Raw genomic sequence first — 72,089 nt, forward strand, 5'->3', positions numbered from 1 at the left:
AGAGGTTACAGTGTATCATTCCCGCTCACTGGCTGGCTGCTAGAGGTTACAGTGTATCATTACCGCTCACTGACTGGCTGCTACAGGTTACAGCACATGACTTCTGCTTGTTGATTGGTTGCTGGAGATTTCAGGACATCAGTAGGAGAAGAGAGTGGGTGGGGACTTTGAACGAGGCTCCGCCTTTTCATCAGATAGGAATAATAACATAGAAATGTTACAATACGTGATTTATTATTACATCTACAATTCATATCAGATATTTTGTATCAAATAAATAGTCAAAAGAGTTCCCGGGTCTGTACAGCCCCTCCCCCCTGTGTGCAGACCCCCCCCATGTGCAGACCCCCCCCTGTGTGCAGACCCCCCCCTGTGTGCAGACCCCCCCCCTGTGTGCAGACCCCCCCCCTGTGTGCAGACCCCCCACAACCTCCAGGCCAGGGTTGTGGGGAAGAGGCCCTTCACTTTATCAATGTCTCTAATATGGAGATTATTGATCTCTCTGTATATAATGGAGATTATTGATCTCTCTGTATAATATGGAGATTATTGATCTCTCTGTATAATATGGAGATTATTGATCTCTCTGTATATTGTGGAGATTATTGATCTCTCTGTATAATATGGAGATTATTGATCTCTCTGTATATGATGGAGATTATTGATCTCTCTGTATATGATGGAGATTATTGATCTCTCTGTATATTATGGAGATTATTGATCTCTCTGTATATGATGGAGATTATTGATCTCTCTGTATATTATGGAGATTATTGATCTCTCTGTATATTATGGAGATTATTGATCTCTCTGTATATTATGGAGATTATTGATCTCTCTGTATATTATGGAGATTATTGATCTCTCTGTATATTATGGAGATTATTGATCTCTCTGTATATGATGGAGATTATTGATCTTTCTGTATATGATGGAGATTATTGATCTCTCTGTATATGATGGAGATTATTGATCTCTCTGTATATTATGGAGATTATTGATCTCTCTGTATATGATGGAGATTATTGATCTCTCTGTATATGATGGAGATTATTGATCTCTCTGTATATGATGGAGATTATTGATCTCTCTGTATATTGTGGAGATTATTGATCTCTCTATGTAGTGGAGATTATTGATCTCTGTGTATATGATGGAGATTATTGATCTCTCTGTATAATATGGAGATTATTGATCTCTCTGTATATTGTGGAGATTATTGATCTCTCTGTATATTATTGATCTCTCTGTATAATATGGAGATTATTGATCTCTCTGTATATTGTGGAGATTTTTGATCTCTCTGTATATGATGGAGATTATTGATCTCTCTGTATATGATGGAGATTTTTGATCTCTCTGTATAATATGGAGATTATTGATCTCTCTGTATATGATGGAGATTATTGATCTCTCTGTATATGATGGAGATTATTGATCTTTCTGTATATAATGGAGATTATTGATCTCTCTGTATATGATGGAGATTATTGATCTCTCTGTATATTATGGAGATTATTGATCTCTCTGTATATGATGGAGATTATTGATCTCTCTGTATATGATGGAGATTATTGATCTCTCTGTATATTATGGAGATTATTGATCTCTCTGTATATGATGGAGATTATTGATCTCTCTGTATATGATGGAGATTATTGATCTTTCTGTATATGATGGAGATTATTGATCTCTCTGTATATGATGGAGATTATTGATCTCTCTGTATATTATGGAGATTATTGATCTCTCTGTATATGATGGAGATTATTGATCTCTCTGTATATGATGGAGATTATTGATCTCTCTGTATATGATGGAGATTATTGATCTCTCTGTATATTGTGGAGATTATTGATCTCTCTATGTAGTGGAGATTATTGATCTCTGTGTATATGATGGAGATTATTGATCTCTCTGTATAATATGGAGATTATTGATCTCTCTGTATATTGTGGAGATTATTGATCTCTCTGTATATGATGGAGATTATTGATCTCTCTGTATATGATGGAGATTATTGATCTCTCTGTATATTGTGGAGATTATTGATCTCTCTATGTAGTGGAGATTATTGATCTCTGTGTATATGATGGAGATTATTGATCTCTCTGTATAATATGGAGATTATTGATCTCTCTGTATATTGTGGAGATTATTGATCTCTCTGTATATTATGGAGATTATTGATCTCTCTGTATATTGTGGAGATTTTTGATCTCTCTGTATATGATGGAGATTATTGATCTCTCTGTATATGATGGAGATTTTTGATCTCTCTGTATATGATGGAGATTATTGATCTCTCTGTATATAATGGAGATAATTGATCTCTCTGTATATTCTGGAGATTATTGATCTCTCTGTATATGGGGGAGATAATTGATCTCTCTGTATATTGTGGAGATTATTGATCTCTGTGTATATGATGGAGATTATTGATCTCTCTGTATATAATGGAGATTATTGATCTCTGTGTATATGATGGAGATTATTGATCTCTCTGTATAATATGAAGATTATTGATCTCTGTATATAATGGAGATTATTGATCTCTCTGTATAATATGGAGATTATTGATCTCTCTGTATATGGGGGAGATTAATGATCTCTCTGTATAATATGGAGATAATTGATCTCTCTGTATATTGTGGAGATTATTGATCTCTGTGTATATGATGGAGATTATTGATCTCTCTGTATATAATGGAGATTATTGATCTCTGTGTATATGATGGAGATTATTGATCTCTCTGTATAATATGAAGATTATTGATCTCTGTATATAATGGAGATTATTGATCTCTCTGTATAATATGGAGATTATTGATCTCTCTGTATATGGGGGAGATTAATGATCTCTCTGTATATGATGGAGATAATTGATCTCTCTGTATATTCTGGAGATTATTGATCTCTCTGTATATGGGGGAGATTAATGATCTCTCTGTATATGATGGAGATAATTGATCTCTCTGTATATTCTGGAGATTATTGATCTCTCTGTATATGGGGGAGATTAATGATCTCTCTGTATATGATGGAGATGATTGATCTCTCTGTATATAGTGGAGATTATTGATCTCTCTGTATATGATGGAGATTATTGATCTCTCTGTATATTATGGAGATTATTGATCTCTCTGTATATTATGGAGATTATTGATCTCTCTGTATATGATGGAGATTATTGATCTCTCTGTATATTGTGGAGATTATTGATCTCTCTGTATATGATGGAGATTATTGATCTCTCTGTATATGATGGAGATTATTGATCTCTCTGTATATGATGGAGATTATTGATCTCTCTGTATATGATGGAGATTATTGATCTCTCTGTATATTATGGAGATTATTGATCTCTCTGTATATGATGGAGATTATTGATCTCTCTGTATATTGTGGAGATTATTGATCTCTCTGTATATGATGGAGATTATTGATCTCTCTGTATATTGTGGAGATTATTGATCTCTCTGTATATTGTGGAGATTATTGATATCTCTGTATATGATGGAGATTATTGATCTCTCTGTATATTGTGGAGATTATTGATCTCTCTGTATATGATGGAGATTATTGATCTCTCTGTATATTGTGGAGATTATTGATCTCTCTGTATATTGTGGAGATTATTGATCTCTCTGTATATGATGGAGATTATTGATCTCTCTGTATATGATGGAGATTATTGATCTCTCTGTATATGATGGAGATTATTGATCTCTCTGTATATGATGGAGATTATTGATCTCTCTGTATACAATGGAGATTATTGATCTCTCTGTATACAATGGAGATTATTGATCTCTCTGTATATGATGGAGATTATTGATCTCTCTGTATAATATGGAGATTATTGATCTCTCTGTATATGATGGAGATTATTGATCTCTCTGCATACAATGGAGATTATTGATCTCTCTGTATATGATGGAGATTATTGATCTCTCTGTATATAATGGAGATTATTGATCTCTCTGTATATGATGGAGATTATTGATCTCTCTGTATATGATGGAGATTATTGATCTCTCTATGTAGTGGAGATTATTGATCTCTGTGTATATGATGGAGATTATTGATCTCTCTGTATAATATGGAGATTATTGATCTCTCTGTATATTGTGGAGATTATTGATCTCTCTGTATATTGTGGAGATTCTTGATCTCTCTGTATATGATGGAGATTATTGATCTCTCTGTATATGATGGAGATTTTTGATCTCTCTGTATATGATGGAGATTATTGATCTCTCTGTATATAATGGAGATAATTGATCTCTCTGTATATTCTGGAGATTATTGATCTCTCTGTATATGGGGGAGATAATTGATCTCTCTGTATATTGTGGAGATTATTGATCTCTGTGTATATGATGGAGATTATTGATCTCTCTGTATAATATGAAGATTATTGATCTCTGTATATAATGGAGATTATTGATCTCTCTGTATAATATGGAGATTATTGATCTCTCTGTATATGGGGGAGATTAATGATCTCTCTGTATAATATGGAGATAATTGATCTCTCTGTATATTCTGGAGATTATTGATCTCTCTGTATATGGGGGAGATTATTGATCTCTCTGTATATGATGGAGATAATTGATCTCTCTGTATATTCTGGAGATTATTGATCTCTCTGTATATGGGGGAGATTAATGATCTCTCTGTATATGATGGAGATTATTGATCTCTCTGTATATAATGGAGATTATTGATCTCTGTGTATATGATGGAGATTATTGATCTCTCTGTATAATATGAAGATTATTGATCTCTCTGTATATAATGGAGATTATTGATCTCTCTGTATAATATGGAGATTATTGATCTCTCTGTATATGATGGAGATTATTGATCTCTCTGTATAATATGAAGATTATTGATCTCTCTGTATATAATGGAGATTATTGATCTCTCTGTATAATATGGAGATTATTGATCTCTCTGTATATTATGGAGATTATTGATCTCTTTGTTATATATGATGGAGATTATTGATCTCTCTGTATATTATGGAGATTATTAATCTCTCTGTATATAATAGACATAATTGATCTCTCTGTATATGATGGAGATTATTGATCTCTCTGTATATGATGGAGATTATTGATCTCTCTGTATATGATGGAGATTATTGATCTCTCTGTATATGATGGAGATTATTGATCTCTCTGTATAATATGGAGATTATTGATCTCTTTGTTATATATGATGGAGATTATTGATCTCTCTGTATATTATGGAGATTATTAATCTCTCTGTATATAATAGACATAATTGATCTCTCTGTATAATATGGAGATTATTGATCTCTCTGTATATTGTGGAGATTATTGATCTCTCTGTATATGATGGAGATTATTGATCTCTCTGTATATGATGGAGATTATTGATCTCTCTGTATAATATGGAGATTATTGATCTCTCTGTATATTGTGGAGATTATTGATCTCTCTGTATATGATGGAGATTATTGATCTCTCTGTATAATATGGAGATTATTGATCTCTCTGTATATTATTGATCTCTCTGTATAATATGGAGATTATTGATCTGTCTGTATATGATGGAGATTATTGATCTCTCTGTATATTATGGAGATTATTGATCTCTCTGTATAATATGAAGATTATTGATCTCTCTGTATATAATGGAGATTATTGATCTCTCTGTATAATATGGAGATTATTGATCTGTCTGTATATGATGGAGATTATTGATCTCTCTGTATATTATGGAGATTATTGATCTCTCTGTATAATATGAAGATTATTGATCTCTCTGTATATAATGGAGATTATTGATCTCTCTGTATAATATGGAGATTATTGATCTCTCTGTATATGATGGAGATTATTGATCTCTCTGTATATTATGGAGATTATTAATCTCTCTGTATATAATAGACATAATTGATCTCTCTGTATATGATGGAGATTATTGATCTCTCTGTATATTATGGAGATTATTGATCTCTCTGTATAATATGAAGATTATTGATCTCTCTGTATATAATGGAGATTATTGATCTCTCTGTATATAATGGAGATTATTGATCTCTGTATATAATGGAGATTATTGATCTCTGTATATTATGGAGATTATTGATCTCTCTGTATATGATGGAGATTATTGATCTCTCTGTATAATATGGAGATTATTGATCTCTCTGTATATGATGGAGATTATTGATCTCTCTGTATATGATGGAGATTATTGATCTCTCTGTATATAATGGAGATTATTGATCTCTCTGTATAATATGGAGATTATTGATCTCTCTGTATATGATGGAGATTATTGATCTCTCTGTATATGATGGAGATTATTAATCTCTTTGTTATAGATGATGGAGATCACTGATCTCTTTCTGTATTACATGATTCATGGAGATAATTGATCTCTCTGTCTGAAGTGATGGAGATAATTGATCTCTGTTGATATTTCAGGTCACGTGACAACAGAGAAAATTGCATTGTTTCCAGGGTGACGGGTCTCCCCCTCCTCCCCCATCCGGGAATTCGCAGCCCCTCCTCTCGCGGAATGTGATTCGCAGACGAAGCTCCTCCTCTAACCTCGCTCAATCACAGCCGTCCTCCCCATCCCCCCCTCTCCACACAGTTCCCATCATGATCTCCAGATCCCGCCTTCTCCTCTCCGCCAATCGCGCGCGAGAAGATTTTCTCCTGACTCCTCCCGGCGGGAAGCGGCCAATGGCCGGCCCGCTCCCGATTCCCAGCGCCGGGTTTGGCTCCTCCTCTCGGCTCCGTCCAATCACGCGCGAGTCGCTTTCCCCGCCTTCTCTCTCTCTCCCCCTCTCTCTCCCCTCGCCTCAGCGGGCTCCTCCTTCTGAGATCTGGGCCCCGCCCACAGTGTCGGTGAGGATTCGGTGAGCGGGACGGCGGAGGATGGAGCGGCCGCTTCTACCGGAGAACCTTCTTCAGGTGAGGGGGAGGGACCCCGGGGAGAGAACCGGCGGGAAATAGAGAGAGGGGGAGGGGACACACCGGGGGGAGAACCGGGGACTCCATCCTCCTCCTCTGTGTGTGAGGAGAGAGACCTCCCCTCCCCCCTCCTCCCTCTCCTCACATCATCATCATTATTGTATACAGGACCCGTTATATGTACCCCCCTCCCCCCCGTTATATGTACCCCCCCTCCCCCCCGTTATATGTACCCCCCTCCCCCCCGTTATATGTACCCCCCTCCCCCCCCCCCCCATATCATATACCGGACCCGTTATATGTACCCCCCTCCCCCCCATCATATACCGGACCCGTTATATGTACCCCCCTCCCCCCCATCATATACCGGACCCGTTATATGTACCCCCTCCCCCCCGTTATATGTACCCCCCTCCCCCCCCATCATATACCGGACCCGTTATATATATATATACACACCGACCCCCCACTGTCTGTATACATTATATATCCCCTCACCTCCCTATATACGTCTGTATACAGAGGAGTATATATAATGTATACAGAGGAGAGTATATATATATAATGTATACAGAGAGGAGAGTATATATATATAATGTATACAGAGAGGAGAGTATATATAATGTATACAGAGAGGAGTGTATATAATGTATACAGAGAGGAGTGTATATATAATGTATACAGAGAGGAGAGTATATATAATGTATACAGAGAGGAGAGTATATATAATGTATACAGAGAGGAGTGTATATAATGTATACAGAGAGGAGTGTATATAATGTATACAGAGAGGAGTATATATAATGTATACAGAGAGGAGAGTATATATAATGTATACAGAGAGGAGAGTATATATAATGTATACAGAGAGGAGAGTATATATAATGTATACAGAGGAGAGTATATATAATGTATACAGAGGAGAGTATATATAATGTATACAGAGAGGAGAGTATATATAATGTATACAGAGGAGAGTATATATAATGTATACAGAGAGGAGTGTATATATAATGTATACAGAGAGGAGTGTGTATATATAATGTATACAGAGAGGAGAGTATATATAATGTATACAGAGAGGAGAGTATATATAATGTATACAGAGAGGAGTATATATATAATGTATACAGAGAGGAGAGTATATATAATGTATACAGAGAGGAGAGTATATAATGTACGCGGGGGGGGCCGTCTGTATATAATGTACGGGGGGGGGACCGTCTGTATATAATGTACGGGGGGGACCGTCTGTATATAATGTACGGGGGGGATCGTCTGTATATAATGTACGGGGGGGACCGTCTGTATATAATGTACGGGGGGGGACCGTCTGTATATAATGTACGGGGGGGACCGTCTGTATATAATGTACGGGGGGGGCCGTCTGTATATAATGTACGGGGGGGGGACCGTCTGTATATAATGTACGGGGGGGGGGGCCGTCTGTATATAATGTACGGGGGGGACCGTCTGTATATAATGTACGGGGGGGGCCGTCTGTATATAATGTACGGGGGGGACCGTCTGTATATAATGTACGGGGAGGGCCGTCTGTATATAATGTACGGGGGGGACCGTCTGTATATAATGTACGGGGGGGATCGTCTGTATATAATGTACGGGGGGATCGTCTGTATATAATGTACGGGGGGGGGATCGTCTGTATATAATGTACGGGGGGGGACCGTCTGTATATAATGTATGGGGGATTCTGGTGTCTATAGGGGACTGTCTATATATAATGTACAGGGGATGCCGGTGTGTATTGGGGGACGATCATCTCTGTATATTATGTTTAGGGGTCCCAGTGTCTATAGGGGACTGTCCATCTCTGTATATAATTACAAGGAATCATGGTGTCTATATATATTTATATATATATACAGTGAGGAAAATAAGTATTTGAACACCCTGCTATTTTGCAAGTTCTCCCACTTGGAAATCATGGAGGGGTCTGAAATTGTCATAGTAGGTGCATGTCCACTGTGAGAGACATAATCAAGAAAAAAATCCAGAAATCACAATGTATGATAACTATTTATTTGTATGATACAGCTGCAAATAAGTATTTGAACACCTGAGAAAATCAATGTTAATATTTGGTACAGTAGGCTTTGTTTGCAATTACAGAGGTCAAACGTTTCTTGTAGTTTTTCACCAGGTTTGCACACACTGGAGGAGGGATTTTGGCCCACTCCTCCACACAGATCTTCTCTAGATCAGTCAGGTTTCTGGGCTGTCGCTGAGAAACACGGAGTTTGAGCTCCCTCCAAAGATTCTCTATTGGGTTTAGGTCTGGAGACTGGCTAGGCCACGCCAGAACCTTGATATGCTTCTTACAGAGCCACTCCTTGGTTATCCTGGCTGTGTGCTTCGGGTCATTGTCATGTTGGAAGACCCAGCCTCGACCCATCTTCAAAGCTCTAACTGAGGGAAGGAGGTTGTTGCCCAAAATCTCGCAATACATGGCCCCGGTCATCCTCTCCTTAATACAGTGCAGTCGCCCTGTCCCATGTGCAGAAAAACACCCCCAAAGCATGATGCTACCACCCCCATGCTTCACAGTAGGGATGGTTCTTGGGATGGTACTCATCATTCTTCTTCCTCCAAACACGGTTAGTGGAATTATGACCAAAAAGTTATATTTTGGTCTCATCTGACCACATGACTTTCTCCCATGACTCCTCTGGATCATCCAAATGGTCATTGGCAAACTTAAGACGGGCCTTGACATGTGCTGGTTTAAGCAGGGGAACCTTCTGTGCATTGCAAGATTTCAAACCATGACGTCTTAGTGTATTACCAACTGTAACCTTGGAAACGGTGGTCCCAGCTCTTTTCAGGTCATTGACCAGCTCCTCCCGTGTAGTCCTGGGCTGATTTCTCACCTTTCTTAGGATCATTGAGACCCCATGAGGTGAGATTTTGCATGGAGCCCCAGTCCGAGGGAGATTGACAGTCATGTTTAGCTTCTTCCATTTTCTAATGATTGCTCCAACAGTGGACCCTTTTTTCACCAAGCTGCTTGGCAATTTCCCCGTAGCCCTTTCCAGCCTTGTGGAGGTGTACAAATTTGTCTCTAGTGTCTTTGGACAGCTCTTTGGTCTTGGCCATGTTAGTAGTTGGATTCTTACTGATTGTATGGGGTGGACAGGTGTCTTTATGCAGCTAATGACCTCAAACAGGTGCATCTAATTTAGGATAATAAATGGAGTGGAGGTGGACATTTTAAAGGCAGACTAACAGGTCTTTGAGGGTCAGAATTCTAGCTGATAGACAGGTGTTCAAATACTTATTTGCAGCTGTATCATACAAATAAATAGTTAAAAAAATCATAAATTGTGATTTCTGGAATTTTTTTTTGGGATTATGTCTCTCACAGTGGACATGCACCTACGATGACAATTTCAGACCCCTCCATGATTTCCAAGTGGGAGAACTTGCAAAATAGCAGGGTGTTCAAATACTTATTTTCCTCACTGTATATATAATAGGGGAAATCTCAGTGTCTATAGGGGAACACCCATCTTTTTATAGGGGACTGTCCATCTCGGTATATAATGTATAGGGATTGCCGGTGTCTATTGGGAGCATCCATGTCTATATATATAATGTATGGGGGATTCTGGTGTCCAAAGGGGACCACCCACCTCTGTATATAATGTATAGGGGTTCCCGGTGTCTATAGGGGACCGCCCACCTCTGTATATAATGTATGGGAGGACTGTCTGTATATAATGTACGGGGGGGGGGGGGGAGGGACCGTCTATATATAATGTACAGGGGATGCCGGTGTGTATTGGGGGACGATCATCGCTGTATATTATGTTTAGGGGTCCCAGTGTCTATAGGGGACTGTCCATCTCGGTATATAATGTATAGGGATTGCCGATGTCTATAGGGGACCACCCACCTCTGTATATAATGTATGGGGGGGACGTCTGTATATAATGTATGGGGGGGGGGGGGAGGGACCGTCTGTATATAATGTATAGGGGTTCCCGGTGTCTATAGGGGACCGCCCACCTCTGTATATAGAGCATGATGTGAGAAAACGAATATAAAAGACGACGGGTAGAATTTGAATACAGAAAACAAGCTACTAATGGGGGTCAGAAAGGCCTGAACCAATCCCGTAGCGGTATCCCCGTCTCAGCCAGGAGCTACGAGGCCACCACACTCCAAGGTGGGATAGCGGAGGTGGGGGAAGCTCCAACATGTTTCTCCTCAATGGGCTTCCTCAGGAGTCGGAGTACACATTAGTTTTGTATAGCCGGCTGCGGAGCTTCAAATCCTTACTAAAAGAAGGCGATGTGGCACATCCCGTCACGGCGGGGGGGGGGGGGGGGGGGGGGCGGATGAGGTTGGTTGATGAACTCCGGTAAACGGATTGTTGACGTTCTTACTGGTTGTTTATTTATGGGGAACTGCTTATGGACCAGATCACCTGTACTGCGAGACGTCCGATATTGGGCACCATGTTGGTCTACAGCAGGCATGTCCAAAGTCCGGCCTGTGGGCCAATCGCGGCCCCTGTTCGGGTTTTGAGGCCTGCCTCCTTATTTGGACATATATGTATCTCTCCTTTGTGGCCCCCAACGATCTCCCAGTGCCGGGGCCACACAAGTTATACATGCTGGCTGCCTTGGAGAGAACACGGAGGAGGCGGGACGAGTGCCGTGCGTACAAGAGGAGAATTTCCTGTTTACGGGTGGCCTCTGTCATAGGAAGTCCCGTCTCCTGCACTGCCATTGGACGACTGTTCTGTCCATCATAGGAGGCGGGACTTTGTAATAAAGGGACCACCATGTAAACAGGAGTTTTCCCTGTATGTAATCTTTTGGTGCTCGTTCCGCCCCCTCTCTGTCCCCTCCAAGGCTGCCGATGGACGGGCATCAATCAGGCTGCATTCCTTGATAATGGTGGGTGCTGCATTCCTGGCAATGGCGGGTGCTGGATTTCCTGGCAATGGTGGGGCACTGCATTCCTGGCAATGGATTCCTGGCAATGGTGAGGCTGCAGATTCCTGAAACTTCCCTCTAAAGCCGCATACAGACGATCAGACTTTCCGACAACAAATGTTCGATTGGGAGCTTGTTGTCGGAATTTCCGACCGTGTGTAGGCTTTATCGGACATTTTTCTGTCGGGATTTCCGACAACAAAAAATTTTGAGAGCCGGTTCTCAAATTTTTCGACAACGAAATCCGTTCTTCATAAATTCCGATCATGTGTAGCCACTTCCGATGCACAAAATTCCACGCATGCTTCTGAATCAAGTACGAGACGAAAGCGCTTGGTCTAGTAAAACTAGCGTTCGTAATGGAGATCGCACATTCGTCGCGCTGTAACGCAGGGTTTGACAAACTTCCTTGGAATCTAGGAGCCAGCTAAAAAAGTTGGGAGCCAGAAAACGCGCCCCGTCCAAATGAGCTTGCACGCAGAAGCGATTGCATACGCGAGTAGCGCCCGCATATGTAAACGGTGTTCAAAACCACACATGTGAGGTATCGCCGCGATCGTTAGAGCGAGAGCAATAATTCTAGCCCTAGACCTCCTCTGTAACTCAAAACATGCAACCTGTAGAATTTTTTTAAACGTCGCCTATGGAGATTTTAAAGGGTAAAAGTTTGTCGCCATTCCACGAGCAGACGCAATTTTGAAGCGTGACATGTTGGGTATCAATTTACTCGGCGTAACATCTTTCACAGTATAAAAAAAAACGGGTAACTTTACTGTTGTCTTATTTTTTAATTAAAACAAGTGAGTGAGTGAATAACTTGTATAGCGCTACACATGCGAACTTAATCGCCTCAAGGCGCTTTCCATTCGGTGTCGTCCTGATCCCTCAGAAGAGGCGGGTCTTGAGTTTTTTCCTGAAGGTCCGATGGTTTTCTTCCATCCCGTGTCGTCCTGATCCTTCAGAAGAGGCGGGTCTTGAGTTTTTTCCTGATGGCCCGATGGTTTTCTTCCATCCCGTGTCGTCCTGATCCTTCAGAAGAGGCGGGTCTTGAGTTTTTTCCTGATGGCCCGATGGTTTTCTTCCATCCCGTGTCGTCCTGATCCTTCAGAAGGGGCGGGTCTTGAGTTTTTTCCTGAAGGCCCGATGGTTTTCTTCCATCCAGAGTCGTCCTGATCCTTCAGAAGGGGCGGGTCTTGAGTTTTTTCCTGAAGCCCCCCGATGGTTTTCTTCCATCCGGAGTTGTCCCGCCTCTTCTGAAGGATCAGGTCTTGAGTTTTTTCCTGAAGGCCCCGATTGTTTTCTTCCATGCGGATGTCTGTTGGTAGAACGTTCCATAGCCGTGGTCCTTGGACTGCAAATCTTCGTTCTCCCTTCCATTTGTAGCGGGACTCGGGGATGTGGAGGAGGTTTTGGTTTGATGATCGGAGAGTGCGATGGGTGGTGTAGCATTTTATTTTCTTGCATAAATATTGAGGAACCTTTCCTTGTGTGCATTTGTGGGTGAGGGAGAGGGTCTTGAATGCGATCCGATCCTTTACTGTTAGCCAATGAAGGGCCCTCAAGGACGGGGTGATGGATTCCCAGGGTTTCTTTCCTGTTATCAACCTGGCTGCCGTGTTCTGAACGACTTGTAGGCGTGAGATCTGGTATTTCGGTAGAGGGAGTTTGCGTAGTCGAGTCGAGAATTGATGATTGTTCCAACTACTACTGCTTAGGGGTGCAACGGATAAAAAAAACTCATGGTTCGGATCGTTCCTCGGATCAGGAGTCACGGATCGGATCATTTTTCGGATCGGCAAAAAAATTCTCCCCCACTGTAATATCCACTTCTCCTTCCCTTGTCGGTGCAGACAGAACCCCCCCTTGTCGGTGCAGACAGACCCCCCCCCTTGTCGGTGCAGACAGACCCCCCCCCTTGTCGGTGCAGACAGACCCCCCCCTTGTCGGTGCAGACAGACCCCCCCCCCTTGTCGGTGCAGACAGACCCCCCCCCTTCTCGGTGCAGACAGACCCCCCCCCTTCTCGGTGCAGACAGACCCCCCCCCTTCTCGGTGCAGACAGACCCCCCCCTTCTCGGTGCAGACAGACCCCCCCCCTTCTCGGTGCAGACAGACCCCCCCCCCCCCTTCTCGGTGCAGACAGACCCCCCCCCCTTCTCGGTGCAGACAGACCCCCCCCCCTTCTCGGTGCAGACAGACCCCCCCCCCCTTCTCGGTGCAGACAGACCCCCCCCCCTTCTCGGTGCAGACAGACCCCCCCCTTCTCGGTGCAAACAGACCCCCCCCCTTCTCGGTGCAGACAGACCCCCCCCCCTTCTCGGTGCAGACAGACCCCCCCCCCTTCTCGGTGCAGACAGACCCCCCCCCCCCCTTCTCGGTGCAGACAGACCCCCCCCCCTTCTCGGTGCAGACAGACCCCCCCCCCCTTCTCGGTGCAGACAGACCCCCCCCCTTCTCGGTGCAGACAGACCCCCCCCCCCTTCTCGGTGCAGACAGACCCCCCCCCCTTCTCGGTGCAGACAGACCCCCCCCCCTTCTCGGTGCAGACAGACCCCCCCCCCTTCTCGGTGCAGACAGACCCCCCCCCCTTCTCGGTGCAGACAGACCCCCCCCCCTTCTCGGTGCAGACAGACCCCCCCCCCTTCTCGGTGCAGACAGACCCCCCCCCCTTCTCGGTGCAGGCAGATCCCCCCCCCTTGGTGCAGACAGACCCCCCTACCTTCTCGGTGCAGGCAGACCCCCCCCCCCTTCTCGGTGCAGACAGACCCCCCCTACCTTCTCGGTGCAGGCAGATCCCCCCCCCTTCTTGGTGCAGACAGACCCCCCCAGTAGTAGGACTCGCGGTGTGTCCCATGAGTGCGGGCTCCTCCTCCTCTGTGAGTGTAAACAGAGAAGGGCCGCCGCCGGGTGTACCAAGATGGCCGCGGCTCCGGAGCTAGGCCGAAGCCGGCCATAACATTAGGAAAGGCCGCGGCTTCGGCCTAGCTCCGGAGCCGCGGCAATCCGTGGATCACAGTGTGTGCCTTCGGATCACGGATCAACTGTTATCCGTTGCACCACTACTACCACTGTGTCCTCTTCTGGGATGAAGGGGAGGAGACTACGCAGTAGGCGGAGAAGGTGGTGGGATCCGCTGACTACTTATCCTATTTGCGCATCCATCGGCATCTGAGTCAAAGGTTACTCCGAGGCTTCTGACCTTGGTACTTGGGGTGATGATCTGTCCCAGGATGGTGGGTGGTGTCCATGATGTCCTAGCTTTATTCTTCCGGTTTGCGTGGAGGAGAAGTACCGTAGTTCTGTTTTTGGATCCGTTGAGTTTGAGGGAGCTCTCAGTCATCCATTCGTCAATCAATGGCAGGCATTTTTCTAATCCGTGATATCGGTCGTTTTTTTCGGTGATCCGAAAGTAAAGTTGAGTGTCATCCGCATAGGAGTGGTAGCACAAATTTTGCTCACTGATGATTTTGAGGAGAGGGCGGAGGTAGATGTTGAAGAGCACGGGTAACGGGGGCGATCCTTGAGGGACTCCGCAAGAAACGGTGCGCATTTCCGAGGTGAAAACTCCTAGTTTCACTGTTTGGGATCAATTTCCTAGGAAGGAAGGGAACCAGGGTAGATCTGTGTCTGTGACTCTGCCTACTTCTTTGAGACGAATGAGTAGAGTTTTGTGATCTACTGTATCGAATGCTGCACTTAGGTCCAGTAGTAGGGTTGTCTCGATACCGGGGAGAAGACAAAGACGGCACGGAGGGGGACAAGACAGCATGGGGGGAGAGCGGCATGGAGGGGGAGAAGACCGCACGGAGAAGACTTGTAACTCCCCCCGATACCTGACTGCCCCGGTATTGGGTGAAGCATCGGAGCATTTCCCCCGAGTACAAGTACCGATACTAGTATCGGTATCGGGACATCCCTAACCAGTAGGCATGATTCTCCGTCATCTGCTGCTTTGAGGGCATCATCCCATATTTTGAGCAGTGCCGATTCTGTGCCATGGCCTGGACGGAAGCCTGATTGTAGCGGGTCAAGGAGTTTGTGGGGGTCCAAATGGAGTTGTAGCTGCTGTGCTACTGCTTTCTTTATGATTTTGGAAAAGGTGTTCAGCCTTGTTTGGGTCTTTGGGGTCAAGGTGTTTTTTTTTTTTTTTTTTTTTAGAAGGGGTTTGATTATCCCTTAAGGGAAATCGGGGGAAAAAAAGTGTATTTTTTACCCAAAAAAGTGCGCTTGTAAGACCGCTGCGCAAATACGGCCTGACAAAGTATTGCAACGATCGCCTTTTTATTCTCTAGGTTGTTAGAATAAAAAAATATACATAATGTTTGGGGGTTCTAATTAAAGGGAAGGAGATGGCAGTGAAAAATTACACATTAGAACTGCTGATTTACTTGTAATGCCAACGGCCACCACCAGATGGCACCAGGTCACCGAAGGAAGCTTGGGACTTCACAAGGCCGCAAAGCCGTGGCCTCAATTACCGGCGGGCGCCAGGTCACAATTTCTTGTCGCAAGCGCGACCTGGCGCCCGGATTTTGTCGAGCCCTGCTGTAATGGACTGAAAAGCGCGAATGAGTATACGAAGCAAATGTGTACTCGGGCTCCTGATTGGGACCCCTGATGTATGGGGCGGGCTCCTGATTGGGACCCCTGATGTATGGGGCGGGCTCTGATGAGGAACCCCTGATGTAAGGGCGGGCTCTGATGAGGAACCCTTGATGTAAGGGGTGGGCTCTGATGAGGAACCCTTGATGTAAGGGGTGGGCTCTGATGAGGAACCCTTGATGTAAGGGGCGGGCTCTGATGAGGAACCCTTGATGTAAGGGGCGGGCTCTGATGAGGAACCCTTGATGTAAGGGGCGGGCTCTGATGAGGAACCCTTGATGTAAGGGGCGGGCTCTGATGAGGAACCCTTGATGTAAGGGGCGGGCTCTGATGAGGAACCCTTGATGTAAGGGGCGGGCTCTGATGAGGAACCCCCTGATGTAAGGGGTGGGCTCTGATGAGGAACCCCCTGATGTAAGGGGTGGGCTCTGATGAGGAACCCCCTGATGTAAGGGGTGGGCTCTGATGAGGAACCCCCTGATGTAAGGGGTGGGCTCTGATGAGGAACCCCCTGATGTAAGGGGTGGGCTCTGATGAGGAACCCCCTGATGTAAGGGGTGGGCTCTGATGAGGAACCCCCTGATGTAAGGGGCGGGCTCTGATGAGGAACCCTCTGATGCAAGGGGCGGGCTCTGATGAACCTTCTGATGAGGAATCCCCTGATGCAAGGGGCGGGCTCTGATGAACCTTCTGATGAGGAATCCCCTGATGTAAGGGGTGGGCTATGATGAGGAACCTTCTGATGAGGAACCCCCTGATGTAAGGGGCGGGCTCTGATGAGGAACCCCCTGATGTAAGGGGCGGGCTCTGATGAGGAACCCCCTGATGTAAGGGGCGGGCTCTGATGAGGAACCCCCTGATGTAAGGGGCGGGCTCTGATGAGGAACCCCCTGATGTAAGGGGCGGGCTCTGATGAGGAACCCCCTGATGGGGATTTTTTTTTCTATAAATATACAGTGTAGATCTACGGAATAATTTGGGGACCCCCGATCTACAGGGTGGTGCCCCAACACACGGGGTTCCTTAATTGACAGCGGCCACTCTTCTTGTGGCGCCTCTGCTCCCCGCTCCTGGAAGGAGGCGGGGTTATAGTGATCACATGACAGCGACAGAATAGGGGTATAAGAAGGATTTTGGGGTGATCTGAGTTGGATTCATGGAGGAGATGGGGCTGTATTTGGGTCGGATGGTTTGGTTGGAGTGAAGAGTTGTGTGAAGCAGAATAGAAGTGTGGAAGTGGCAGGTTAGGTGAGGTGAGGTGGTAGGGGGTGGGGTAAGGTGAAGTCATGGAGGGTGGGGTAGAATAGAAGCATGGAAGTGCAGGTCAGGTGAGGTGGTAGGGGGTGGGGCAGAATAGAAGCGTGGGAGTGCAGGTCAGGTGAAGTCATGGAGGATGGGCGTGGGGCAGAATAGAAGCGTGGCAGAGCAGGTAAGGTGAAATTATGGGGGGTGGGGCAGAATAGAAGCGTGGAAGTGCAGGTGAGGTCATGGCAGGGGTGGTGGGGCGGGCGGAGGCCGTTTTTGTATTTGGGTGGGGCACACCTTTTTTATTATCTCTGACACGCTCCAGTTTTTTTCTTCTTCTCCCTGATCTTCTCTTCTTCTTCTAAATCCTCATCCCGATGTCCTAATAAAATGAATAAAACTGATACTTTTGTTTTATATTCTATATATTTGCTGGACTTCAGGTGGGAGGGTCAGCATCACATGTGGGTGTTACCTATGCAAATCCAGCCTGCTTAGGAAAACACCATCCAGGCCTTTTTGATATTTGCATAACTCCTCCCACTGCTCGCATTAGGACTGAGGGAGGAGGGCAGGAGCACTGAGCCCCCCCCCCCCCTCACAAGAAGAGCTTTCTTTTGGTGCTATTTTTTTGCAATTTGCAAAATGATCTATTCAACATTTTAATTAACCACTTAAGACCCGGACCAAAATGCAGCTAAAGGACCTTGCCCCTTTTTGCGATTCGGCACTGCGCCGCTTTAACAGACAATTGCGCGGTCGTGCAACGTGGCTCCCAAACAAAATTGGCGTCCTTTTTTCCCCACAAATAGAGCTTTCTTTTGGTGGTATTTCATCACCTCTGCGGTTTTTATTTTTTGCGCTATAAACAAAAATAGAGCGACAATTTTTAAAAAATGCAATATTTTTTACTTTTTGCTATAATAAATATCCCCCAAAAATATATAAAAAAAACATTATTTTTTTCCTCAGTTTAGGCCGATACGTATTCTTCTACCTATTTTTGGTATAAAAAAAAAAACGCAATAAGCGTTTATCGGTTGGTTTGCGCAAAATATATAGCGTCTACAAAATGGGGGATAGTTTTATTGCAATTTTATTAATCATTTTTTGTTTTTTTTTTTTACTACTAATGGCGGCGATCAGCGTTTTTTTTTTTTTTTTTTTTTTTTTTTTTTTTCGTGACTGCGACATTATGGCGGACACATCGGACAATTTTGACACATTTTTGGGACCATTGTCATTTTCAGAGCAAAAAAATGCATTGTTTACTGTGACAATTGCAGTTTGGAAGTTAACCACAAGGGGGTGCTGAAGGGGTTATGTGTGACCTCATCTGTGTTTCTAACTGTAGGGGGGTGTGGCTGTAGGTGTGACGTCATCGATTGTGTCCCCCTATATAAGGGAACACACGATCGATGACGGCGCCACAGTGAAGAAGGCGGAAGCTGTGTTTACACACACCTCTCCCGTTCTTCAGCTCCGGGGACCGATCGCGGGACTCCAGCGGCGATCAGGTCCGCCGGTACCATGGTCACGGAGCTTCGGACCGGGTCGCGGGAGTGCGCCCGCGACCCATGGCTGGGCACTTAAAGAGGACGTACTTGTATGTGCTTGTGCCCAGCCGTGCCATAAGGAGGCGGTCCTTAAGTGGTTCAATGTAACCATATTGCTACACTTAGAGGCTCCTCTCTTCTCTTTTATACTCAGTTGTGACATGACGCTACTCTTATATCAAGACATCGCTTGTATATCGAGGCAAAATTTATCAGAACATTTTGCTTGTCTTGCAAAACGCTCTCAAACCAAGGTACTCTCAAACCAAGGTTTTACTTTATTACGTGACAGGTCCTCTTTATGGAGAGATGTGGACCTCACGCCACAAAAAAGGACAGATGGTCCAGGAGGCTTTGTTTACTACCGCCGGCCTGGATGTGACGTCATAATGTCGCCCTCGGGCCTCCGAGTCGTAGATTGTCGGGGACCATCTGTCCTTTTTTGGTTTTCATGATGACTCTCTTCCGGCGCCGGCGGATTCCTTCTCCGGGTCACCGATTTGTACGGGAGAGACTGGAGAAGCACCGGAGGGGAGGGGGCGGGGCAATAAATACAATATAAAAGGAAGGGATGGATTTTAATACATTAGGGATTGGTTACAGAGAAGGAGGATGACCGTTCTAAGAAGAAGTTTATCTCCGTGTGACGCACCGTAATATTTCCTTGAGAAACCGGCCACACTTATCTATCAGCCTAAACATTTCCAGTCCGTAAAACACGTTCCAATCTAAACTCCGATTATAGAAATATGCCAGGGACGTAGAAACGTCATAAATCCTTCAATCACCACTTTGTGTGTTTTATTTTTCCTCTATCAGAAAAACACAGATAACCCTATTTTTGGCCGACAATTTTATTGGTGTGTCAAAATAATAATAATTATTATTATTATTTTTTATTAATTTTTATATATAGAGAGATATAATCGTATTTATCTTCATATAACGCGCCCCTGGGTATAGCGCGCACCCCAAACCTGGAAGGGAAATTTCAGGAAAAAAATAAAATATTCAGTTTTGAATGCCCCTCGTCGGTGTCTTTCCCCGCGGCCTTGTCCGGTCCGGCGTCCGTCTGCGGCCCTGGTGGTGTCGTCCTCGCTTCTCCTGCGCTGTTTGAGTCGATTCCCGCTTTCCGCGCTGTATTTGAACGCCGACGACCTATACCGAGCGCAGTACGCTCGGCTCCCCTCGCGGTCACGCCCTGTGCCGCACAGGAGCATGCCCTGATGTTGGCAGCCATGCATATAAGCACTTGGGGCCCACACAGACTACGGAGGACAATGTTTAGTTTCTGCAATGAAATTTCAGCAAAATGGACTCGCCTGCTGCATAATTTTTTCACTTTGATTTTTGGGGTCTTTGAATTCAGCCCTCTGTAGGGAGATCATTCTAATTTCCCTCAAACAATGTGGCATGTTTTCATTCCTAACACATTATCCAGTCCATACCAGTATAGATCCCAAGACATTACCCAGTCCATACCAGTATGGATCCCAAGACATTACCCAGTCCATACCAGTATGGATCCCAAGACATTACCCAGTCCATACCAGTATGGATCCCAAGACATTACCCAGTCCATACCAGTATGGATCCCAAGACATTACCCAGTCCATACCAGTATGGATCCCAAGACATTACCCAGTCCATACCAGTATGGATCCCAAGACATTACCCAGTCCATACCAGTATGGATCCCAAGACATTACCCAGTCCATACCAGTATGGATCCCAAGACATTACCCGGTCCATACCAGTATGGATCCCAAGACATTACCCGGTCCATACCAGTATGGATCCCAAGACATTACCCGGTCCATACCAGTATGGATCCCAAGACATTACCCGGTCCATACCAGTATGGATCCCAAGACATTACCCGGTCCATACCAGTATGGATCCCAAGACATTACCCGGTCCATACCAGTATGGATCCCAAGACATTACCCGGTCCATACCAGTATGGATCCCAAGACATTACCCGGTCCATACCAGTATGGATCCCAAGACATTACCCGGTCCATACCAGTATGGATCCCAAGACATTACCCGGTCCATACCAGTATGGATCCCAAGACATTACCCGGTCCATACCAGTATGGATCCCAAGACATTACCCGGTCCATACCAGTATGGATCCCAAGACATTACCCGGTCTATACCGTATGGATCCCAAGACATTACCCGGTCTATACAGTATGGATCCCAAGACATTACCCAGTCTATACCAGTATGGATCCCAAGACATTGCACAGTCCATATCAGTATAGATATCCAGCATGAGATTTTTCCCCATTGCGAACTGATGTGTGTTCAAAGTGTTCCTTTCATTATTATTTTTTGAGCACTGTATATAAGAGGATCCCCAGAGCACTGTGGGTTACCTAACAAGATAACATTCCCCGCCGGCCTGTGTGTGTGGTGGAGACTTTATCCTAAGCATATTGCTGAAGGACAGAGATGGAGATTTGTGAATTCTGTACAGTGGTGGAGATCTGGGAAACAAATAATAAATGTTGCAATAATCTCCTCTGTATTAGTGGTGGAGGTGTGAGGAGGAGGAGGAAGTGATGCCTGTGTGGTTTCCTGGAGGGGATGTTTGAGTCACTTCTGCTATTCTGAGAACAGGAAGCTCTGCACTTCCCTCGCCGTTATCTGCAGGAAGCGGCTCCGAGGTTGTGCGCGGTTCTGGCAAGAATTGCGGTTTTGTGGAAACCACGGTGTGAAGCAGAGAGGAAGTCCTACCCGGGGCCGCCGGGTAGAAAAAACGTTTTTGTAGTATTTGAAGTGAAGAAATATTCCAGAGATAAGAACTGAACTGTGGAGGGTCCTGTGTTCCTATTGGCTGGTCAGTGAAGGTCGGGTCAAAGGTTACTTGGTGGACTTCAATAATAATTTTTTTGTCATGTGATTCGTTACCCTGACAGAAGGATCCAGAACTGGTCAGATCCCGCCCACTACGCCTGATGACAATAGAAGCTTTGAAGCCGGCCATGGATAGACGTTTCAACAAGGACTGGCCAACATTTGATTTGTCTACGGGCAAAGCGGGCTGTACTGAGGTTGATCGATCCGTCCATCGATCGACCTACAATCAGCCTGTTGGATTAGTTTTGTATGCGATCGCTGCCGGCGGCTTCAGCCGCTATCAGTGATAATTGTGTTCTGCTGGCTGGACAGAATGGAGGCAGCACAGCGGGAGGCAGTTAACCTTTAGTTAAAGACCTTGTCAAGTAATCCGTTCTGTAAAAAGATTATATAATTTGTAGTGTGTTTCCTTGTGTAACTTTAATGTGGAAAATTCCTTATTTATACTCGCGTGACCCCCCCGGAGCTCTTCTTTTCCACTCCAAATACTGCAGAGGGAGAGGCCGAGACCCCTGCTGACGTCAAATCGCTCTAAACGCTGCAAAGGGAGGGGGCCGAGATCCCCGCTGACATCAGCCTGCTCCGAGCGCTGCAGTGGGAGAGGCTGAGATCCCTGCTGACGTCGGCTCGCTCTGAGCGCTGCAGTGGGAGAGGCTGAGATCCCTGCTGACGTTGGCTCGCCCTGAGCGCTGCAGTGGGAGAGGCTGAGATCCCCACTGACGTCAGCTCGCTCCGAGCGCTGCAGTGGGAGAGGCTGAGATCCTCGCTGACGTTGGCTCGCTCCGAGCGCTGCAGTGGGAGAGGCTGAGATCCCTGCTGACGTTGGCTCGCCCTGAGCGCTGCAGTGGGAGAGGCTGAGATCCCCACTGACGTCAGCTCGCTCCGAGCGCTGCAGTGGGAGAGGCTGAGATCCCCACTGACGTCAGCTCGCTCCGAGCGCTGCAGTGGGAGAGGCTGAGATCCTCGCTGACGTTGGCTCGCTCCGAGCGCTGCAGTGGGAGAGGCTGAGATCCCCACTGACGTCGGCTCGCTCCGAGCACTGCAGAGGGAGAGGCTGAGATCCCCGCTGACGTTGGCTCGCTCCGAGCGCTGCAGTGGGAGAGGCTGAGATCCCCACTGACGTCGGCTCGCTCCGAGCACTGCAGAGGGAGAGGCCGAGATCCCCGCTGACGTTGGCTCGCTCCGAGCACTGCAGAGGGAGAGGCCGAGATCCCAGCTGACTTCAGCTCGCTCCGAGCGCTGCAAAGGGAGGGGGCCGAGATCCCAGCTGACGTCATCCCGCTCCGAGCACTGCAGTGGGAGAGGCTGAGATCCCAGCTAACGTCATCCCGCTCCGAGCACTGCAGTGGGAGAGGCTGAGATCCCAGCTGACGTCAGCCTGTTCTGAGCCCTGCAGAGGGAGAGGCTGAGATCCCAGCTGACGTTAGCCTGTTCTGAGCCCTGCAGAGGGAGAGGCTGAGATCCCAGCTGACGTCAGCCTGTTCTGAGCCCTGCAGAGGGAGAGGCTGAGATCCCAGCTGACGTTAGCCTGTTCTGAGCCCTGCAGAGGGAGAGGCTGAGATCCCAGCTGACGTTAGCCTGTTCTGAGCCCTGCAGAGGGAGAGGCTGAGATCCCAGCTGACGTCAGCCTGTTCTGAGCCCTGCAGAGGGAGAGGCTGAGATCCCAGCTGACGTCAGCCTGTTCTGAGCCCTGCAGAGGGAGAGGCTGAGATCCCAGCTGACGTCAGCCTGTTCTGAGCCCTGCAGAGGGAGAGGCTGAGATCCCAGCTGACGTTAGCCTGTTCTGAGCCCTGCAGAGGGAGAGGCTGAGATCCCAGCTGACGTCAGCCTGTTCTGAGCCCTGCAGAGGGAGAGGCTGAGATCCCAGCTGACGTCAGCCTGTTCTGAGCCCTGCAGAGGGAGAGGCTGAGATCCCAGCTGACGTCAGCCTGTTCTGAGCCTGCTCCGGGGGTTCTAAGAAATTTTCTTGAAAAAAAAAATACTGATTGTTACATGCAGGGCTGTGGAGTCGGAGTCGGGGGAAATTTTGGGTACCTGGAGTCGGAGTCGGCAAACAATGCTCCGACTCCGACTCCTACTAAATTTAGATTGGAATAAAAAAAAAAAAAGCAAGTTTTTAAATGTCCCAATTCACAAAAAGTTATAATTAATGACTTCTCTACTGTAAGAATAAAGACCAATGCATGCAGTGCCTCACGTAACCGCAAAACGAACACGTTAAGTGACCGTGACGAAGCGCGCTTTTCATGTGCTTCACTATATGGCACGCAACGCACAATTAGGAGCGGCAATACTTATACTTTCCATAGTGTTGTGTTCTGCTTTTACAGGGAACGCAGCATCCATGTGTAACCTAGCCTCTCACTGATAAGGGATTAAATAAATATGTGTTTTGCAGGACTAGAGAGTGAGACACTTGTATAAGTGAAGGGAATGGAGGGCCAATAGTTCAAGACTGAAGCTGTAAACCATTGGAAAAACTGCTGTCATTTAGCTAAGGCTATAAAAACTTGTAAACTCCGATTGTTAGCTTAAACTTTAAACATGACTATGGGATTCTCCTAGGAAAATCATGTTTTAGAATAAATGCCCCTTCCTGGATCCTCCCACTGCCCTATGTTTTGTTTTTGTTCTAAAACAACTAGGGGTGCACCGAAATGGAAATTTTGGAACCGAAACGAAACCGAAATAAAAAAAAAATTCAGACCGAAACCGAAAATTACTTTTCTTTTTTTTCCCCCCTATTTCAATTTTTTTTTTAAATAATTGTATAAATTGCATAAATTAATGGTGTTATATAAGTACCTGTAATCAATCTGACCGAGACAAACACCACAAACCCCTTTAATCTGTGATACTTGTGTGAGAATATGCGTGGACCTGGAGTAAATACTGCCACTCCTGTTGACAAGCAGTGGGAGTATTAGTTCATTCAGATCACAATGATCTTAGATGTCTGTGTGTACTGCAGGAGATGGGGAGATGTGTGGTGTGTATACACATAGTATATAGATGAGGTGTATATAGATGGGGAGATGTGTGGTGTGTATACACATAGTATATAGATGAGGTGTATATAGATAGGGAGATGTGTGGTGTGTGTATACACATAGTATATAGATGGGGAGATGTGTGGTGTGTGTATACACATAGTATATAGATGGGGAGATGTGTGGTGTGTATACACATAGTATATAGATGAGGTGTATATAGATAGGGAGATGTGTGGTGTGTGTATACACATAGTATATAGATGGGGAGATGTGTGGTGTGTGTATACACATAGTATATAGATGGGGAGATGTGTGGTGTGTATACACATAGTATATAGATGAGGTGTATATAGATAGGGAGATGTGTGGTGTGTGTATACACATAGTATATAGATGGGGAGATGTGTGGTGTGTGTATACACATAGTATATAGATGGGGAGATGTGTGGTGTGTATACACATAGTATATAGATGGGGAGATGTGTGGTGTGTGTATACACATAGTATATAGATGAGGTGTATATAGATGGGGAGATGTGTGGTGTGTGTATACACATAGTATATAGATGGGGAGATGTGTGGTGTGTATACACATAGTATATAGATGGGGAGATGTGTGGTGTGTGTATACACATAGTATATAGATGGGGAGATGTGTGGTGTGTGTATACACATAGTATATAGATGAGGTGTATATAGGTAGGGAGATGTGTGGTGTGTATACACATAGTATATAGATGGGGAGATGTGTGGTGTGTGTATACACATAGTATATAGATGGGGAGATGTGTGGTGTGTGTATACACATTGTATATAGATGGGGAGATGTGTGGTGTGTATACACATAGTATATAGATGAGGTGTATATAGATAGGGAGATGTGTGGTGTGTGTATACACATAGTATATAGATGGGGAGATGTGTGGTGTGTGTGTATACACATAGTATATAGATGAGGTGTATATAGATAGGGAGATGTGTGGTGTGTATACACATAGTATATAGATGAGGTGTATATAGATAGGGAGATGTGTGGTGTGTATACACATAGTATATAGATGGGGAGATGTGTGGTGTGTGTATACACATAGTATATAGATGGGGAGATGTGTGGTGTGTGTATACACATAGTATATAGATGAGGTGTATATAGATAGGGAGATGTGTGGTGTGTATACACATAGTATATAGATGGGGAGATGTGTGGTGTGTGTATACACATAGTATATAGATGGGGAGATGTGTGGTGTGTGTATACACATTGTATATAGATGGGGAGATGTGTGGTGTGTATACACATAGTATATAGATGAGGTGTATATAGATAGGGAGATGTGTGGTGTGTGTATACACATAGTATATAGATGGGGAGATGTGTGGTGTGTGTATACACATAGTATATAGATGGGGAGATGTGTGGTGTGTATACACATAGTATATAGATGAGGTGTATATAGATAGGGAGATGTGTGGTGTGTGTATACACATAGTATATAGATGGGGAGATGTGTGGTGTGTGTATACACATAGTATATAGATGAGGTGTATATAGATAGGGAGATGTGTGGTGTGTGTATACACATAGTATATAGATGGGGAGATGTGTGGTGTGTGTATACACATAGTATATAGATGGGGAGATGTGTGGTGTGTATACACATAGTATATAGATGAGGTGTATATAGATAGGGAGATGTGTGGTGTGTGTATACACATAGTATATAGATGGGGAGATGTGTGGTGTGTGTGTATACACATAGTATATAGATGAGGTGTATATAGATAGGGAGATGTGTGGTGTGTATACACATAGTATATAGATGAGGTGTATATAGATAGGGAGATGTGTGGTGTGTATACACATAGTATATAGATGGGGAGATGTGTGGTGTGTGTATACACATAGTATATAGATGGGGAGATGTGTGGTGTGTGTATACACATAGTATATAGATGAGGTGTATATAGATAGGGAGATGTGTGGTGTGTGTATACACATAGTATATAGATGGGGAGATGTGTGGTGTGTGTATACACATAGTATATAGATGGGGAGATGTGTGGTGTGTATACACATAGTATATAGATGAGGTGTATATAGATAGGGAGATGTGTGGTGTGTGTATACACATAGTATATAGATGGGGAGATGTGTGGTGTGTGTATACACATTGTATATAGATGGGGAGATGTGTGGTGTGTATACACATAGTATATAGATGGGGAGATGTGTGGTGTGTATACACATAGTATATAGATGAGGTGTATATAGATAGGGAGATGTGTGGTGTGTATACACATAGTATATAGATGGGGAGATGTGTGGTGTGTATACACATAGTATATAGATGGGGAGATGTGTGGTGTGTATACACATAGTATATAGATGGGGAGATGTGTGGTGTGTATACACATAGTATATAGATGGGGAGATGTGTGGTGTGTATACACATAGTATATAGATGAGGTGTATATAGATGGGGAGATGTGTGGTGTGTATACACATAGTATATAGATGGGGAGATGTGTGGTGTGTATACACATAGTATATAGATGGGGAGATGTGTGGTGTGTATACACATAGTATATAGATGGGGAGATGTGTGGTGTGTATACACATAGTATATAGATGGGGAGATGTGTGGTGTGTATACACATAGTATATAGATGGGGAGATGTGTGGTGTGTATACACATAGTATATAGATGGGGAGATGTGTGGTGTGTATACACATAGTATATAGATGGGGAGATGTGTGGTGTGTGTATACACATAGTATATAGATGGGGAGATGTGTGGTGTGTATACACATAGTATATAATATACTATGTGTATACACACCACACATCTCCCCATCTATATACACCTCATCTATATACTGTATATAGATGAGGTGTATATAGATGGGGAGATGTATACACATAGTATATAGATGAGGTGTATATAGATGGGGAGATGTATACACATAGTATATAGATGAGGTGTATATAGATGGGGAGATGTGAGATATAGAGTCTCTCTCCGGTGCAGTGTGTAGTCCCCAGTCACTAGTTGCAGCTCAGTAGTAGCAGGCAGTGCTCAGTAGGAGGATGGTGTGAGACTCCTCTCTCTCTCTTTCTCTTCTCTTCTCTGCTCTCCTCCTCTGTCTCTCTCCTCTCCTCTCTGTCTGTCTCCCCGTCTCTCTCCCGGGTCTCAGTGCCGGATGGTGTGCAGGATTCCCCGGGCAGGGGATGCGATCTGCCCGGGTTTAGTGGCTCAGCGGTCGCCGCGATGATCCGGATCTTCCCCGACTTCAGTGTGCGGGTGACGGCAGCTACGGGGGCTGGCGGGGCTCCTCCCGAGCCCGGGGCGGCCAAGAGCGGGGGAGCCACCCGCACAATGTGCCCGGGGTCAGCTCGTACCAGCAGCGGTGAGTGCGGACTGTGTATGCCATCCATCCCTCCATACTTCTTCTATGGGCTCCCCCCCACCACCAGTGACTGGCTGCGACGTCACGACGCTGGCAGTGGCAGAGCAGGGGAAACAGGAAATGAGCCGTACGGACGGTAATTAAGTCCGGCTCTGAGGTGGTTTTATATAGGCGATTATTTCTGTTTCGGCATGACCCCAAAATCACGATTTTCGGCCGATATGTATCGGCACCGATATATCGGTGCACCCCTAAAAACAACCAAATAATGTGGTTTGTATTTTTGAACTGGTAAAGATCCTGTTCCTGATGTTTATGTCTGCTGCTACTATCCAGCCACTTGATTGATTAAAGCGGGAGTTCACCCAATTCCTTTTTTTTTTTCTATTTTCCCCTTAGATTCCTGCTCGTTCGGTCTAGGGGAATCGGCTATTTGTTTTAAATTATGAGCCGTACTTACCGTTTTCGAGATGCATCTTCTCCGCCACTTCCGGGTATGGGCTGCGGGAGCGGGCGTTCCTTCTTGATTGACAGTCTTCCGAGAGGCTTCCGACGGTCGCATCCATCGCGTCACTAGTAGGCGAAAGAAGCCGAACGTCGGTGCGGCTCTATACTGCGCACCGACGTTCGGCTTCTTTCGGAAAATCGTGACGCGATGGATGCGACCGTCGGAAGCCTCTCGGAAGACTGTCAATCAAGAAGGAACGCCCATTCCCGCAGCCCATACCCGGAAGCGGCGGAGAGGATGCATCTCGTAAACGGTAAGTACGGCTCATATTTTAAAACAACTAGCCGATTCCCCTAGACAAAACAAGCAGGAAGCTAAGGGGAAAAAGTGTTATGTACGGGTGAACCCCCGCTTTAATAAAAAAAATTAACAAAACTTCGTTTTCATTGTGTTTGTCTTTTGCTTGAACTGTGCAATACAGTAGACTGTTGGCTTCCCAGCCAGTAGTCCTGTGTTAGGTTGCGTTTCTTTCCCTCAAGGAATGTATAAAATACATTCGCATATTAATACAGAGGAGTCGGAAGTACATAAAACTGAGGAGTCGGAACATTTATCTACCGACTCCACAGCCCTGGTTACATGTTAACAAAAGTGCCAAAAAAGGCCCGGACTGAAAGTGGTTAATATATAAACAAATAATTTTGCACAATTGTCCTCTTTCCAGGAAACAAAGAAAACTAAAGGCAATTTTGTACAAACATGTCCAAAAATATATAAAGAACACAAAAAAAAAACTGTGTATCAAAAATCTACCGATAATGACAATTCAAATATAAATTGTAACCAAGAAAAGATATAAAAAGCGGAGCTGCGACTTTTCTTCTTCTTTGCGATCCTCGGCTTGTGACTGTCACACCTCCAGACACGGGGGGAGAGAGATTTACTAAAGGCAAATAGATTCTGCTTAGTAAATAAGCTTCACTTTGCAAAGAATATCTAATCGCATGCAAGGAAAATAATACAAAAAAAAATGCTGCATCCTCATTTTTTAAGCTCTTGGGCAGCTGCCCTTGCAAAGTCTATTTGTCTTTAGTACACCCCCCCCCCCCAATGTATTCTTCATTCCGCGACAACAATACAACCCCAGTGATGACATCATTATTATGTTGATGAGGGGGGGACCAGGGAAATTACACGTTCCAGTGCTTTTCAGTGCAGGAAAAATGCAGCATTTATTTGTATCCACCCTGGTTCACAGCCAAGCATTGCATCCTAACATGTTTCAGACACTTGGGCTGTAAGGATGGGTGTGGGGTCTGGAGAGCGGAGTGGGATTGGCCATTCATAGTACAACAAGCTGGAAGACCATAGGACAGGAGAGCAGAGTGGGATTGGCCATTCATAGTACAACAAGCTGGAAGACCATAGGACAGGAGAGCAGAGTGGGATTGGCCATTCATAGTACAACAAGCTGGAAGACCATAGGACAGGAGAGCAGAGTGGGATTGGCCATTCACGGTACAACAAGCTGGAAGACCATAGGACAGGAGAGCAGAGTGGGATTGGCCATTCATGGTACAACAAGCTGGAAGACCATAGGACAGGAGAGCAGAGTGGGATTGGTCATTCATGGTACAACAAGCTGGAAGACCATAGGACAGGAGAGCAGAGTGGGATTGGTCATTCATGGTACAACAAGCTGGAAGACCATAGGACAGGAGAGCAGAGTGGGATTGGTCATTCATGGTACAACAAGCTGGAAGACCATAGGACAGGAGAACAGAATGGGATTGGCCATTCATGGTACAACAAGCTGGAAGACCATAGGAGAGCAGAGTGGGATTGGCCATTCATGGTACAACAAGCTGGAAGACCATAGGACAGGAGAGCAAAGTGGGATTGGTTATTCATGGTACAAGAAGCTGGAAGACCATAGGACAGGAGAGCAGAGTGGGATTGGCCATTCATAGGACAGGAGAGCAGAGTGGGATTGGCCATTCATGGTACAACAAGCTGGAAGACCATAGGACAGGAGAGCAGAGTGGGATTGGCCATTCATGATACAAGAAGCTGGAAGACCATAGGACAGGAGAGCAGAGTGGGATTGGCCATTCATGGTACAACAAGCTGAAAGACCATAGGACAGGAGAGCAGAGTGGGATTGGTCATTCATGGTACAACAAGCTGGAAGACCATAGGACAGGAGAGCAGAGTGGGATTGGTCATTCATGGTACAACAAGCTGGAAGACCATAGGACAGGAGAACAGAATGGGATTGGCCATTCATGGTACAACAAGCTGGAAGACCATAGGACAGGAGAGCAGAGTGGGATTGGCCATTCATGGTACAACAAGCTGGAAGACCATAGGACAGGAGAGCAGAGTGGGATTGGCCATTCATAGGACAGGAGAGCAGAGTGGGATTGGCCATTCATGGTACAAGAAGCTGGAAGACCATAGGACAGGAGAGCAGAGTGGGATTGGCCATTCATGGTACAACAAGCTGGAAGACCATAGGACAGGAGAGCAGAGTGGGATTGGCCATTCACGGTACAACAAGCTGGAAGACCATAGGACAGGAGAGCAGAGTGGGATTGGCCATTCATGGTACAACAAGCTGGAAGACCATAGGACAGGAGAGCAGAGTGGGATTGGTCATTCATGGTACAACAAGCTGGAAGACCATAGGACAGGAGAGCAGAGTGGGATTGGTCATTCATGGTACAACAAGCTGGAAGACCATAGGACAGGAGAGCAGAGTGGGATTGGTCATTCATGGTACAACAAGCTGGAAGACCATAGGACAGGAGAGCAGAGTGGGATTGGTCATTCATGGTACAACAAGCTGGAAGACCATAGGACAGGAGAACAGAATGGGATTGGCCATTCATGGTACAACAAGCTGGAAGACCATAGGAGAGCAGAGTGGGATTGGCCATTCATGGTACAACAAGCTGGAAGACCATAGGACAGGAGAGCAAAGTGGGATTGGTTATTCATGGTACAAGAAGCTGGAAGACCATAGGACAGGAGAGCAGAGTGGTATTGGCCATTCATAGGACAGGAGAGCAGAGTGGGATTGGCCATTCATGGTACAACAAGCTGGAAGACCATAGGACAGGAGAGCAGAGTGGGATTGGCCATTCATGGTACAAGAAGCTGGAAGACCATAGGACAGGAGAGCAGAGTGGGATTGGCCATTCATGGTACAACAAGCTGGAAGACCATAGGACAGGAGAGCAGAGTGGGATTGGCCATTCATGGTACAACAAGCTGAAAGACCATAGGACAGGAGAACAGAATGGGATTGGCCATTCATGGTACAACAAGCTGGAAGACCATAGGACAGGAGAGCAGAGTGGGATTGGCCATTCATGGTACAAGAAGCTGGAAGACCATAGGACAGGAGAGCAGAGTGGGATTGGCCATTCGTGGTACAACACGCTGGAAGACCATAGGACAGGAGAGCAGAGTGGGATTGGCCATTCATGGTACAACACACTGGAAGACCATAGGACAGGAGAGCAGAGTGGGATTGGTCATTCATGGTACAACAAGCTGGAAGACCATAGGACAGGAGAGCAGAGTGGGATTGGTCATTCATGGTACAACAAGCTGGAAGACCATAGGACAGGAGAGCAGAGTGGGATTGGCCATTCATGGTACAAAAAGCTGGAAGACCATAGGACAGGAGAGCAGAGTGGGATTGGCCATTCATAGTACAACAAGCTGGAAGACCATAGGACAGGAGAGCAGAGTGGGATTGGCCATTCATGGTACAACAAGCTGGAAGACCATAGGACAGGAGAGCAGAGTGGGATTGGCCATTCATGGTACAACAAGCTGGAAGACTATAGGACAGGAACACCGGAGGCTGTAGGCTGGGAATCGAGGGGTCCGATCCTTGTTGCTTACTGTGGAAGAATTGTGTAAATCATAAGGGCAGCTGAACAGCCTGACAACCCTTCTGGCTGACAACACCCGTCCCGGATCTGGATTTTGGCTTTGTATTTCTAGCCAGTAAACGCCGGAGGAAAGGTATGTGTTCCAAGTCATTTGGAATGAAACACATGATGTGGGGGGTGCGGCCGGTATTCCTGAGAGTTTGTGTGATGTCACCCAGAGATCGGAGTTTGGATCAGGCGTCGGTCCTCTGGGAAAGATTAGATGTTGTGTTTTGGGAGGATCCCGTCAATCCTGCCTCGCCCTCAAATACAAGCCCTATAATAGTAACACGGGAGGCGCCTGAGTCAGAGAGCGGTGTGTGGGTGGGGCGCTGGCTCCCGAAATCCCAGTGGGCGAGGCGGCTCTGTGTGTGAACGGAGAGGAACCTTAAACTGTTTACGAGCCAAATTCTGATCTTCTCTGGATACATTGTATTCTAATTATAGCTCAGATCTTCTCTGGATACATTGTATTCTAATTATAGCTCAGATCTTCATTGGATACATTGTATTCTAATTATAGCTCAGATCTTCTCTGGATACATTGTATTCTAATTATAGCTCAGATCTTCATTGGATACATTGTATTCTAATTATAGCTCAGATCTTCATTGGATACATTGTATTCTAATTATAGCTCAGATCTTCTCTGGATACATTGTTGTCTAATTATAGCTCGGATCTTCTCTGGATACATTGTATTCTAATTGTATATCGTATCCAGAGAAGATCTATTGTATTCTAATTATAGCTCGGATCTTCTCTGGATACATTGTATTCTAATTATAGCTCAGATCTTCTCTGGATACATTGTATTCTGATTATAGCTCAGATCTTCTCTGGATACATTGTATTCTGATTATAGCTCAGATCTTCATTGGATACATTGTATTCTAATTATAGCTCAGATCTTCTCTGGATACATTGTAGTCTAATTATAGCTCAGATCTTCTCTGGATACTATGGCCCGGATTCACAAAGCACTTACGCCGGCGTATCTCCAGATACGCCGCGTAAGTGTAAGTATGCGCCATCGTATCTGCGCCGTGCCCATAAACTGAGATACACCTGAAAATAGGCTTCATCCGATCGACGTAACTTTCCTAAGCCGTCGTATCGTGGGCGCATATTTACGCTGGGCGTATTTGCCGCTCCCATTGATTTTCTATGCACATATGCAAATGAGGGAGATACGCTGATTCACGAACGTAGTTGCGCCCGACGCATAATATACACGGTTTGCATAATTCGTACGTCCGGCGTAAAGTTATTCCCCCATATAGGAGGCGCAACTCGGGCAAAGGTATGGACCAGGGAACACAAGCCGTCGTATCTTTTGTCGTTTACGTTGCACGTGAATAGGGCTGAGCGTAGGTTACGTTCACGTCGTAGGCAGTGAGTCGACGTATCTTAGGGAGTAGTTCTGACATGATTCTGAGCATGCGCACTGGGATGCGGCCAGGGGACGGCGCATGCGCCGTTCATTTTAAGTACTTCTATGACGCTTGGCCCATCATTTGCATGGGGCCACGCCTCATTAGCATGGCTCACTTCCACCTACGCTGGCTTACGCCGTCGTCCCGGCCATTGAGAGCCACCATGTGGCCGTCTTTTGTCGGGATGTAAAGTGGTTAACATTGACCCAAATATTTACCCAAAACATCACACAATGGTTTAGCTAACGAGGTACAGCTGACTCCTGGCTAATCCCATCACAGAGGATCCTTAATCACCTGGACGACTCCGTACCCACCCAGACTATTCAGGTTAGACTTGCCGTCAGCAAGCTCACACATTACAATGCGCATTATCATAAGTATAAACACAGCACACCTTCAGAGAACAGCAGGAGACCCCAGTAGCAGACTGTTCGGCTCCTACCTACAATAGCCTGAGGCAAAGCGCATACAATGTTTAATCATTCTGATACAGTGGAATTAATGTATCATAGATTTCTTGAGGGATATTGTTGATAAATATTACTGTCCCGTCTGCAGTAATCCAAACCGCATTCTCAGTGTCCATTCTTTTGCTTAGTCACCCTGTGCCCATTATAGACACAGGCACACATAGGAGGAACATGGGGGGCTGAAACAAAGGTTTCCCAGTTTTCTCCGAAAGCCCCTGTCCTAGGTCTGTAACAGTGGCGTCGCCACCCCGGCCTTGCTTTGGTGGCGTCCCCGGCCTTGCTTTGGTGGCGTCGCCGTCCCGGGCCTTGCTTTGGTGGCGTCCCGGGCCTTTGCTTTGGTGGCGTCGCCACCCCGGGGCCTTGTTTTAGTAGTGCCAACAACATAATCCTCTCTTTTGTCAGCTGATATTTTGTTAAAATATTTACTTTTTTTTTTATCTGTTTTTGTTTATTTTATTTATTTTTGATTTGTAAATGACCTTGCGGTGGTTTGTGCAAGAATTTTATGTTTTTAAAACCCTGATTAAATGAGACTCGTTATTCCAAAAAATGTATACTTTTTATCCTATAGGCAAAATGAATTGTTCAAATGAGAGATAAAGCTCCTTGTTTCATTTTTTATTTGGGCTTTTATTATAAATTGCTTTTGTAGCATTTTATACATAACACTTTTGTTTAACCACTTGAGACCCGCGCTGTAGACGAAAGACGTCCACAGCGCGGCTCTCAACTGCCGGGTGGACGTCCTTTTATTTGCATTCCCCGTGCGCGCCGAAAACTGTGCCTGGCGCATCGCTGAGATGTCGATGCCTGGTCCCCGCGATCGGCAGTGACAGAGCAGGTACATGGAGCTCTGTGTGTAATGATGGGGTGTAAACACAGAGCTCCACGTCCTGTCAGGGAGAGGAGACCGATGCTGTGCCCCTTGTACATAGGGACACAGCATCGGTCACCTCCCCCAGTCTGTCCCCTCCCCCCACAGTAAGAATCACTCCCAGGGAATAAATTTAACCCCTTCCTCACCCCCTAGTGTTAACCCCTTCCCTGCCAGTCACATTTATACAGTATCAGTGCAATTTTATAGCGCTGATCCCTGTATAAATGTGAATGGTTCCAAAATAGTGTCCGATGTGTCCGCCGCAATATCGCAGGCCTGACAAAAATCGCAGATCGCCGCCATTACTAGTAAAAAATAAATCATAAATCTCTCACCTTTTTTGTAGGCGCTATAACTTTTGCGCAAACCAATCAAACGCTTATTGTGATATTGAGATATATATATATATATATATATATATATATATATATATATATATATATATATATATATATATATATATATATATATATATATATATATATATATATATATATAATTTTTTTTTTACCAAAAATATGTAGAATACGTATCGCCCTAAACTGCTCCCCCGGCGGTCGTCCGCTGCCCTTTGCTCCCCCGGTGGTCGTCCGCTGCTCCCCGTTGGTGACGCTCTGCCCTCTGCTCCCCTTTTTTGGTAGGAAATTACAAATTTCACTCAGCTGTGCAGCAAAATGATATTCTGGTGACAAAATTCCAGCAGAGGAAGTCTGTTTTTGCTGCAGGGTCCTGTGGATTAAACTGATTCTCTGCTCCCCCGGCGGTCGTTCCCGCTGTCCTCTGTTCCCCCGGCGGTCGTTCCGCTGCCCTCTGTTCCCCCGGCGGTCGTTCCGCTGCCCTCTGCTCCCCCGGCGGTCGTTCCGCTGCCCTCTGCTCCCCCGGCGGTCGTTCCGCTGCCCTCTGCTCCCCCGGCGGTCGTTCCGCTGCCCTCTGCTCCCCCGGCGGTCGTTCCCGCTGTCCTCTGCTCCCCCGGCGGTCGTTCCCGCTGTCCTCTGCTCCCCCGGCGGTCGTTCCCGCTGTCCTCTGCTCCCCCGGCGGTCGTTCCCGCTGTCCTCTGCTCCCCCGGCGGTCGTTCCGCTGCCCTCTGCTCCCCCGGCGGTCGTTCCGCTGCCCTCTGCTCCCCCGGCGGTCGTTCCGCTGCCCTCTGCTCCCCCGGCGGTCGTTCCGCTGCCCTCTGCTCCCCCGGCGGTCGTTCCGCTGCCCTCTGCTCCCCCGGCGGTCGTTCCGCTGCCCTCTGCTCCCCCGGCGGTCGTTCCGCTGCCCTCTGCTCCCCCGGCGGTCGTTCCGCTGTTCTCTGCTCCCCCGGCGGTCGTTCCGCTGCCCTCTGCTCCCCCGGCGGTCGTTCCGCTGCCCTCTGCTCCCCCGGCGGTTGTCCGTTGCCCTCTGCTCCCCCGGCGGTTGTCCGTTGCCCTCTGCTCCCCCGGCGGTTGTCCGTTGCCCTCTGCTCCCCCGGCGGTCGTTCCGCTGTTCTCTGCTCCCCCGGCGGTTGTCCGTTGCCCTCTGCTCCCCTGGGGCAATCGTCCGCTGCCCTCTGCTCCCCCGGCGGTCGTCCGCTGCCCTCTGCTCCCCCGGCGGTCGTCCGCTGCCCTCTGCTCCCCCGGCGGTTGTCCGTTGCCCTCTGCTCCCCCGGCGGTCGTTCCGCTGTTCTCTGCTCCCCCGGCGGTTGTCCGTTGCCCTCTGCTCCCCCGGCGGTCGTTCCGCTGTTCTCTGCTCCCCCGGCGGTCGTACGTTGCCCTCTGCTCCCCTGGGGCAATCGTCCACTGCCCTCTGCTCCCCCGGCGGTCGTTCCGCTGCCCTCTGCTCCCCCGGCGGTCGTTCCGCTGCCCTCTGCTCCCCCGGCGGTCGTTCCGCTGCCCTCTGCTCCCCCGGCGGTCGTTCCGCTGCCCTCTGCTCCCCCGGCGGTTGTCCGTTGCCCTCTGCTCCCCTGGCGGTCGTCCGCTGCCCTCATCAATGGATACCAAACATGTCACGCCATTAAAATTGTGCATGCTCGTGGAATGGCTACGAACGATGGTACTTTAATAAAAAAAAAAATGGGGACCCTGATGTAAGGGGGGGGGGGGGCTCTGATGGGGACCCTGATGTAAGGGGGGGGGCCTCTGATGGGGACCCTGATGTAAGGGGGGGGGCCTCTGATGGGGACCCTGATGTAAGGGGGGGGGCTCTGATGGGGACCCTGATGTAAGGGGGGGGGGGCTCTGATGGGGACCCTGATGTAAGGGGGGGGGCCTCTGATGGGGACCCTGATGTAAGGGGGGGGGCTCTGATGGGGACCCTGATGTAAGGGGAGGGGGGCTCTGATGGGGACCCTGATGTAATGGGGGACTCTGACGGGGACCTGAAGAGCTAAACAAAAGGCATCCAGGAGGCGACGTATCGCCTGCAAGCCACCTGTCAAATGCCTCTGAAAAGTGATCCACCACGGATTGTTTTTCCAGCAGGCTGTAATGATGGACACAAGTGTAAACAAGCCCTGTAAGAGCCGCCATGGCATCCATCCAATAATGACTCATGGGAGATGATGGACCTGGATGAGTGCCATAGCAGCTCTGTTAGTGTTATATAATGTTTGTTTATTTTTTATTTTTCCAGATAATTGGCTCTGAATTTATTACATCATAACCGTCCAATCATCAGCCGGTCCTCATCATCGTGACATCGTATCTCTTCATTCTACATAAATATTCTGTATTTTCATACCTGCCCGTCGGCATACCAAGACATTGGGGACTTCCCATAGAGACAGTGCGGGTCATGTGACAAAGTGGGGGGCGGAGGACAGGGGGGTGTTGCAGCTGTGCAGGATCTGAAGGAGGAGTTCTGTCCTCCCCTCTACTGCTGAGACAAGGTGGCGGCAGAGACGAGGCGGGTGGGACAGCTGCCCAAAGGTGGGAGGATCTGTAGGAGTTCTGTCCTCCTCTGTTGCTCACTGGTGGGACAAGGTGGAGGCGAGAGGGGTGTTGCAGCTGTGCATGATCTGGAGGAGTTCTGTCCTCCTCTCTCTACAGCCGACTTGTTGAGACAAGGTGGGGGCCCGAGGCGAGGGGGTGTTGCAGCTGCGCAAGATCTGGAGGAGGAGTTCTGTCGTTTCTGCTGCTGACTGCTGGGGCAAGGTGGGGGGTGGAGGAGAGGGCAGGGGCGGTGTAGCAGCTGTGCAAGATCTGGAGGAGGAGTTCTGTCGTCCTCCTCTGTTGCTGATTGCTGGGACAAGGTTGGAGGTGGAGGAGAGGGGAGGGGGTGTTGCAGCTGCGCAAGATCTGGAGGAGGAGTTCTGTCGTTTCTGCTGCTGACTGCTGGGACAAGGTGGGGGTTGAAGGCGAGTGGCTGTTGCATAGAGAGGAGCAGGGTCTGGCAGAGGAGTTCTGTCCTCCTCTCTGTTGCTGACTGCTGGGGGAAGATGAGGAGGGTTCTGCAGCTGCAGGACAGGTGCGAGGGCCACCTGAAATGATGCTAAAAAAAAGGTGTGGCCCTTGTTGATTTTAGGGCCCGCCCATGGGGCCTCCCCAGATCTAGGAAGTTGTCCGCCATTGATCTAAGCTTCCCCTCCGCTCTCGGTAGTAGCGGTGAAGGATGGCGGTGACGCTCTTCTCGCCCAATCCTCCAGGGGGCGTTTAATTAGGAATGAGTTGAATACGCAGAGCGGGATGATCACCCGGCGCTGCCAAGCCCCCGCTCCACATTAAGCGGGATGGTGCGACTCATTTACACCCGGCTCGTCTTCAATATTTTTATTTGGTGATCATTTTCCTTCTAATTGCTTCTCTCAGGTTAATGGGAGGCGGTGTAAAGCGCGCTAATTGGGGTGTAATTATTCACTGCGAGGGGATTAGGCAGCAGGCGGCGGAGCCGGCGTTACTCTGGGGACTGCGGTGAGGAGACAACATTGCATTCTTTTCCCGGAGAATCTCTTCTCTGAACCGACGTCTGCGGAGATACGAGACCTTCCCCTGCCAATAATCAAAGGGTGACCCCCCCCCCCCCCTGGCTGTCCTTTCTAGGAGAGGTGACCCCCCCCTGACTGTGGTTTCTTGGGGTGGGGACCCCCCTGACTGTGGTTTCTAGGAGGGGCGACCAACTGACTGTCCTTTCTAGGAGAGGTGACCCCCTGACTATGGTTTCTAGGAGGTGGCGACCCCCCTGACTGTGGTTTTCTAGAAGGTGGGGACCCCCCTGACTGGTTTCTAGGAGGTGGGCACCCCCTGACTGTCCTTTTTAGGAGGGGTGACCCCTTGACTGTGGTTTCTAGGAGGTGGCGACCCCCCTTACTGTCGTTTCTGGCAGTGGGGACCCCCCCTGACTGTGGTTTCTAGGAGTGGCGTCCCCCCCTGACTGTGGTTTCTAGGGGTGGCGACTCCCCCTTGACTGTGTTTTCTAGGGGTGGCGACCCCCCCTGACTGTCATTTCTGAGAGTGGGGGGCCCCCTGACTGTGTCGTTTCTGGCAATGGGGGACCCCCCTGACTGTGTCGTTTCTGGCAGTGGGGCCCCCCTGACTATGTCGTTTTCTGGGGGTGGCGACCCCCCTGACTGTGTCGTTTCTGGCAGTGGGGGGCCCCCCTGACTCCTGTGGGAGGGGAGATCCTTGGTTTTGTCGCATTTTATAAAATTCGAAATCTCACAGTGTGCGGTGAAATCGAAGGAAGCCATTTCAGTCCAGGGGGGAGGAGCCGGTACAACTGTGTAAGACTGAAGGGGAGGTCAGAGGTCACACCTAATCTAGGGGTAGATGAGCTGAAATTGGGATCCCTCCTGCAGTAAACGGTTTTCGGTTCTTCATCGTATATCTTCAATCGATGTAATAAAAGTTTGTGATGAAATAATGGAAAAGCATGATGGCGTCTCTTGAAATTGTCTAACTGCCCTTTCCTGTTTTCTCTCAGGTAACCTTTGACGATGCCGCCATTTACTTCTCGGAGGAACAATGGCAGAACCTGGAGGAGTTCCAGAAAAAGATATACAAAGAGCTCATCAAGGAGATCTACGAAACCATGCTGGCACTGGGTGGGTGGTGTTTTTGTTTCCCTGTTTTTGAGGCAGAAATTGTTCAGTTTGTTGTTTTTTGCAAATTTTCGAACCAAGTGGTAGTAGTGACCCTTGGGCTATACCAAGTGGTAGTACTGACCCTTGGGCTATACCAAGCGGTAGTGCTGACCCTTGGGCGTAGTGCTGACCCTTGGGCTACATCAAGCGGTAGTAGACTTGACCCTTGGCCTATACCAAGCGGCAGTAGTATTGACCCTTGGCCTATACCAAGCGGCAGTAGTATTGACCCTTGGCCTACACCAAGCGGCAATAGTATTGACCCTTGGCCTATACCAAGCGGCAGTAGTATTGACCCTTGGCCTATACCAAGCGGTAGTAGACTTGACCCTTGGCTTATACCAAGAGGCAGTAGTATTGACCCTTGGCCTATACCAAGCGGCAGTAGTATTGACCCTTGGCCTATACCAAGCGGCAGTAGTATTGACCCTTGGCCTATACCAAGCGGCAGTAGTATTGACCCTTGGCCTATACCAAGCGGCAGTAGTATTGACCCTTGGCCTATACCAAGCGGCAGTAGTATTGACCCTTGGCCTATACCAAGCGGCAGTAGTATTGACCCTTGGCCTATACCAAGCGGCAGTAGTATTGACCCTTGGCCTATACCAAGCGGCAGTAGTATTGACCCTTGGCCTATACCAAGCGGCAGTAGTAGTGACCCTTGGCCTATACCAAGCGGCAGTTTGTTGTTTTGCAAATTTTCATACCAAGCAGTAGTACTGACCCTTGGGCTATACCAAGCGACTGTCGCAGACTTCCCCCTACTGCGTGTGCACAAGATGACGGACTCCAAGGAAGACTTGTGATCCTGTAGCCTCCTGGGATGGGTAACGTGTATCCTAGGAGGCTGTGGGGGTTGGGCTTGCTGTCTGACGGTACTTCATTCTCACCTAGGCCAGGAATGAAGTGGTGGGTGTGAGTACCACCAAAGAAGGTTTGTGTATCAGGTTTAGGGGAGTCGTTGTTTTATGTTTGGGGGTGCAGGTCTGCTTTAAGTGATCTATTCCTGCAGTCGTCAAAATCTTGGCTCTATCCCTAATAAAATTATTAGAAAGTATAATTTTATACGCCAAAGCCTTGTCTGTATTTCATAACAAATCGGGCAAAAAACTGTGCTGAAGAAATGCAACCAACGTTTGTGATCGATCTTCCTCCTTTATATGAGCAGGAGGTGGAAGATGCAGCATTCCTGCTAATAAGTGTGCCTTAGCAGTTCACATACATTCTTCCCAGCCGAGGGTTGTCTCCCAGTACTGTAGCCCTATTGACCTGGAAAAGCCTTAGTGTGTCCTTTTTTTTTTTTTCGCTTCTTCCTCTAATGAATCATTTTTCTTTTCACAGGCTATCGAATCCCGAAACCGGAGATCGTGTCCCGGATAGAGCGAGGGGAGGAGCCGTGCATAGACAGCAACAAGAAGCAGAAGCTGGAGGAGCCGCAGGCCGAAGGCAGTAAAGGTGACGGCAAAGTCTGATCCGAGAAACATTTCTGTGTGTCCGGAGATTCTAGATTTCCGGTGCAGGTCATAGCTTAAGGTGGCCACATAGTTGTGATCCGCACATGGCCATTCCAGACAAGAGTGCGTGCTTCTGTAGACACCCTGCTGGTGGGTCTGTCCTGGACACGATGCAGAAATCTTTGGCTGGTGGCAGATAGCGGGTTCAACTAGAAGGTTTCTGTAATTGGTAACCCCTGAAATGAATGGTGGAAAATTACATTGTGCAGATGTTTAATAATTTTACCCCATCTTCTTATTTATAAAGTTGGTTGAATACCCATATTTATTTATTAATAGGCTGTGAAACCTGTAGTGATTGTTGGTAGTAGTTTTGGTGATGGCGTTTGCTTTGGTGGTAGTGGTGGTGGTAGTGATGATTGGTTATGTTGGGGGTTTTTGTTGATGGCGTTGATAGTTTTAATGGTGGCTGGTGATGGTCTTGTTGATGGTGGCTGGCGATGGTCTTGTTGATGGTGGCTGGTGATGGTTTTGTTGATGGTGGCTGGTGATGGTTTTGTTGATGGTGGCTGGTGATGGTTTTGTTGATGGTGGCTGGTGATGGTCTTGCTGATGATGGCTGGCGATGGTCTTGTAGGTGGCTGGCGATGATCTTGTAGGTGGCTGGTGAAGGTCTTGTTGATGCTGGCTGGTGAAGGTCTTGTTGATGCTGGCTGGTGATGGTTTTGTTGATGGTGGCTGGTGATGGTTTTGTTGATGGTGGCTGGCGATGGTCTTGCTGATGGTGCCTGGCGATGGTCTTGCTGATGGTGCCTGGCGATGGTCTTGCTGATGGTGCCTGGCGATGGTCTTGCTGATGGTGCCTGGCGATGGTCTTGCTGATGGTGCCTGGCGATGGTCTTGCTGATGGTGCCTGGCGATGGTCTTGCTGATGGTGCCTGGCGATGGTCTTGCTGATGGTGCCTGGCGATGGTCTTGCTGATGGTGCCTGGCGATGGTCTTGCTGATGGTGCCTGGCGATGGTCTTGCTGATGGTGCCTGGCGATGGTCTTGCTGATGGTGCCTGGCGATGGTCTTGCTGATGGTGCCTGGCGATGGTCTTGCTGATGGTGCCTGGCGATGGTCTTGCTGATGGTGCCTGGCGATGGTCTTGTTGATGGTCCCTGGCGATGGTCTTGTTGATGGTCCCTGGCGATGGTCTTGTTGATGGTCCCTGGCGATGGGCTTGCTGATGGTGCCTGGCGATGGGCTTGCTGATGGTGCCTGGCGATGGGCTTGCTGATGGTGCCTGGCGATGATGGTTTTGTTGCTGGTGTATAGTGATGTTTTTTTTTGATGGTGGCGGTTGTGTTTTTTTTGGAAGTTTTGTTTTTGCTACTATTTTACAGGATAGATAAATGGGGAGAGAAAGAGCGGTTTTATATATATATCGCCAACAGTTTGCTCAGCACACTACAAAAAAAGGGAGTCGGAACACTTGCTATACAAAGCAAGATAAGGGTTATGAGATATCGGCTCATAAGAGCTTACAATCTAAAGGGGAGGGTCAAGTGATCTAAAAGGTGATAACTGTGAGGGGGTGAGCTGGTGGAGAACATAAAATATCAGTTCTTGGTTAGTGCTGGGGTTGACTCCCTTATATTGCCTAACCGTAAAAGGGGTATGAGGAATCTGGACAGATTGGGGTAGGAAGTTCCAGAGGATGGGAGAGGCTGTGAAGAAGTCCTAGAGATGAGAGGAGGAGAGGACAGTGGAGTGGAGAGGATGGTTTGGGTGATATTTGGTGGTGAGGTTGGTGATGTCACTCGGAGAAGAGTTGGGGATGGCTTTGTTTGTTAATAATTAGCTTTTTATTGGTTGGGTGATTGGAAGCCAGTGGAGGGATTGGCAGAGACGGGTGGTGGTTGCTTATTTTTGGTAAGATTGATATTTTGGGAAGGAAGCCATGGAAAGTTGAACAAGTCGTTTTAAATTTTTTTTATTTTAACAGATACCGGGCCGGTGATTAAAGTGGAACGGCAGTCTCCAGAAGCTTCCATCCACATTCCCCCCAGCGAGATCTCCTCGTCCCAGGAACGTAGCGGAGCGCAGTGCCCGAGGTGTGGGACATGCTGCAACAACCAGTGTGGGATGGGCTATCAATGGAACACCCAAGGGATGTACCCGGGACCCCCACAAGTGGATAATAATCACAGAAAACAGTTTGTGGCCCCTTCACCGACATACTTCAATGGTAGCCCCATCTCTCCGGGATACGCCAACAGAGGCGAGGCAATGCCACACCCAACTTCTCCTATGGGGTACAACAATATGGGGATGGTTCCTCTGTCTCCCCACTATCCCGTATACAGAAATGTCGGGGACCCCAACACCACATTTCCGTTTCCAGAGAGACCCCAGCAGAATCCTATGTTTGGAAATTTCGAAGTCAATCAGCAAACACAGATGGGCCCTCCAGGAAGTCACATGACAGGTATGAGTCCTTCAAGGAAACCCCTCTGTAATTTCTGTGCAAAGCATGTGGGGGGGCTTTGTGATTCTTTCCTGAGACTTTCTGGGGTTCATTCACTGAAAGATATTTGTTGATTTTAAAGCAGCTGAAAGCTGGGGGGGGGGGGGAGAAGCGGATAAATTACTTTTAAATCTATACATCGGTGCTTGTAACTTCCCCCATGCACTGATCACCGATGACAGTACAAGTATCGGGTGAAGCATCAGGAGCATTTGCCCGAGTACAAGTACTCGGGCAAATGCTTGGTACCGATACTAGTATCGGTATCGGGACAACCCTATTTATTGACTCAACTTTTATCATGCAGCCACATTTTTGATCTATCAACTATGTACACAAAATTCAACCTTGACGGTCTCCCGAGGAAGTGGGCGTTGTCTCACGAAACGCGTAGGGGTCACAGCTCCTGCAAATGTATTAAATGCTCTAGCAATTATGTTTATACATCGATATTGGCAATATGTTTCTTATGAAGACAAAACCAATATTGAAAATGTCTTGGTTTTAGCAAGTGAACATGTTGCCCCCCCCCTGAAGTTGATGTGTTGAAAATGGACACGTGTAAGGATTTTAGGGACCAAATTGTAATGACTAGACGACGGTGTCGGAGCAACTCCAAAATTGCAGCTCTTGTGGGATGTTCCTCAGTCTGCAGTTGTCGGCACCAACCAAAAGTGGTCCAAGGGAGGGAAACCGGCCAATTGGTGACAGGGTCATGGGCAGCCAAGGCTCAGTGATAGAGGTGAGGAGGGAAGGCTCGGTGATAAAGGTGGGGGAAGGCTTAGTGAAGAAGGTGGGGGTGGCTCGGTGAAGAAGGTGGGGGTGGCTCGGTGAAGAAGGTGGGGGGAGGCTTGGTGAAGAAGGTGGGGGGAAGGCTCGATGATGAAGGTGGGGGGAAGGCTCGATGATGAAGGTGGAGGGAAAGGTTCGATGATGAAGGTGGAGGGAAAGGTTCGATGATGAAGGTGGAGGGAAAGGCTCGATGATGAAGGTGGAGGGAAAGGTTCGATGATGAAGGTGGAGGGAAAGGCTCGATGATGAAGGTGGAGGGAAGGCTCGATGATGAAGGTGGAGGGGAAGGCTCGATGATGAAGGTGGAGGGAAAGGTTCGATGATGAAGGTGGGGGGAAGGCTCGATGATGAAGGTGGAGGGAAAGGTTCGATGATGAAGGTGGAGGGAAAGGTTCGATGATGAAGGTGGAGGGAAAGGCTCGATGATGAAGGTGGAGGGAAAGGCTCGATGATGAAGGTGGAGGGAAAGGCTCGATGATGAAGGTGGAGGGAAAGGCTCGATGATGAAGGTGGGGGGAAGGCTCGATGATGAAGGTGGGGGGAAGGCTCGGTGAAGAAGGTGGGGGGGAGGCTCGGTGAAGAAGGTGGGGGGGAGGCTCGGTGAAGAAGGTGGGGGGGGAAGGCTCGGTCAAGAAGGTGGGGAGGGAGGCTCGATGATGATTAAGGTGGGGCGGGAAGGCTCGGTCAAGAAGGTGGGGGGGGAAGGCTCGGTCAAGAAGGTGGGGAGGGAGGCTCAGTGATGAAGGTGGGGGGGTGGGGAAAATGTTCTTTGAAGAAGGTGGGGAAAAGGTTCTTTGAAGAAGGTGGGGGGAAGGCTCGGTGATGAAGGTGGGGGGGTGGGGAAAAGGTTCTTTGAAGAAGGTGGCGGGAAGGCTCTGTGATGAAGATGGAGGGAAAGAAAATCGGCATGTCCTCAAAGGGAATTTCACCATCTATAGAGCCTCAGAGATTGGCAAGCAAGCGGCTGGATGGAAGTGGAGGAGATGCGCGGTAGTGCTGGGAGCGCAAGCTGTCCGGCTTGTGTGGCGGCTTTCGGGTCCCTTCAGCCCGCTTGGCAAGGATCGGCTCAACTCCAGGATAATGTCACTCTGTACAGGGGGTGTGGATACTAGTTTCAGGGCATCGCCACTTTGTCAAACCAGTTGGACTTGCAAAAATGGTTGAAGAAGAGTTTGAGGAACACCACGAGTTGGTGTTGACTTGTGAGAAAGATGTTATTCTTTCTGTTTTGCTTTAATTATACAAAATAGAGAGTACGTTTTGCCATATTTTATTCTAACTCTTGTTTTCTTATTTTGACAAAATGTGGTTTTGCTTAAGCTACGTCCTGTGGCTAAGGGTCACTGTGACCCATTAATGCATCGTTGTATGGGAAACTTTTTTTGGAACTGTTGAAGAGAGGTTTGAATTCGATATCACACTTATCTTCCAACACTTGGCCTCCAAGTTCTCCGGATCTCAATCCACTCTGTGGGATGTATTGGAAAGACGAGTCCGATCCATGGAGGCCCCACCTCACAACTTACAGGACTTCAAGGACCTGCTACTGACGGCTTGGTGCCACATACCACAGCGTACCTTCAGAGGTTTTGTGGAGTCCATGTCTGGATGGCTCAAGGTTGTTTTGGCTGCAAAAAGCCTATTCATTATTCAATGGGTGGTCATATAGATTCTCTAGGAAAGTTTCAAATCAATATATATCTCAAAAAATAGATACAATTCAGTTATTTCTGAGGACCACAGCACCCCTCCACTTTGTTCCTAGTTTTAACCCAGGACCACAGAACACCTCCCCCTTTGCTCCTAGTTATCTCCCAGGACCACAACCCCCCCTTTTTGTTCCTAGTTATCTCCCAGGACCACCCCCACCATTTTTGTTCCTAGTTATCTCCCAGGACCACCCCCCACCCTTTTTGTTCCTAGTTATCTCCCAGGACCACAAAACCCTCCCCTTTGTTCCTAGTTATCTCCCAGGACAACATAACCTTCCACTTTGTTCCTAGTTATCTCCGAGGACCACCCCCCCTTTTTGTTCCTAGTTATCTGCCAGGACCACCCCCCCTTTTTGTTCCTAGTTATCTCCCAGGACCACAAAACCCTCCCCTTTGTTCCTTGTGATCTTACAGAACCCCTCCCCTTTGTTCCTTGTGATCTTGCAGAACCACAGAACCCCTCCCCTTTGTTCCTAGTTATCTCCCAGGACCACAAAACCCTCCTTGTGATCTCCCAGAACCACAGAACCCTTCCCCATGTGTTCCTAGTTATCTCCCAGGAGCACCCCCTGTTTTGTTCCTAATTATCTCCAAGGACCACAAAACCCTCCCCTTTGTTCCTAGTTATCTCCCAGGACCACAGAACCCCTCCTATTTGTTCCTAGTTATCTCTCAGGAGCACCCCCCTTTTTTGTTCCTAGTTATCTCCAAGGACCACAAAACCCTCCCCTTTGTTCCTTGTGATCTCCCAGAACCACCCCCTCCTTTTTTTTTTTTTTTTCCTAGTTATCTTCCAGTGTGATCTCTTTTTAGCTTGGGATAGACGCACTCCTCTTTCATTCCTCCATAGTTTACACCAACAACTGGTCATGAAGAATTTGCTTCCTAAAAATTGCTGCAGCTGTTGTACAGACCCATCCCATGAACGCAACTGCAGAGACCTCACTACAGGAGTTCCGGGAGATCGAATAAGCGGTTTTTGGTCATTGAGCTGACCAGCAGCCAACATTTTCAAGTGTTGGGTTGACCATTTATGTTTTTTAATCAAGCATAGCTTGTCTTTGCATGAAATGAGCCTTACTTACCTTCATGTCTTGTTACCCCCCATTTTGCTGTTGATTGTATGATATTGTGGACAGGGCCCTACCACCTTTTGGTCCATAGCTCACAACATATATTCATCTTTTGTCATTTTCTCAATTTTAAGCACTGTATGTTGGTGACGCATGACGAGTAAATATCAATGCCGACTCCTATGAACTCTTAAAGTCTTGAATGCATCTTAATTTGTTGCGCTAATCATCTTTTTTTTTTTCTTTTTCTCTACAAGCTTCAGAGCACGAGAACCGAAACCGGAAGGAACAGTACATTAACGCACGTGAAGGCCAATTCCAGGAAAGGAGAAACCAGATGGGGCCTTGCCCTGCCTGTGGAACGTTCTGCAATAATCAGTGCGCAGCAAGCTTTCAGTGGGAACAAAGGCGGCTGCAACACGGTGTTCCGGGGGCAATGGAAACAAACCGATATGCATCACCTCCAAACCCCTATTTCAATGCTGGTGCAAACCAAGCAGCTTTTTCCAACGTGCGCCATCCTCTAAGACATGGGACCCCTCCGATGAATGTTCAAGGGAACCCAGCAATGATCCAGTTGTCCCCACAATTTGCTGGATATCGTAGGCAGGGAGATCCAAGGTCCCCCAACGTTATGCATGGAAAGCAAGAGCATCCACAGGGACATGTCATTCATGGAGGCAACACAGCGGCTGCAAATTTACACGGGCCAAACCAAACTGGCAAATATGGAACTATGCCAGCAAACATGGGTGGAAATCATAGGAAGTCCCAATCCATGTCTCCTCTTGCCGCTCTGGAAACGATGCCAATGATGTCTACTAATAACAGCCCGAATGCCGTAAATGAACAGAGAAGTAGATCCGCTAACCAGGTTGCCAACGCCACAAATGCGATGATGACTGAACAGAGAAGCAGACCTCCAAACCAGATGGTTAATAACAGCCCAAATGCTTTAACTGACCAGAGGAGCAGACCTCAAAACCAGATGGCTAATAACAGCCCAAATGCTTTCATTGACCAGAGAAGCAGACATCCAAACCAGATGGCCAATAACAGCCCAAATGCTATAAATGAACAGAGAAATAGACTTGCTAACCAGATGGCTATAAGTTGCTCAAATACTTTAACTGACCAGAGAAGTAGGCCCATTTACCAGATGGCCAATAACAGCCCAAATACTATAACTGACCAGAGAAGTAGACCACCCACTTACCAAATGGTTACTACCAGCCCAAATACTATAACTGACCACAGAACTAGACCCCCCACGTACCAAATGGCTACTAGCAGCCCAAATACCATAACTGACCACAGAACTAGATTTACTTACCAAATGGTTAATACCAGCTCAAATAATGTAACTGACCAGAGAAATAGACCCCCAGCCCAGATTGTGACTAGCAGCGATGCCACCAGGGGAACCGTTGCCCAAAATATCAACAAAAGGCCAGACAACTTCCAGTGTTCCATAATAGGAGGTAAATTGGTACAGTCTGTCACACCGCCAACTGGTAACACCGGGCAGCCAAGGCCCGGCGAAATGACTTTTAATAGGAGCCCCTCTCTAGGTCACAATGGTAACTATGCTCACAAAAATGCCCAGCCCTCATCAACAATGAGTCAGGAAGTTGGTCGGACAACCACTGGAGAAAGTGTGGGAAGTAAACGACCTGCCTCCCAGCAGGCATCAGATGGTGTGCTGCCTCCTAAAAGAGCAAGCCCCACTGTTATTATTGTTGATTGCGATGAAGGAAAACCAGCGTCATCCCAAGTGACGAGTGCAAACAACCCCGACACTGCTCGTAGAACACCTACTTCCAAGTCAGAAAGTCTTCCTTCAGAGCCGATTGTGGTTAGTGATGATCAGGATACCAAGAATGCTGAACTTCAGGATTCCAGAGAAGATAAACGCTCTCAAGCTTCGATCACCATCAGCAGCATCCGGACTTCTGGAATATTTAACCCGCCTACAATCCGGGGTAAAAGGGAAGTGAAAAATGACTCCAATACCATAATTATTATTGATGACAAAGATCCAGAGGGGGCTGTCCATCAGACTCTGCAAACCAAGACGTCGAAAGATGAATCGCAGACTTCCACCTGTGGAACTCCTCCAATGAAAAACCCCAAAGCTGCTGGTGAGCCTCCACCCTTGGCCCCCAAGGTCCAACAGCAAGGGGTGCAGCAGGGTACCCCAGTTATGGTTAATAAAGTTCATATGCAGCAACCTTCCCCGATCATTGTCACTGGTGGCACAAGCCTTGGCAACCAACAACTGCCAGTCAATGGAAATCAAAGCATCATGTTGACCTTTCCTGTCACTGTTGGAAATTCAGGGATAATGCTTGCAACTCCGGTGAATATTTCAGAAAACCAAATTTCTGGGGCGAACCACACCAACAGAATGCCTGTAGGCAAGAACCCCCGTTTTGTACAGCCAAACAGTGTTCCCATCAACATTGCACCTCAGAATGTTCATTCTAAGTTAGGTCAGGTTACTATGAGGCCTGTAATTGGTCAGGCTAATAGACTAGCAGTACCTCACGGACAGGCAAAATCCATAACGGTCAACGTTAGCCAGCCTGGCAGTGTTGCAGGGACTCTGAGTATTAATAATGCCAACCTTCAAAAGGTTAATGGTGGTACTTTTAAAGCTGCTCCCGTGACATCTGCTGGGAACCAGCCAGTAGGACAGTCATTCCCGCTTTTTGTGGATGCCAATTCTGGTCTTATCCTTACTGGATCTGCAGTACCCTCCAAGGATTCTGTACCCTCTGGTATAGGGAATGCTACAATGGTCACTGTTAACGGTGGTGTGGTTTCTGGAAATGTTGGCCAAGTGGCCATGGGTGGAAAGTTGGCCTTCAGCCCTGTTAACGTCAATGGACTTGCCAATACAACATTCATCACAGTAGATGGGCCAATGAGTCTTGGGAACAATTCTTCCGTCACACTTGCCAGTAACCCAACCAATATCAACAATAAAGGAGCATTAAATATTGGCAATTCTACTATCCTCACATTGAACGGTGGCATGGGCAGCATTGGTAGCGCCCACCCTGTTGGTGCACCCATAGCCAATATTGCTTCCATCAATACAAACGGCACCTTGCAAGTTGCAACAACGGCAGCTTCGGCTGTTGTAAGCGGGCAGCAGAACAGTGGGATTATTATAAGAAAGGTCGGAGATCCCAGTACGGTATCTCAGAACCCTCAGCCCAGCGAGGACTCAACGGTGGTGGTAGTAGAGAGACTCTTTAATTGTAGCGAGTGTGGAGAAAAGTTTAACTCCCTCGAGAACTTAACTTCTCACCAGGTGGTACATAAACGGCCAAACGCCCAGCCAGAGGGCAAAGCTGGCGAGGCAACTTCCAAAGACAATGAAGTTCTTCCAGGCGGGGCGGAAGACGACTCTCACACCATCTTATACACCACCCAAGGAGACGATGGCAGCACAGTTTATGTTGTCACAGTCTAGACACGCACATGTTGGAAAAATACTGAAGCTCTTAATTTTTGTAGCAGGATTCGGTTTTTAGTTTTTTGACTTTTTTTTTTTTTTGGACATTTTTCTATTTGTGTTTTAACATTTTATTCCACTTCAGTGATTTTTAGAGTATCATATACTCGGTGTAATGTCTCTCGTCTCTCTAGAACTGGTTGCTTTCCTTTGTAGAAGACTCTAGAACAACGTGTTAGGTACAGACAAGAAAAAAAAAACTGTTTAATAACAGATAAATTCTAGAAAAGGGAAAAATGTAAACTTTGCCTAGTCTTGTAGAATTGACATGTAAAGATGTACATAATGATTTGCTAGGTTCCTCAGACACTTTGTAAAATAACACTTCAGCTATAGTCTACTGTGACCCCCGGGAAGGGAGCAAAGTAGACCAAGCCTTTTCTTGCTCTAGCGTAGAATATGTAGACTAAATGTGAGCTTCCTGGTTTATGGAGGATTTGTTTTCTAAGTCATGTCTGCACAGAATTTGGGGTGCGGAGTATAAGAAGAATACAGTTTTCCTGTGTCCCCCAGCTTTTGCGGAAGAGGTTGAACACCACATACTAATGATATCATGACCTGGCTGATGATGTCACTTGAATGAATGCCAAATATTCCCCTTTAAGTGTTCACCTTTTCAAAAGTGAGCCAACAGTGTACATCTTTACCCCCCCCCTGGTCCCTACTGTACTTCTGGGGATGATGAGCTGACAGGTCCCACACAGTCAGTGCAGCGGTCTGGGGGGTTAGAAACCCCTACTTTTCTCTGTGCGGCGCTTCCAGGATGGGGCAGAGTGATTGTGATTGGTCAGTGCAAGCACAGCCCTTCTCCCTCCTCTCTGTGCAGTAGAGCCAGGAGGGATCAGAGTGATTGTGATTAGTCAGTGCAAGCACATCTCTTCTCTATGTAGGAGGGATTAGAGCAATTGGGATTGGTCAGTGCAAGCACAGCTCTTCTCCCTCTTCTATGTGCAGTAGAGTGGGAGGGATCAGAGCGATTGTGATTGGTCAGTGCAAGTACAGCTCTTCTCCGTACATCACATCCAGGAGGAATCAGAGCGACTGTGATTGGTCAGTGCAAGCACAGCTCTTCTCCCTCTTTGTGCACTACATCCAGGAAGGATAAGAGCGATTCTGATTGGTCAGCGCCAGCACAGATCCGGCCCTGAAACGCTGCAGAGAGAAGAGCAGGAATTTTTTAGCTCCCAGGACCACTATATGGGCTGCATGGGATTTAGACGAGGAAGGCTTGCCGCTCCCAGGTGAGATGTAGAAGCCTGATGAAACTAGTGGGTGCCTGCCTCGGCTCGCCTCCCGCAATCAATGTATAAAAAGAATAGGCTGCGCACCACGATTGTGATCCAAAATCCTTTATTGGGACCAGAGCGTTCCCGGGCATTCTGGCCTTGTGGCGTCACTCTGGCCTTGTGGCGTCACTCTGGCCTTGTGGCGTCACTCTGGCCTTGTGGCGTCACTCTGGCCTTGTGGCGTCGCTCTGGCCTTGTGGCCTCGCTCTGGCCTTGTGGCCTTGTGGCGTCGCTCTGGCCTTGTGGTCTCACTCTGGCCTTGTGGTCTCACTCTGGCCTTGTGGCCTCGCTCTGGCCTTGTGGCCTCGCTCTGGCCTTGTGGCCTCGCTCTGGCCTTGTGGCCTCACTCTGGGATGTCCCAATAAAGGATTTTGGATCACAATCGTGGTGTGCAGCCTATTCTTCTTTTTTATGCATGGGCACTGACTCCTCAACCACAGAGGTAAGTAGAGCAGGAACCTGATTGGGACCAGAGCGCCCCAGGGCATTTTGGCCTTGTGGCGTCGCTCTGGCCTTGTGGCGTCGCTCTGGCCTTGTGGCGTCGCTCTGGCCTTGTGGCCTCGCTCTGGCCTTGTGGCCTCGCTCTGGCCTTGTGGCGTCGCTCTGGCCTTGTGGTCTCACTCTGGCCTTGTGGTCTCACTCTGGCCTTGTGGCCTCGCTCTGGCCTTGTGGCCTCGCTCTGGCCTTGTGGCCTCGCTCTGGCCTTGTGGCCTCGCTCTGGCCTTGTGGCCTCACTCTGGGATGTCCCAATAAAGGATTTTGGATCACAATCGTGGTGTGCAGCCTATTCTTCTTTTTTATGCATGGGCACTGACTCCTCAACCACAGAGGTAAGTAGAGCAGGAACCTGATGGGGAGGGTGTACACTGTGCGCTTCCTTGAAAAGTGAACTATGCCTTTAAACTAGAGGGGGCTCAGAACACTACCGTTTTACGTCCAAGAACACTACAGACCTATGAAAAGTTGTATGATCGACCTTCAGATAATAAAAAGTATTAAGGCCTTGGGGCGGGGGGGGGGGGGGGGGGATCATTTCTTGGCTTCCTGTTTGATAAAAAAGAGGAAGGATTCACAGCCGTGACATTGAAGTAAAAGTTGGTAGAGATAAAGATGACGTTTTATTGAGTAGATAAAAGATTTTTCACATGGCTGAGGCCTTCCTTTCAACTTCGGAAAAAAAAGACGCATTCTAGTAGCAGACCAGATCGGCGAATGCCCACATTCCTGGTGCCACTTCGGCCTGTTTGCACACAGACTTCGTCTTTTGTATAAGAGCGGGGTGTAAACGGCGAGCCTTGACAAAACATTTGCAGAGCTTTTAGCAAGCTTTTGTTGAAGCGTTTAAAGTACCTCCTCACATCCAATCGGGTAATTGCTGAACAAGGATCCGAATGGGAATGCTGATTGTCACTTTAAGCAAGCTGCTAGCAGGCCTCTGAACTTCTTGAGAGGCCCGGTTCACAAAGTTTTAATTTGGATGTTTTTTTTTTAACCGCATCCCATTCGCATAAAGTGATTCGGACCGGCTTTCAATAGAGCTGCTTCACACGTGTGCTGTGCGGTTTTAAAAAGGGCTCTGTGCGATTTTTAGGTAAAAATTCACACCTGAGCCGGTGAACAGAACGGCACCAGACTACCGCACTGAAACCACAGCCGCATATGTGTGAACCCAGCCTCAAGCTTGTTTAGAAGCCTGCTAGCAGCTTCTTTAAAGTGGCAATCGGCACTCCCATTAGGATCTTTGGTCAACATTTACAAACTGGAGTGGAATGTTACTTTTAAAAGTTTCAACAAAGCTTGCTGAAAGCTCTGCAAAGGCTTTGTCAAAGCTCGCTGTTCACACACTTGCTCTTATACCCCTTTCACACTAAGGCGATTTGCAGGCGCTAGAACGCTTAAAATAGCACCTGCAAAGCTCCCTGAAAGAGCCGTTGCTGTCTCTCCAATGTGAAAGCCCCCGAGGGCTCTCGCACTGGAGCGGTACGCTAGCAGGACGGTAAAAAAGTCTTTGGAGCGGTGTGTATACCGCACCTCCACTGCTCTTGCCCATTGAAATGAATGGGCACCCCTGCCGCAGTGCTTTGCGGGTGGTTTTAACCTTTTTTCGGTCGCTAGCGGGGGTTAAGTGCCCCCCTGCTAGCGGCCCAATACCTCCACAAAAATTACGATTAAGCGCTGCTAAAAATAGCTTTACCGCCACCGCCCCAGTGTGAAAGGGGCCTTATAGAAGCCGAAGTCTGTGTAAAACCAGCCTTATTCTATCATCTTGGAATTTTAAGACCCCTTTCACATTTGAGCCGCATTTGCGGTAAAACGCCGCTCGTTTTAGTGCCGCTGTTCGGCCGCTAGCGGGGGTGCTTTTAACACAAAAGAAGCGGTTAAAAGTGCCCGTGTTGCGGCGCCTCGGAAGCGATGTCCATTCATTGCAATAGGCAGGGGTGGTTTGGGAGTGCTGTATCCAGCGCTTCCAAACTGCCCCCAAAGATGCTGCTTTCAGGACTTTTTCTAACGTCCCGCAAGAGCACCGCCCCAGTGTGAAAGCACCAATTGCAATGAATGGGAGGTAGTTTTACGGTCGCTTTTTCTAGCGCTAAAATGCCTGAAAATTGCCTCGGTGTGAAAGGGGTCTAAAGCGGAGCTCGGAATTGGGCAAAATATACCTTTTCCGGGGTCCCCCTCCAAGCATGGGCTAAACTAAGCCTAGTGGCAAAATGAGGGTATTACCCTGCATGCCAGTCTGGCCTGTAAGTGATCCCTCGCCATTATGTACAGTGCAATGCTGGTAGCCCCGTATTGTGCATGAAGGAAGCTGGAGAGTGAATGCAGCTGAAGGGCCTTAGAGTAAGGAGCCGGAGTAAAGAATGTCCTACTCCTGATTGCAGCTTCCCCGGACTTCACCTTTGCAGGACAGGGAGGCCCCATTGCAAGGGCACATTTTGTGTAATTTCCCTGAGCTTTAAAGCTGAACTCCAGGAAACCTTCAAATCTCCCCCCTCTGTGCCTACACTACAAGGGTTATGTCTAGGGGGTCTGGATAAAACCATGTTTTCTTACCGGATCCTCTTCTCCTGCAGGTTCCTCTGTGCTGCTAAACCAGTCCCTGCAGCCTCTTCCAATGGTCTAAGGTCCTCTGATATCATCTAGATTCAGGGGGCCATCCATACCCGTCTGCCTGGAATGTGGAGGATCCGGTACGTGAAAGTGGTTGTCCATCCTGTATACAGAAACTAGAAGGGACTTCATGGCCCCCATTAGCAAAAAAAGAGAATGGATACATGCTCAGACACTTTCACCGGTTCCATTGGTGAAAATATTGGATTATGGCAGAATTGGGGGGGGGGTGGGGCAGGGTTTGTATCAATACGGTGAAAGTAAGCAGAACTTTTGCCAGAGAACCTTTTGGATCTCATTCAGATCTTTTGGATGTAAGATTTCTCAAAAATGTTAATTCCAACCTTTTTAGGCCACTTTTCAAAGCATTGCTCTTCAGTGTCCAGGGCTGACCAAACACTGCGCTCTAATTGGTTCACATTGTGGTAGAATGCAGTGCAGACTCGGCTACCTGCATGTTGCATAAGGGAAGCACAAGGACCTTCTACCAGGGCAAAGTTTCTTCTGTTGGATAAAACTTTGCTGCACTTTATGGCTCCACCTACAGTACTTCCGATCCTGGTCTTGCGGAGCTCGCATGGCTTTCATTCATTTTGCGTCTCTCCACATATCAGGTGTTTTTTTTTTTATTCCGAATGCAGTTTTGTATCAAAGCTGAAATCTGGACTATACAAATTTTGTCTGACTACAAGTGACCCCCCATGTATTCTTCCCTGAATCTTGGTCACCTTTTTGAGTATTTCCTCCAGGTCTGTGCAGTCATCCAGCATGGAACAACTTCTGTACTTTGCCTCTGTGAAGGAACTTCTGCAATAAAGACCACTCACTGCTGCTCTCCCTGCTTGTGCAGGGTGACTGGTCTGGTCTCCGTCCCCTCCTTTAGTTTTCTGCAGGCAACCTGTGGTGGGTGGAGTCTGTTGGCCCCTCTCACAGCTCTGCGCACCCTCCTTGTGCAGGATGACTGATCTGATCTCTGCCCCCCTTCCTGTAGTTTTCTGCATGCAGCCTGTGGTGGGTGGAGTCTTTTGGGCCATGCCCACAGCTCTGGTCTCTGCCCCCCTTCCTGTAGTTTTCTGCAGGAAGCTTGTAGTGGTGGATTCTGAGCCCCTCCCACAGCTCTGCGCTCCCTCCTTGTGCAGGGTCACTGGTCTTGTCTCCGTCCCCTCCTGTAGTTTTCTGCAGGCAACCTGTGGTGGGTGGAGTCTGTTGGGCCCCTTCCACAGCTCTGCACCCCCTCCTTGTGCAGGGTGACAGGTCTGGTCTCTGCCCCTGTTTCTGTCAATATCTCCAACCCATCAGAAACTCCAACCACGTCACAAATTTGATGAATTGGTGGTTGGACTTGGCACCGACAACTGAATAGAGTCCGGTTACAGGAAGACTGAGTTGTTTTGACAGCACAGTGGATTCATATTCTTTGTGGTTATATTTAAATAAAAGTTTTTTTGTCCAGAATTCAGCTTTAAGAAACACAATTTCTTCTAAATGGAAGTATGTTCTTTTTTTTAGAATTTTGTCATTCTTTATGTATAAGTTTTTGTTTGTTTTTTTATTACAGAAATGTTCTTACAATAAGTACTCATTGTAGGTTATTGATTTGTCCCAACTTTCAGATTTTAAACACTTTTTCTGTTCTAGGTTTTGTTTTCCAATATATTTGATTTGTATGTAATGTTCCCTCCATCGGTCATCTCTAAGGAATGTGATAATCAATGCTTGACATGGACTGCAGAGAGATTAGGCCTTATAGAATGTTTCCGGTCTCGGCACATCTGATATATAGTTTATCACTAAGAGGTCCCGGAGTCTGTGTGTAGCAATGCTAACCATCAAACTGAATTCATATGTAATGAGAAGGTGTGGGGTGCTATAGAGTGATCAGATTATTTGCACTCAATAGATCAAAGTCACACAAAGATCTGAAAAATTAGCATTTCCCTTTAAAGTAAACCTGTGGCCAGGATATAGATCTTTTAAAAATTCACATATTCAATTGACTGCAAAACAAGCCCTTATTGACCTCTGTGGCTGCAGGTACTGTGGTGCAATTAATCCTCAAGTTCAAAACAAAAGCAGTGACATTGTTCAAGTTTTCTCTGCAGTCCGGCTCCCCATGCTCAGCAGTGACTCGACTCTGCTCCTCTTCTTTTTAGTAGTAACTTGGCCTACTCTGCTCTCCACCCTCCCAACCTTGATGCAGCTCGGACCCCCCTCCCCCCCAGCAGTGACCCAGAAGCTCATCTTGCCCTCCCTCTCTTCTTTCCGCATTGACTTTACTCGGTTCACCCTGCCATCCCATTTTCAGTGGTCCCATTTTCTCTCCTTCCAAGCAGAGAATTAACAGCTCAGTTTGCCCTGCTGTCCTCCCAAACAGTTAATCGGCAGCTCAGTTCCCCCTCTCAGCCAAGACTTAGAAGTTCAGAGCACCCTTCTGTTCTACAGCAGTGAACCAGAAGGTCCGCTCCCCCTGCCCAGTAGTGACTTGGCAGTCTTCTAATCAATATTGAAATTTTAGATCTGGATCTGAGGGAGGGGGAGCTGAGCTGCTGAGGGCCAACTTCAATGACTTTAGTGCTTCTCGTGTGGGTTTTGAAGATAAATTGCTCTGTGGTTCCCCCAAATTGTCATTCCAATTGGCCCTCTTTTGAAACCAAATTCCGCTTTACCACTTTCGTCTATGGTTTCATTTCTTTAATCCAGTGTACAGGCCTGTTTTAAAAAATGTACTATTTGAATGCAAAAAAAAGTGTGATACACTAAATCGGCCGTTCTCAACCAAGGTTTCTGTGAAACCCTAGAGTTTCTCTAGTGGTTGTTAGGGGTTCTTCTCCAAATGACTTCCTAAAAATAAGTGTTTGTTCAAGTAACCACCAAAACAAGTTCGTCTCCCAATGATGACCTAAATAAGTTCTGCCCAAGTCTACCAAAATTAGAAGTTCTCCTATTAAGCATCAACATTTGAAGGGGTTCTTGTCTCAATGATGACCAAATTAAGATGTTCTCCAATGACCATCAAAATAAGGGATTCTTCTCTAAATTCCCTCTTAAAAAAAAGGGTCCCCAAAATAAGTTCTTCTCCCAATGACCTAAATAAGTTCTGCCCAAGTCCACCAAAATAAGAAGTTATATTAAGCATCAAAATTTGAAGGGGGGTTCTTCTCTCAATGACGACCAAATAAAGATGTTCTCCAAATAACTATCAAAATAAGAAGGGGTTCTTCTCTAAATGACCTAAAAAAAGAGGTCACCAAAATAAGTTCTTCTCCCAATGACCTAAATAAGTTCTGTCCAAGTCTTGCAAAATTAGAAGTTCTCCCATTTAAGTATCAAAATTTGAAGGGGGTTCTTTTCTCAATGACGACCAAATTAAGATGTTCTCCCAATGACTATCAAAATAAGGGGTTCTTCTATAAATTACCACCTCCTAAAAAAGAGGTCACCAAAATAAGTTCTTGTCCTAATGACCTAAAGAAGTTCTGCCCAAGTCCACCAAAATAAGAATTTCTTCTATTAACTACCAAAATTTGAAGGGGTTCTTCACCCAATGACAGCCAAAACAAGATGTTCTACCAATCACCACCAAAATAGCAAGGCGTTCTTCTCCCAATAACCACAACAATGAAAGGTTCTCCCTTTTTAAGCACTAACATTTTGAAGGGGTTGTTCTTGCACTGACCACTGAAATAGGAAGGGGTTCTTCTCCCAATAACCACCATAGTCAAGTGACACTACAATGACCATGAGTGTAAGTGGACATTACTAACCACCAATGTAAAGGATGCACTACAACATTTTCTGGTGTTTTTTTTTTTACTTCATTTATCGTTGAAGTTTCTCATATAGACTGATAAGAAAAGTCGCATTCCTTATTTTAACTAATGTACTGTGAGGTGTAGCTATACCTAATAATAATTAGTAGGGATTTCCTGAGACCTGAATGTTATTTCTAGGGTTCCTTAGTTGTAAGGATAAGAACGGCTGCTCTGAAATGATGGCCTTTGTTCATTTTTAAAAGGCACTTGTGGATATGCCGAATTGTGTATTCTTTATGGTCTGCATACCTGGGGCCATGACGGGCACATTCTTTGACTACATACCTTCCGTTTAAATTCTTACCTTCTGACTCATCTCGGTGTTGCAGATACAGAGGCCAGGGGTGGCTTATTTTAAAACTCTTATGCAATGCCATACATGGGTCGAATTTTCGAAATAATTTTCTTTCGAACATCTTATCTAAGAAGTTTTGTTCGTATTTCGCACCATTAGTGGGGCTGCAGCAACAGCCGATTTTTGTGCGCCCATCAAATTTGAGTAAATGGACACATTGGAAATTTTTTGAAAAAAGGACGATTTTCTAATCGATGATGGGAGAATTGTGCGAGAAAATGTAATCGAAAAAGGAATGTGCAAGAAAATGAAATCCCCAGAAAGAAAAGAAGATTCCAGCCGCAAATTTTTTTTTTTTTTCTGTAGCAACATGAGGTGAAATTGAAGGCTTGGTTGGTTGAATTTCGAAACCAAAGGTGGCATCATCGGATCACAAAACGCACAAATTTTCAGCTTTTTCAAAGGAAAATAATTTTGAAATTCGACCTGTGTATGGCCAGCCTTACTTTTTGTTAAGAATATACAAGTTCTTGAATGTCACTACCCTCGGGCATGTTGAGACTTTAATTCAGATCTTTTCCGTCTGAAGTGTTTTGGTGACACTTTTTGCAATATGACCTTTTTCATTAGTTTCACTGTTTCCTGAGGCTTCTGCAGTAATATTATCTCAGACAATTAGAGGGATAGTCATACGACGGCTCAATCATAATCTTCAATATGAAAAATTATGAGCATTTCCAAGCATTGAATCCCCGCCATTGGGAATGGAGGCTTCCCGGTCTGGCCAACTATTTATTTTTTGATTTGCCTGAGATGACCAACATTTGTGTAAAGACTTCTCAGTTTAAAGAACAAAAAAAGGCCCAGTTTCACCTCTTAAGCCTCATACACACGATCCAACTTTATGGCCATAATTGTCTGACAGATGTGTTGGGTCGTAAAATCCGACCGTGTGTATGCTCCATCAGACGACAATTGGCTGAATTAACGACAACAAAAGTTGGCTCTTCATGCTCACCAATGGTTGGGCAATGAATCTGTTACGTCCGTTTATTCGATCGTGTGTACGCAAGTTGGTCCAACTAAAATCCGATGTACAAACACGCATGCTCAGAACCAATGTTAAACATCAGCCAACAATAGCAGAAGTTGCCCAAAAGGTGCCGGTAAAGAGCTGAAAAACCACGTGGTTTGGTGAATGTTGGCTGAAAATGTGCCGTCTGTATGCAGAACAAGTTCACGGCCAACGCCCTTCGGACCAAAATCCACGGAAAAGTTGGTTGGAAGTCCGTTTGTGTGTACGAGGCTTTAGACATTTTATGGTAACAATAAAGATACGTTCGTGGGGAAAATTATAGAAATGGCTTGTCGAAAAGCAATGACCAACAACTCAATGGTTTCCAAACTGAAATGTTCATTAAATGGCTGTGTGGCATATATGCGTCATCCTTCACGCAGGGCCATACACATATATGCATCAGCCAGTTCCACTGTTCTGTACTGGGAGCATGCTCACTGCACGTGCTCAGCACAGTGACTGAGCTGGTAGACATGGCTCCCAATCCTGTATAGCCAACCACAGTGTACACGTAATCAGGAACTCCGCCTGCTATCATTCCAAACCCAATAAAGGTCCAGTGAGAGCCAGTGCACAGGTGTTAAAGCAAAACTATACTCCCCTACAGTGGTGCAGTCCCTTCCTGGCTACTCGCATGTTTAGCCGGTCTTCTTCTGGGTTCTGATCTTCAGCCATTTTGATTGGTGGGCCATAATGATATCACACCTGCACAATTGTGGCAGTTCAATAATCCTACCAGATCCTAAAATTGCACACTGAACAGGCAGGTAAGACATTAGTATGTCTATACTCCAGACTTTCCCAATTCTTTTAACATGGAGGAACCCTTAAAATAACTTTCAGGTCTTGGGGAACCTCTGCTAAGGCTTCATTTCCATGGACGTTTTTACAGCCACTTTTCTAAGCGTTTTTTGCAGCTTAGTCTATGGCCTCATGCCCACCATGACATTTTTGAGCTGTAGATGGCTGAGCCGTTTTTAAGCTGCAAAAAAAAACCAGGACCAGTGCGTTCTGAAGCTCCAGAGTAGAGCTGTAAAAACGCCACACGTTAAACGCGCAAAAACGCTACCGCATTTTTTTGAGCTCCAGCTCAAAAATAAAACAGACAAACATGGACAGGCGTTTTTAGGCTGTAAAAAAGGCTAAAGAAAGTGGCTGTAAAAACGTCCATGGAAATGAAGCCTAATTACTATATCTACAGATCACTGTACATTAGTGTGATGGCCACTGGGAAGTGAGAAGAATGTCCCTTACATTGGTGATCAGTGAGAAGAATGTTCCTTTCATCGGTGGTCAGTGGGAAGCACGTCCCTTACATTGGTAATCGGTGGGAAGAATGTCTTACATTTATGGTCAGTGGGAAGAAACGCCATCTTACAGATGTCTTAAAAGATCATTGGTGTCCAGGGGGAACTTGTCTTGGAAGCAGAAATTGCTCCTTGCTTAAGAACCCCAAGCAACCTCTGGAGGATCCCTAGGGTTCCTCAAAAATGCTCTACTGCAATAAAAGTAAGTCCTGCCTGTTTGCAAATATTTGGGTAAAGTTCTGCTTTAGTCGAACATACTGTGTTTCTATTTACATTCTGTCTTGTAGCACATGTGCAGTGTATGCTACCTTTAAGGCATGCCATTGGTGATAACAGACATCGTACCATTGTACTTTTTTATCAGCTCTTAATCGATCTTTCGAGTTCTCAAATAAATGGAGTCAGGTGCAGCCCTTTGGCAACAAACCTAAATTAGTGGCACCATCCTTGGTAGGGAGGAGGGATTGTTCTTGGTGGTCAACAATCAGGGAGAATGTGTAATTATCTTGTATATCATTAACTTTTGTGTGTATTTCCTTCCAAAACTCTACTGGTGGGTGAACTGTGCTCCTAGCATTGACCTGACTGCCATCTGATGGTGGTTGGGGTCTTGTCATTTTAGCACTGGGAACATGGTCTCTGTTCCACTATGATGGCAGCCCTGAGTGTGGCTAATTCCCAATTCAGTTCATTTCTTTCATTACCCCCCCTCCCCCCTCCATGTTTTAACTCTCCCATAGACTAAAAGTCCTTGTAGGTACCCACCTACACTATCAAGGTGACTGTGATCTCAGTGCCACACTGTGCATACTCTATTGTATGTATCCAGCACATAAACTTAACATTGATAGGATAACACTGTATTCGATTTTTGGGCCCTTTACTTGTATTAGTTGGGGGAGGTGTGCCCTCCTATCATGGGAGAGACTGCTGGGAATGGTTCTGTGTATTATACTAGCTGGTTATATTGGCGCTCTCTACACCTATGATGGTATGTCTGTGGTGGGACATCCGAAAGTAAGCTCTTCTAAACAGACTGATGTGAACTCTGTAAGGGACTGTAGAAGTTCTTGGTGCTACGTTGTCATCCGTAAAAAAAGAAATGGCGGTGTGAGTGGATAGAATACGAGTGGAGCTCAGTGGTGTGCTACCAGTTAAACATTGAAAAAATACACGCTTCTAGTTCTCTATGGAGAATGACATCACTGTGTATGTATGCCGTATATCAGATATATACATAGCTAACCTCATAAATCCAACGGCGTCAGTTTATCATTAAGGAAGACGTTTGTCGAAGATCAATAACCCATCTCTGTCCTTTTAAGTCCAACTGTCTCCATGTATTCCCATTAATCACTTCATTAAACCACCATCATATATCTGCTACAGATGAGAGCGTCTAGTCCGTCCCATTATACTGAAATAGGCAGTCCAGCCATATGCCGTAACCTCCAGTATTTGCCATGTATAGCAACAGAAAAGGTGTTAAGTTTTGTCGGTGGTTGGCTTCGTGGACCAAATCAATACTGTAACTGATCCCACTAAGTTAATTTCCGGTGTTCTGACGAGAAATTACCCCCGTCGAATAATGCCTGCCCTGTACTGTGCTTGCGCACTACAGAGCCGCCGGAAGTCTCTGAACGTGATCAGTTTTGTGCCGCATGCCCTCGCTGCTTGTGCAACTCTGCGGGGGCGGATATGTTATTGATTGAAGCGTGTGAGGGGGGGATGTCTACAGAAGAGGCTGTATGTTATATTGATGGGCACAGCAGATAAGATGGGGGTGGATTTCTCAATAAACGTCACGTTTTATTTTGCGGGGCGGGTTTAACAATGTTGATGGGCGGGTTAAGATTTAAGCATAAGAAAAATGTACTCGGCAAAGTATTGAAATTGCTTGTGTTGGGTAGTTAAGTAGGTCCTTCAAACCCGCCCATCAACATTGTTAAACTCGCCCCTCACACGCTTCAATCAATAATATATCCGCCACTTGCAGAGTTGCATGAGCTGCGGGAGCGTGCGGCGCAAAGTCGTCTGCGCCGTGCACAGCTGATCATGTTCGGAGACTTTCAGTGGCTCCGTAGTGCGCAAGCAGGCAGTGACTGTAAAATACTTGCTGTGCATAATTTTAGAGATGAGAAACTCAGATATTTCCGTGTCATGACATGTTCTCTTTAGCTTTTGTCTAGAGCAGTGATAGCGAACCTTGGCACCCCAGATGTTTTGGAACTACATTTCCCATGATGCTGAACTACACTGCAGAGGTCATGAGCTTTGTGGGAAATGTAGTTCAAAAACATCTGGGGTGCCAAGGCTCGCCATCACTGGTCTAAAGCATTGGTTCTCAACTACTGGGTCACTACCCACTGCTGGGCTGTGGCCTCCCTTCTCCAGATGCTGATCCCTTAACCTCTTATTGAAGCCCACACCCCCTAAGACCCCGGAGCCTCCGGAGGGTCCTCCCAACCTGCTGTAGAGCCTCCATCACTCAATAGTGCTCCCCCAACCAGTGTTCCCACAGTTACCCACCAGCTCCCTTCAGCCTCGTATTTCCGTCAGACAAATCCGTGGATTTTTGTCCGAAGGACGTTGGCCGTGAACGCGTTCCGCATACAGATGGCAGAACTTTTTCAGCCAACATACGTGAAATTACCTTGTTTTTCAGCTCTTTAGCACCTCCCTTTGGGCAACTTCTGCTAATATTGCCTGATGGTTAGCATTGGTTCGGAGCATGCGTGTTTGTACTTTTGGAATTTAGTGCGATCTTGTCTACACACGATCGGATAATCCGCCGGAACACATTTGTTGTCGAACTTTCAACATGTCCGATGGAGCATACAGACGGTCGGATTATCCGACCAAAACCCTTCCATCACACAATTGTTGTCGGAATATCCCATTGTGTGTATGGGCCTTTAGAGGGCTCTAGAGAGTCACCTAAACCCTTCCATCCACCCTACAGTGACGCCCCCATCTCCATACATGTTTTGCATTCCTGTACTTTTTGTTGTTTTAGTATAAATTTTATGTTTTACATGGAAGGTGTTGGAGGAATTTTACCTGGCCCTGGTCTCCGAAAGTTTGAGAACCCAAGGTCTGGAGAATTAATCGTTTTTCCATCTTCCATGGTCGTTTCTTTCACCACCTTTTGGCCTTTAGCTCACGGAAGGAGGAGTTCCCGTGTGTATGTGGTTAAATCATCACATTTGTGTATGTGCGTCCTCTTCAGGTCGATGAATTGTCAGTTCCCATTGTTACAATCTCACAGCCTGCTGTAGAAGATCATACTGGAACTTGTAGCTCTTTACAGACTTGGCATATAGATAGGATGTTTTTTGCACCAGATATACGCTGCTCAAGCTGTGGAAAGCAGCGAATGGTGCGCTTGTTCTCTCCGTTGTTCCTTCTTCTGATGACACGCGAGTAGACCTGTGGATCCAGAAAGTGCCGAGCGCACTTCACCTTTTTAGTTCTGACTGCTGCCAACATGTAAATATTTTCTATCAGTGTTTTATCTTTACCTGATGTAGTATTATTTTACTGGATTGTTACCTTCTACCTCAACATGTGGTCCTGGGGTACACAATGTTATTGTTTTTTTGATTTTTCACATCACTTTGTATTCAATAAATTCTTTAAATGTGTTGGGTGTGTGTGTGTCCTCCGCTTTGTCAGTGTTGTACGGTAGAAGGTGACGGACAGCGGGACAGAAAGATTTCTGCCTCAATTTCCATCATTTGGTCACTCAAAATTGCTGGAGGTTCACAGTGAGCCCTTCAAAACTGTCACATACCTGGCAGGAGTCTGATATGATGAGGTCGACCTTCCTTGTATCTCCTACCCAAGCCCCACTGAAGGTGGAACAGATGGTGGCTAAGGTCAGGAGGAACACGAGTGCCCGGGAATGTTGCTTGTAGAACGTGCGGTGGAAGTAGTAGGCTCGATGGTACCAGCAGGATATCAGGTGAAGAGCTGGGTTGGAACTCAGAAGATCAGCGGGTGTTACCTGTAAGGTTGCTGGTTCAACTAGACCCGGGTCTTAAGGACAATTTGAATGTATGGAAAGTCCCCAATGCATTGGTTAGTCAGGAAAACATCCACACGCACTCATGGTATGTCCAAGACTAGAGTTTATTTCTCCTGCGTACTTGTACATAAGCAAATCGTACAAGAAGGGACGCCCTAGTCCCAGCCAATCATATGTAAGTAATTAGGTTATACAAGTAATATTCGTCACAATTATACAACGTGCATAGAATACAGCAATCCCATCTTTGTGCCCTGCTTATCTCATTTCTACTGCAGCTAATCTTAATGTTTTTCATTCTTCATCTAGAACATAATAACAAAATGGCAAGGTTGTTTTTATGTAACTTGTCCTAAAAGCTCTGGGTAAAAGGGGACATAAACATACACGCATTCATCACTAAGGGGAACTCTAACAAGCCTTATAATGCATTATTAGTACAGGGGAACTATAGCCTATAAATACATATGGGGGAACTCTAACCGCCTTTCAACGCCTCCTTTGATTGCGTCGGCTCTAGCCCACGCAATCACTCATTATACCATTTCCGCTCTATGGTCAACATCGGCATGCTGACACTCTCACCCCTTTTCACACGGGGTTTAGTCAATTTTCCAATAGCGCAAAGGGTTATTATAGCAATCAGATATATAACAAAAGCGCAAATCAATATCGTTTTCCTGGGGTTGCAATAAGGAGAACACAACATGTAACAATCGGTGACAAAGAAAAATATTCTGCAACTTGGGCCAATGTGGAGTTGGACGTGGTCTGGGACTGAAACGGGGGAGCAAATTGGGGGCCAGTCTTTGACAATGTTCAAGTTGCACTGTGACCTGTTCCAATTCTTGGATTAAGTCCAGTTGTGTGGCTTGTTGGTCCCTCCTTTTCTGCTCTTCTGTCGGTGCCTCTGAAGTTGGAAGGGGAAAAAGGGGGGGTCGTCTTTATCAGGGATGCACGGATCCATTGTGGTCCCTGGGAAGTAAGCACAGCCGTTCTGGAGACCATTTTCTACTTCGTGTGGGCCGGTGTAAACAGGTCCTATATGTCTTCTCACTGCGAGTTGTTTTATTAGGACTATGTCTCCCGGTATGACCCGGTGGGTCGGATCTGTGGAAAGAGGAGGAAAGGTGACAGCCACTGCTTCATAATTTTCACTAAGTGTACTTACCAGATCTTTCACGTACTCTTCCTGTAAAGAATATAAGTTAGGATCCTGCCTAGGGTTCCTATCCTCTCTGTACCATTTCTTCTTCTGAATGGGCTTTCCCATTAAAGTCCATTTCTTGAACTAGGGGTGTTCCTGATTTGGTATAGTATTGACGGTAAGTATACTAACCAGTCTTCTAAAGTTCCTTGCTTGGCTTTCCTATTTTCAATGGACAGCCCCACCTAGGGATGATTTCCTGCATGAGTATGCGCACCACTGTCTGTGTGTCTTCTCTTGTGGTTATGAATGTTTCCACCCATCGTGAGAATACATCCACGATGACCAAAAGGTATTCTTGCTCTGTCCCTTTCTTTTGGCATGTGGGTGAAATCTATTTGCAGATGAGTGAAAGGTGTAATACGGGAGGTGTTCATGTTTCACCTTGTGTGGTATGTTTGCATGTAATGTGATGCACCGTGACACATATGCTCTTAACAAAGCATCCTTCAGTAAAATGTGTTCTGCCAACCTCTATGACCTACCCCATGGCATTGGGCCATAAACAAAGATGCGGGGGTGCATCATGTCCTGTCTTCCCCTCTTCGAAGGAAAAGTCCATTCATGTCTTTTTTGAGCCAGTCCCCGCCCAAACCTTCAAATCTTTCATGTGTCTGGAGATCTAAAAAATGAATGATCTAGCGGTGCTATTGCACTATAGTGTTTAGTACTGGCATTTGGGTATGTGCCGGCTGCTCTAGTAGCTGATTCTACAATGTACTCGAATAACAGCAGAATCTACAAAAAACCCTTGTGTATATCGGGAAAATTACTGGAAGTCATAAATGACCTGGGACAAATGTCCTGTTGAGAAATGTGTATACAGTCATGCTGTGACACTAACTTACCCTTGTAACGGTCACCACCGTTTATGACCTTCCATCCCATCCAAGACCGCTTATCGACACTTCACCCAACAGGACCCGATCCATCCCATTTGCCAGAATAACCGAGACACACAGCTCTGGTACTGGTTTCAAATGTCAGACAACTTTAATGGTTTGCTCTCAGATTTTATACAGTTTTCAAGGCACATGAACAATCAAACTCCCCACCCACACATCACACCGTGGGGGGGCTTCAATCACATTCTTTGAGCTAATTACTAAACATTCTAGACGTGTCGGCGCCGGCCTATAATTATCATGATCTAATCACTGCACATTCCTTCATTAACAGAACTCAAACAAAACACCACCACACAATGATCTCTTCCCAATCCACATCATTTGGTCACTCGAAATTGCTGGAGGTTCACAGTGAGCCCTTCAAAACTGTCACATACCTGGCAGGAGTCTGACATGATGAGGTCGGCCTCCCTTGTATCTCCTACCCAAGCCCCACTGAAGGTGGAACAGATGGTGGCTAAGGTCAGGAGGAACACGAGTGCCCGGGAATGTTGCTTGTAGAACGTGCGGTGGAAGTAGTAGGCTCGATGGTACCAGCAGGATAGCAGGTGAAGAGCTGGGTTGGAACTCAGAAGATCAGTGGGTGTTAACTGTAAGGTTGCTGGTTCAACTAGACCCGGGTCTGAAGGACAATTTGAATGTATGGAAAGTCCCCAATGCATTGGTTAGTCAGGAAAACATCCACACGCACTCATGGTATGTCCAAGACTAGAGTTTATTTCACCTGCGTACTTGTACATAAGCAAATCATACAAGAAGGGACGCCCTAGTCCCAGCCAATCATATGTAAGTAATTAGGTTATACAAGTAATATTCGTCACAATTATACAACGTGCATAGAATACAGCAATCCCATCTTTGTGCCCTGCTTATCTCATTTCTACTGCAGCTAATCTTAATGTTTTTCATTCTTCATCTAGAACATAATAACAAAATGGCAAGGTTGTTTCTATGTAACTTGTCCTAAAAGCTCTGGGTAAAAGGGGACATAAACATACACGCATTCATCACTAAGGGGAACTCTAACAAGCCTTATAATGCATTATTAGTACAGGGGAACTATAGCCTATCAATACATATGGGGGAACTCTAACCGCCTTTCAACCCCTCCTTTGATTGCGTCGGCTCTAGCCCACGCAATCACTCATTATACCATTTCCGCTCTATGGTCAACATCGCTATGCTGACACTCTCACCCCTTTTAATACAGGGTTTAGTCAATTTTCCAATGGCGCAAAGGGTTATTATAGCAATCAGATATATAACAAAAGCGCAAATCAATATTATTTTCCTGGGGTTGCAATAAGGAGAACACAACATGTAACAATCGGTGACAAAGAAAAATATTCTGCAACTTGGGCCAATGTGGAGTTGGACGTGGTCTGGGACTGAAACGGGGGAGCAAATTGGGGGCCAGTCTTTGACAATGTTCAAGGTAGTTGCACTGTGACCTGTTCCAATCCTTGGATTAAGTCCTCCAGTTGTGTGGCTTGTTGGTCCCTCCTTTTCTGCTCTTCTGTCAGTGCCTCTGAAGTTGGAAGGGGAAAAAGGGGGGGTCGTCTTTATCAGGGATGCACGGATCCATTGTGGTCCCTGGGAAGTAAGCACAGCCGTTCTGGAGACCTGTTTCTACTTCGTGTGGGCCGGTGTAAACGGGTCCTATAAGTTTTTCTCACTGTGAGTTGTTCTATTAACAACAAAAACCTGGGGAATGCCCAGGGAAAAACCAAGCCTACTTACCAACCAGCTTGCAGAAAACCAATTAACCTGTCTACAGTATGCGTTAAAAACAGGGGTTTTGTCCGCACACATTTGCAAACGCATGCGTGAGCCACAGTGCCGCGCCAAGGCACCCTGTAATCTGTGGTCCTAACACTAAACAATGAGTGTCCCCACAGTGGAGGCACATGCATTTAAATGGATAGACGGGCAGGTGAACTGAAGGGAAGCCACCCCTCCTTAAAGGTACAAGAGCACACCAAGCACCCAGCATGTAGCACAATGGCTGCAAAGGTGTTGGTGCACTGATGGACCAATATAAACACCACAGGTGAAGCATAAACATGTCCACTGCCCCCATCTATAGCTGGCCATAACAGTAAGTAGCATTGGAAGGCTAAAGCAGATAACAACAAAAACCTGGGGAATGCCCAGGGAAAAACCAAGCCTACTTACCAACCAGCTTGCAGAAAATCAATTAACCTGTATGCGTTGTTCTATTAGGACTATGTCTTCCGGTATGACCCGGTGGGTCGGATCTGTGGAAAGAGGAGCAAAGGTGACAGCCACTGCTTCATAATTTTCACTAAGTGTCCTTACCAGATCCTTCACATACTCTCTGTAAAGAATATAAGTTAGGACCCTGCCTAGGGTTCCTATCCTCTCTGTACCATTTCTTCTTCTGATTGGGCTTTCCCATTAAAGTTCATTTCTTGAACTAGGGGTGTTCCTGATTTGGTATAGTATCGAGGGTAAGTGTACTAACCAGTCTTCTAAAGTTCCTTGCGTGGCTTTCCTATTTTTTTTTTTGTATTTTGTGTGTGTACTAGAGAGAGGAGCCGGACTGCAGGATTTGGGAGTAGGCAAGCCTCCCCCAGAGGCAATCTGCCACCTTTCTCCATGCCCCGGGTGGCAATGGCGGGTGTGTGAGGGGGTCCTCCCACACAGCCCGCCCTACCTGCTCCACTTTGAAGCCCAACAGGGCAGAGGGACTCCCTATAAGGGAGTGAGAGGATCTAGCCCACTCAACCAGCCCCGTTAGTCCTTCGCCTCTTTTTAGAGACCGCGTGGTCAAAGTGCGTGCATGTTAACCCAATTTCGAGTGCGTGTGTAAGTGTGGTGTTTTTTTGTGGGAGGGGGGTGGGCATACTAAGCGCAGGCTTACCTCGCATAGCACACCCACCGGGAGCCGGGCTGAGACCACCAAACTCAATTCACATTCAGCCGAGACCGGGATCCGAACCCCTAGCTGCAGAGGTGAATGGCTTGTCAGCGCAGTGCCAATCACGTTGAGCCTATGCAGCTCCCCTGGCTTTCCTATTTTCAATGGACATCCCCACCTAAGAATGATTCCCTGCGTGAGTATGCGCACTACTATCTGTGTGTCTCTTGTGGTTTCGAATGCTTCCACCCATCGTGAGAATACATCCACGATGACCAAAAGGTATTCTTGCTCTGTCCC

General features: G+C 46.6%; 1 protein-coding gene across 1 annotated transcript; it reads left to right on the forward strand.

Moving 5' to 3' along the window:
* The first annotated feature begins 6,836 nt into the window (after positions 1–6,836).
* On the forward strand, positions 6,837–53,351 carry LOC120941724. The gene is made up of 5 exons (XM_040355345.1): positions 6,837–6,959; positions 40,652–40,772; positions 42,153–42,266; positions 44,256–44,738; positions 48,612–53,351. Exons 1-5 carry the CDS (start codon positions 6,924–6,926, stop codon positions 51,833–51,835), a joined length of 3,978 nt encoding a protein of 1,325 aa, XP_040211279.1. The 5' UTR covers positions 6,837–6,923; the 3' UTR covers positions 51,836–53,351.
* The last annotated feature ends 18,738 nt before the right edge of the window (positions 53,352–72,089 follow it).

Source organism: Rana temporaria, chromosome 5 (genome assembly GCF_905171775.1).
Source record: "Rana temporaria chromosome 5, aRanTem1.1, whole genome shotgun sequence".
NCBI classification, from domain to species: domain Eukaryota; kingdom Metazoa; phylum Chordata; class Amphibia; order Anura; family Ranidae; genus Rana; species Rana temporaria.

Excerpts from the sequence above, each read along its gene's own strand:
- LOC120941724 (XM_040355345.1), top strand. The coding sequence starts at position 6,924 with ATGGAGCGGCCGCTTCTACCGGAGAACCTTCTTCAG. Across the intron at positions 6,960-40,651 it reads TACCGGAGAACCTTCTTCAG|GTAACCTTTGACGATGCCGC; the intron begins GTGAGGGGGAGG and ends GTTTTCTCTCAG. Across the intron at positions 44,739-48,611 it reads TCCAGGAAGTCACATGACAG|CTTCAGAGCACGAGAACCGA; the intron begins GTATGAGTCCTT and ends TTTCTCTACAAG.